General features: G+C 41.4%; 2 protein-coding genes across 2 annotated transcripts; one reads left to right on the top strand and one right to left on the bottom strand.

Annotated features, from left to right (window-relative positions):
- Positions 1 to 1147: 1147 nt before the first annotated feature.
- Positions 1148 to 50560, bottom strand: LOC121286024 (cell cycle checkpoint control protein RAD9B-like). The gene is given in 11 exon segments (XM_041203045.1): positions 1148 to 1276; positions 6978 to 7224; positions 19352 to 19528; positions 21929 to 21993; positions 35304 to 35410; positions 35586 to 35692; positions 36176 to 36275; positions 36931 to 37045; positions 41954 to 42106; positions 43126 to 43196; positions 50521 to 50560. Coding segments are annotated over 11 exon segments (1305 nt in total). The 5' UTR covers positions 50555 to 50560.
- Positions 50561 to 54706: 4146 nt separating this feature from the next.
- Positions 54707 to 69995, top strand: vps29 (VPS29 retromer complex component). The gene is made up of 4 exons (XM_041203473.1): positions 54707 to 54848; positions 64828 to 65019; positions 67714 to 67949; positions 69248 to 69995. The coding sequence occupies exons 1-4, from the start codon at positions 54846 to 54848 to the stop codon at positions 69363 to 69365; spliced, it is 549 nt and encodes a 182-aa protein (XP_041059407.1). The 5' UTR covers positions 54707 to 54845; the 3' UTR covers positions 69366 to 69995.
- Positions 69996 to 72089: the final 2094 nt, after the last annotated feature.

Genomic DNA, 72089 nt, shown 5'->3' on the forward strand with positions numbered 1-72089 from the left:
TACCTGAATTTTTTTCTCCAAGTAATTGCATTTGTTATAACGCCACATTGTAAACGTTGCGAACTGATTTGTGAAACAAACTTTGAAGTGCTTTCAATCATGTAAACTCCAGATTCTGGACTTTGCATTTCTCTCGGCTTCAAGTATACCTACACATTTAAGAGCCGGACCAGTTGAAAGCTGGTGCAGTTTACATTTTCTGTATTTGATCCATTGTATCTGCTTCTTAGTGCTTGTATAATCCTTTCCTTCATGCAAAGATTTACAGCAAAAGATTGGGATTGTTTCACTAACTTTTGTATGCCAATCATTGGGACATAGATCTTGAGTTATTTTAAGGTAGTGTAAACACTGGTTGCTACTGATATCTTGAATAGGAGCTAATATGTTTTTAATATTAGTTTGATAAATGCACAGTCTTGGAGCAAAGAAAACCACTGTTCCCTTGTAACTTTTATTTATATATTTAATGGAGTAATATTCCATGGTGCTTAAGACTCATGAATTGTGAAAACCAGAAGTGGAAAAAGTAACAGTTGTCACAAAGCTCTAACCCATTTATTCCTTTTCTTCTCTTCGTCCAACACAAAAAACCGCAGTTTACGGATATCACATCTATCTTCCAAAAGGGAAAGTTTGAGGCATGTAAAAATTTGTGAAAGCAATTGCCTGGAATTGATTCATTTGTGTGATAGATTTAATTTTAGTTTAAATTTGCATCATGAGTTCTAATCTGTAAATGAGCATTCAGATTTTCAGTGATGATTCAGATTTCAAAGCTTTAAAAGAAAATCAAACCAAGCAACAGTGATATCTAAAATCATCATGTGTGAAGAGATGAAGATCTGGACCCTTGTGTGGGTAGCTCACATGCTGTATTTCTTCTTTAAAGCTTTAATGTCATTCCATATGAATCCATAAGGTCAATAATAAATGGTTGTGATGTTTTAGCAATAGCAATTTAGTAGATCCAGTCTTTGTGATGTGCCTTTTTGTACCTCACTGAAAGTGTACTAGTCTAATAAAGCTCTTACTGAATTCTCGGTTGTGGGGTGGAGGGTGGATTTTTCCCCGTGTAAACTTCTTTAATTTTCCAGATCCTGAAGCTTCTTAGCAAGGACACTCCAGGACTTGCACTCCTGAATTCTTAGAAATTCTGCACAAATTTGTCTTCATTTATATCCTCCTCTTCACTGCAAGCAGCTAGGCTCATTAATGTTTGATAACCGTTTTTGTGATGTTCGGATAACACAGCACTGAAGAAGAGTGAGCACAACTGCAGATTTTTGAGAACACAAATACGGTTAATATCAAAAATATCATCTGAACCTGTAAATTTATTTACTTTCAACGGCTTGCATTTATATGACATCAACTGCTTTATTCAACATATTTAAATGTTTTGAACATGATCAATGGCACAATATCAACATATGTAGATGATGGAAATAGTCCTGTTCAGAGTTACCCAGACTAAGTAACTAGACTAAAAAAATAAAGGTCACAAATAAAGTGCAAGATAATGCATTTTGGAAGAAAATTACCAAATAAACTACATAGTAAAACGTTGGATCAGATACACATTAGGAAGGCAAGTTGATGGAAAATAATAAATATAATGTGATCTTATGTTTTAGAAGTAGGGACATTGACTACAAAAGCAAAGTGGTGCTGTTAAACCTATACAAGTCAAGTTAGACTGCAGTTAGAGTATTGAGCCCAGCTTCAACGGAATACTTCAAAGTCAAGGTAGGTACATAAGATATTTAGAAGTAAAATACCAAGAATGAGGGGCTTTAATTATGAAGAGACTAGAAATCAAGTTCTAATCATTGGAATGGAGAAGATTAAAAGGGTGGGGGGAATGGGAATCTTTTAGATACTCAAAGCCCCTCGATTTCAATAAGATTAATAGGATAAATGGCACAAAAACAAGCCATTTGGCCCAACCTGTCTATTTGTGTTTATGCTCCATTTGAGCTTTCTACCATTTTTTAATCTAAATCTACCAATATAATCTTAATCCTTCTCCCTCGAATGCTTATCTAACTGCTCATTCAATGCATCTATATTTCCTTCAACCATTCCCTGTGTTAATGAGTTCCACATTCTTACCACTCTTTGGATATATTGACAGCCTCTCGTTATGCTCTTCCCCACAAGATTTGTATCTACTATAAAAACATCCATACTTTTAAAGACTGCCATTTGGTCACCTGTCGGTGCTTTTTTCCACCCCAAGGGAAAAGAAACCCAGCCTGTCAACCCTTACTTGATATGTTTATCCAAGTATTTCTGGTGGTTTGCATGTAAATCTTCACTGCACCCTTTCCATTGTTTCTATTTCATTTTTATAATATGGTGACCGGAACTGCATGCAGTATACTTAAGTGTGGTCGAACCAATGTTCGATACGGGTTTAGCACAACTTTTGTAGCTAGAAATAAAGTGCTTGGTTTTCTTTTTTATGGCCTTGCTAACCTAACTTTTAGTATTGATGTCTTTGTACTCCAAGATCCCTTTGTTCCTCTACCGGTCTAGACTTGGACCTTCCAAGTAATAAATAACCTTCTTATACTTCCTACCAAAGTGTACTACCTCATTTGTGTCAAACGTCAGTTGCCAATTATTTGCCCATTTATTGAAGACATTTATAGAGACCATAAAATGTCAGAGCAGAAGTAGGCCATTTGGCCCATTGCATCTGCTCTGCCATTCAATGAGATCATGGCTGACCTGATAATCCTCAACTCCACTTTCCAGCCTTTTCCCCATAACCCCTGATTCCCTTACAGATTAAAAATCTGTCTATCTTAGCCTTGAATATACTTAACCCAGCCTCTACAGCCCTCTGCAGTAAAGAATTTCACAGATTCACTACCCTCAGAAGAAATTTCTCCTCATCTCTGTCTTAAATGAGTGACTCCTTACTCTGAGATTATGCCCTCTGGTCCTAGACTCTCCCACAAGGGGAAATAACCTTTCAGGGGGCTCGATAGGGTAGATGCTAAGAGTCTTGTATGTTTCAATAAGGTGTTTCATTCTTCTAAACTCTAATGAGTACAGGCCCAACCTACTCAACCTCCTTATAAGAAAATCCCTCCATACCTGGGATCAATCTAGTGACCCTTCTCTGGATTGCTTCCAATGCCAGTATATCTTAACTTAGAGAAGGGGACCAAAACTGTTCACAGTATTCTAGGTGTAGTCTAATTGGTGCTTTGCATAGTTTTAGCAAGACTTCCCTATTTTTATACTCCATTTCCTTTGAAATAAAGGCCAACATTCCATTTGCCTTCCCTATTACCTGCTGAAATTGTATGTTAGATTTTTGGGTTTCATGCATGAGGACACCCAAATTTCTTTGATCTTATTCAATGGTAGGTCAGGCATGAAGGGCTGAATGGCCTATTTTTTTTTTGTTCTTTCTGCAGTCTTTCTCCATTTAAATAATAATCTGCTCCTCTATTCTTGCCAAAGTGCATAACCTTACATTTTCCCAAATTATATTCCAACTGCCAAGTTTTTGCCCACTCATAACCTGTCTATATCCCTCTGTAGACTTTGTGCCATCCTCACCACTTGCCTTTCTGCCTATTTTTGTGTCATCCACAAACTTGGTAATGGTACATTGACTTCCCTCATCCCCAAGTCATTAATCTATATTGTAAATAATTGTGACTCCAGCACTGATCCCTGTAGCACTCCACTAGTTACAGGTTGCCATCCTGAAAATGCCCCCCTTATCCCAACTCTCTGATTTCTATTAGTTAGCCAATCCTCTATCAATACTAATATACTACCCCCAACATCATGGGCTCATCTTATTAAGTAGCCTTATGTGCAGTACTTTATCGAATGGTTTTTGGAAATCCAAATATATTACTTCTACTGGTTCCCCTTTACCCTGCTTGTTATCACCTCAAAGAATTCTAATAAATTTGTCAGGCATGATTTCCCCTTCATGAAGCCATGCTGACTCTGCTTGATTATTTATGCATTTCTAAATGCTCTGCTATTACATCCTTTATAATGGACTCTAACATTTTCCCAATGACAGATGTTAAGCTAACTGGTCTATAGTTACTTTTTTTTGGTCTCCCTTTTTGAATAAGGGTGTTACATTGGCAGTTTTCCAATCTTCTGGGACTTCTCCAGAATCTAAGGATTCTTGGCAGATTACAACCAGTGTATCCACTATCTGTGTTAGCTATTCCTTTAATATCCTAGGACGCAACCCATCAAGCCCAAGGGACTTATTGGCCTTTAGCCCCATTAATTTCCCTAGTACTTCTTCTCTGGTGGTAGTTATTGTATTTTTGGTCATCTTTTGTTAGTTTTTAAAACTTTCCCAATCATTTGGTTTACCACTAATCTTTGTCACATTGTATGTTTTTTTTCTTTCAATTTGATACTATCCTTAACTTCCTTAGTTAACCATGGTTGGTTTATCCCCTTTCTAGAACCTCCTTCCTCACTGGGCTACAACTTTGTTCTCACTCTCAAACTGAACTGCTAAATTCAACCATGTTATGGTCACTTTCCTAGCAGATCCTGTACCCTGAGATCATTTATTGAACCTGCCTCATTACATATTACCAGATCCAAAGTAGCCTGATCCTTGGTTGGATCCACAACATATTCTAGGAAACTGTCCTGAATACACATTCTGAATTCTTGATCGTGGCTACCTCTGTCAATTTGATTTTCCCAACCTACGTAAAGATTGAAGTCACCCATAATTAATGTACTGCCGTTTTTTAAACATTATCTCCTGTTGTATTCTCTGTCCTACAGTATAGCTGTTAGGGGGCCTATAGACTATTCCTGTCAGTGTTTTCTTCTTGTTATGGATTCATCTTCCAATCCAAGTTCATTTCTTACTATTGTACTTATTCCATCTTGTACTAACAAAGCTACCCCACCACCCTTTCCTTGCTGTCCTTTCGAAAAGTCACATACCCCTGAATATTTGGTTCTCAGCTTTGATCTCCTTGTAACCATGTCTCTGTAATGGTTATAAATCATACCCATTAACCTTTATTTGTGCCATTAATTTTGCCTTTTTACCTTTCCCCCCAACCACCGACCCTACTTGCTGCTGTTTCTTTAAATTTGTACATACTGTCCCTTCCTGTCACACTCTGGGTATCATTACCTAAATAGCTGCTCTGTAATGCTGTTATATCCTTTTCATTTGTAAGTGTACATATCGCCTTTCTAGAACCCTCTTCCTCTACCACCCCCCCCCCCCCCCCCCCCCAACCTTATTTAGCTGAAAGCCCTCTTTATAGCCCTAGTTATTCGATTCAGCAGGACACTGGTCGCTGCACAGTTTGAAGTGAAGCCCGTTCCACCAGAACAGATCCCTTCTACCCCAGTACTTGTGCCAGTGCCCCATGATAAGAAACCCATTCCTCCCACACCTATCTTTGAGCCATACATTTAACTCCTCGACTTCATTTACCCTATGCCAGTCTTCCATGGCTCAAACAAACATAAAACACAAGTTTGTTTTGTTGCTCAGAATTCGCAGAGATAATCTTTCTATAATTTGTACAGTGTTTGTATCTCTAAATGCAGAGGACACACCAGTTCTGTAATATGTAGATTGTGTCTCTATATGCAGCAGGATACACCAGCTCTGTATAACATGGACAGGATGTGTCTCCACATTGTGGAACACACAGGGCTGGATTTTCATTGGTCGGCGGAGACAGGAATTGGTGTGGGCACGATATAAAAATTACAGGAGGTACAGGGAACCCACATGCCTCCAGTAGTAATTCCAAGAGTATCATCTTGGAGGTTCTGCTTTTTAATTTAGCTCCTACCTGTTCAAATTCTTTCAGCAGAACCTGCTTTCTAATCCTATCATGGTACCAACATGGATGACACTAACAACTGAAACGCTCCCTTCCCACTCCAAGTTCCTCTCTAGCCCTGGCACTGGCAGGCAATACGGCCTTCGGGACTCAAGTTCACAGCTGCAGAGAACAGTACCTATCCCCCTAATTATACTGTCCCTTACCACTACTATGTTCCTATTTCCTCCACTCAATTGAATGGCTCCCTGTACCACAGTGCCATGGTCAGTTTGCTCATCCTCCCTGCTGTACCCGTTCTCAACCCCACAGCTTGCAAGAACCCAGTAACTGTTGGACAGTTACAGGGGCCGAGGTTCCTCAAACGCTACCCCAAGTCCCCATACCTGCTTCCTCTGCAGTCACACCCTCCTGAACCTGATCACAGACCAAGTTTGAATGACCTAATCTGAGGAGTGTGACCAGCTCCTGGAGCAAAGTGTCCAGGTAACTTTCCCCCTCGATGTGGCGCAGCGTCTGCAGCTTGGACTCCAGCTCCTCAACTCTGAAACAAAGTTCCTCGAACTGCAAACATTTACGACAGATGTGTTTGCTCTGGATCACCTTGGTGTCCAGCAGGTTCCCACATGCTGCAGCAGCAACACATCACCTGTCAAGCCATTGCATTTTACTTAATTTATTAATTAACTGGTGTAAAAAAAATTACAATATCGATCCTATACTTAAGCTATATAAGACTGAAAAGACTAGAGATCTAAACACAAACTACTTTACTTTTATGTTAAAGCCTAGAAATACTCACCAATCCTATTCACAAATCAGCTGCTCTCTGTGCTCTTCCCCCCCCCCCCCCCCACCCCTGCACTTTTTAATTATCTCTTATCTCTGCACTCTTTAGTGGCCCCTCGCTTCCCCCTCTCCATGCTCTTTAGTGGCCTCTCGCCTCCCCCTCTACACGCTCTTTAGTGGCCTCCCCCTCTCTACACTCTTTAATGGCCTCAGACTTGATCAGCTGTATGAATTTAGTCCGATATACATTATATTTAAAAATCTGTGGTGCCAATATACATTTTTAAAATCTATTATATTTAGCAAAAGTTTATTTTGACATCATTACAAAAATATTGCATACACTACAAATTAGTATACTACCTTTTTATTTGGTGGAGTTCCAGGCACCATCTCATTTTCCAATCCATCCTCTAAGTCATTGTTTAACACAGAAGAAGCCTCAATATTTTTTGTCAGGTTTTCATTAAGTATGGGGGTTGTGCAGTCATCCTTTACTTCTTGAATTCTGTACTGTACATCTTTTTGTGAAGTGGTTCTTATGGCTACTACAGGTGAATTCATCTCCTCAGTAATATCATTTTCAGTTTGGTTATCCTTCAGATTTGCACTGCTGGCAAATTACTAGTTGTCATGAACTAATAGTACATATGTATGATTTCATAAAGCTTGTATAAATGTGTGAGCATTCAGCAAACTGAAGATGACTAAACTTTACCTATCTATAACTTTTTTTTTTTTACACACAATATATTCATCAGTCTTGATTGTTGAGAGTTCCTATTAGAAATACATTAGGCACCCAATTTGTTCTGAATCAATTTCATAAATTACAATTTTAATCATACAGGGATGAGAATTTCAAAATATTTGAACTGATTTCACTGATCAACATAGTGAGGAGAAACAAATACAGTAATTAATTTCAACAATGAAATTGCATCTGGTTCAAAATAACAGGAAAATCATACAAATTTTTTGCTACAGCTCTTAATGGGAAAAATATGAAGTTAACAACATCAGGTGGTGGTTTACTAGTAAATAAAGCCAAGTTGCTACTGCATCACTACATAAGGATTATACATTTTTAGCTGTTTCAAAAGTGATTAAGGATGCATGTTAGGAACCGCTGAGTTGTGAGAATCAAACTAGTAATATGTGTCAAGAGTGATCTTTTTCATAATACTGTCCAGATATAAATTTTGCTTTTTTCACAGGATTTAACGGCAGCCTTAAAAATATTATGGTATTTCATATTGCATGGAGCTGGATATAAATATCATTGAAGGTGTAAATTGTCTGGAGTTAGATCAATATAACTAGCTATTTGTAATGGGGGGGTGGATATTCAATGTTAAATAGCAGCAAGAAAGCAACATCATGAAGAATTACACTACTTGCATAATAAAGTAACAGTGAAAACAGTGTGGCTTGCACACAGTGAGCAGCTGGCAGTTTGGTGAGTGAGAGAATCTTAGGTCAATCTCCTAATTATCTAGTTTTGTTTGCATTTAGCTAAAATTACTGTTTAAATTAAGTTTAAATTTCTCCAGTCTTAAGCAGGGATAAACCAGCTCTCTACTAGAGTAGCTGTATTTAGTAGGTAGCTAGCTTAATCTGGTTTCTAGCAGAGTACACTCATCTGATTCTCAGCTAATATAAATACAGGGGTCAGTGTGGTTTGCAAACAGAATGAACAGTTTGGTGAATGAGGGAGTTCCGTGAAAAGGGGAAGGAGGTGCTTTTTCTTCTACCCTTTTCAGGTTCTTTGTTACAGAAGAAGCAGTTGATTGGTGAGTAACTGGCAAGTTATTCTACTTGTAATAAATAGTTTGTAAAGTTAAGATATGACGACAGCTCAGCTGAGTGAAATGTGCCTTCTGTGGCACATGGGAAGACATGGACGTGCTACACGCCCTAGACAAACACATCTTTAGGCAGTGTCACCGGCTGCAGAAGCTTGAGCTCTGGGTTTTGGAACTCAAGTGGCAGCTGGAGTCACTATGGTGGGTCCCCAAGGCAGAGAACTACATGGATAGTATGTTTATGGAGGTGGTCACACTGTAGCTTAGGAGCACGCAGGTAGAGAAGGAATGGGTGACCGCCAGGCAGTCTAAGAGAACCAGGCAGATAGTGCAGGAGTTCCCTGATTCAATCTCGCTAATTGGTTTTCCATTTTGGATGCTAGTGAGGGCAGTGGTTCCTCAGGAATGCAGCAAAAGCCAAGGCCGTGAAGAAGGGTCATACGGACTCAACGTCAGCTCTGTTTCTCTCTCCACAGATGCTGTCGGACCTGCTGAGTTTTTCCAGCATTTTCTGTTTTTGTTCCGTGGCAACATGGGTGGGCTCAGCTGCACGAGTGGAGAAAGAAGGTTGGAAGACCAATAGTGATATGGGATTCATTAAGGGAACAGACAGGCGTTCCTGTGACTGTAGATGTGACTCCAGGATGGTGTGTTGCCCTGCCAGTGCCAGGCTCAAGAATATCACAGGGCAACTGCAGGACTTTCTAGGGGAAATGAACAGCCTAGATTGTCGTCCACGTTGGTACCAATGACATAGGTAGGAAGAGGGATAAAGTTCTGAAAGCAGATTTTAGGGAGTGGGACATAAATTAAAAAGGAGGACCTTAAAAGCAGTAATCTCAAAATTACTCATGATGCCATGTGCTCATGAGTATCAGATTAGGAGGACTGAGCAATTGAATACATGGCTGGAGAATTAGTGTAGAACGGAGGGCATCAGATTTCTGAGGCATTTAAACCAGTTCTGGAGCATGTGGGACCTGTACAACATGGACGAATTGCAACTTAGAAGCACCAGGACTAACATCCTCACGAGATTTGCTAGTCATGTTGGGGAGGGTTTAAACTAGATTGGCAGGTTGATGGGAACCTAAGAAGGAGCTCAGATTTGAGGGAAGCAAAACTGGTATCAAGTAGTAGCAAAATAGTGAGTGAAATTAGATGGCAGAATAATGTTAAAAAGACTAAGTTAAGGGCGCACAATCTGCAGCATTTGCAACAAGGTACACGATATGACGGCACAATAGGAGGTAAATGGGTATGATTTAATTGCCATTACAGAAAAGTGGTACTCGAAAGAGTTACAGAAAAGTGGTTACAAGGTGACAGACAAGAAACTGTTCAAGGATACAGAAAAGATAGGCAAAAAAAGAAGAGGTAGGGTAGCACTTAAGGGGTGAGATCAATACATTAGTGAGAGGATTTTAAATTGAAGGATCAAGATGTAGAATCAGTTTGGGTGGAGCTAAGAAACAGCAGGGAGCAGCAAACATTGTGAGTTGTTTATAGGCCACCAAACTAGTGGGTGACAAAAACAGAAAATGCTGGAAGAACTCAGCAAGTCAAACAGCATCTGTTGAGAGAAAAACAGAGTTAAGGTTTCAATTTTGTATGACTCTTCAGAGCTGTAGTGGTAATGTTGGGCACAGTGTAAATCAGGAAATCAGAGCTGCATGTAATGTGGGTAATACAGTAATAATGGGAGATTTCAATTTGCATATACACTGGGTAAACCTCATTAGTGCTAATGCTGAGGAGGATGAATTCCTGGAGTATGTGAGATGGGCAATACATTGAAGAACCGGAGGGATTGGGCTGTTTTAGATTTAGTGTTATATAATGAGAAAGGGCCAATTAATAACACTGCTGTAAAGGAGCCTTTAGGAAATAGAGACCATAATATGATAATTTTACATTGTTTGAAAGTGATGTAGTTCATTCTGAAACTAGGGTCTTAAATCTGAACAAAGAAAACTATAAAGTTGTGAAGGGCAATTTGGTTATGGTGGATTGGAAAAATATGCTAACAAATTTGACAGATGGGCATTGGATGGTATTTAAAAAGTATTACATGGTCTACAACAAAAATAAATTCCTGTAAGAAACAACAACCCAACAGGAAAGATGAATTAACCATGGCTAACAAAAAGAAGTTAAAGATTGCATTATATCAAAGGAAGTGGTTTATAAGGTTGCTAGAAAAAATGGTAAGTCTGAGGATTGGGAGCAATTTGGAATCCAGCAAAGGAGAACCAAGAAACTAATAAAGAAAGGATAAAGAGAATATGAATGCAAGCTAGTGAGAAACGTAAAGGCAGACTGCAAAAGCTTCTCCAGGTACATGAAAAGGAAAAGATCAGCAAGGACAAATGTGAGTCAGTTACAGGCAGAGACAAGAGAATTTTACAATGGAGAGTAGGGAAATGGTGGAGAAACTGAACAATTACTTTGCCTCTGTCTTCATGGAGGAAGATGCAGAAAATCTCCCAGAAATACTAGGCAACCAGGGGGCTTGTGAAAATGAAGAACTGAAAAAAATTAGTATTACTAGAGAGATAGTACTCAAAAAATTATTTGGATTGAAGGTTGATAAATCACCTGGACCTGATGAGCTACATCCCAGTGTTGAAGGAGGTGGCTAAAGATAATAGGTGCATTGGTGATTATCTTTCAAAATTTTATAGATTCTGAAAAGGTTCCTACAGACTGTAAAGTATCAAATGTAACCCTACCATTTAAGAAGGGAAGGAGAGAGAAAACTCAACTACAGACCTGTTAGTTTGATGTCAGTAGTCGGGGAAATGTTAGGAACCTAATATTAAGGATGTGATAACTAGACACTTAGAAAATAATGATATGATTGGACACAGTCAGCATGGATTTATGAAAGGGAAATCATGTTTGCAAACCTGTTGTAGTATTTTTGTAGATGTTACTTGTAGCATAGATAGAGGGGATGTGATATATTTGGATTTTCAGAAGGCTTTTGATAACGTCCTACACTGGAGGTTAGTAAACAAAATTAGATCACAAAATTAGAGAATTGGTTAACAGAAAACATTAAGAATAAATAGGTCATTCTCAGAATAGCAAGCTGTTACTAGTGGGGTACTGCAAAGATCAGTGCCAGGGCCACAGCTATTCACAATTTATATAAATGATTTGAATGTGGGGACCACATGGAATATTTCCTGATTTTGCTGATACAAAACTCTTGTGAGGACGATGCAAAGAAGCTTCAAGGGGACTTGGACAGGCTAATTGAATGGACAAGAATATGGCAGATGGAATATAATGTGAATAAGCGTGAAGTTATCCACTTGGTAGAAAAAACAATGGCAAAGGCAGAGTATTTCTTAGAGAGAGGTTAGGAAGTGTTGATGTCCAAAGGGACATCAGTGTCCTTACAGTCATAGTCATAGAGGTCTACAGCACAGAAAAAGGCCCTTCGCTCCATCGAGTCTGCACCAGTCAAACAAGTACCTAACTATTCTAATCCCATTTTCCAGCACTAGGCCCATAGCCTTGTATGCCATGGCATTGCAAGTGCACATCCAAATACTGCTTAAATGTTGAGGGTTTCTGCCTCTACCATCCTTTCAGACAATGAGTTCCAGATTCCCACCACCCTCTGGGTGAAAAAATTCTCTCTCTCATCCCCTCTAAACCTCCTGCCCCTTACCTTAAATCTATGCCCCCTCCTTGTTCATGAGTCACTAAAAGCTTGCAGGTAGGTGCAGCAAGCAATTAGGAAGGCAAATGGTTATGTTGGCCTTCATTGCAAGGGGATTTGAGTACATGAGTAAAGGTGTTATGTTGCAATTGCATATAGTGCTGGTGAGCAAACAGTAAAAGGGCAAAGGAGTGCAGCTGAGGAAACTGGATGCAGACTTGGAGTTTAGTGAGTGGGGGAGTTCGGTGAAGGGAGGGACAGTGGTTTTTGTTTCCCTTTTCTATCTTTCTCACCCTGTAGGAATTGGTTCTTGCTCTACTACAGGGAAAGGAGTTAGCTATTTGGTGAGTATCTGGTGAGTGGCTAAGGTCTATTTTATTCCCAAGATTTAAAATAGTATACAATTTGGTGGTAAAGTTGACAAAATATATAAAAAAGCAACATAAATCAGTGAATAAAAGTAATTATTTAAAACACATTAAGGATGGCAGGACAGGTGATGTGTCAAGGCTGCAGCATATGGGAGCTCCTGGATAACATTGATCCAGGGCAAACACATCTGTAGTAAGTGTTTGCGTCTCGAGGAACTTTGGCCCAGAGTAATTGAGGTGGAGGCTGAGCTGCAGGCTCTGCAACACATCAGGGAAAAGGAAAGTTACCTGGATGATTTGTAGGGTCTTCTGATTTGGTCAGTGGCCAGGGACAGGAGGGTGACTGCGAGTGAGGCAGGTAAGGGGATCCAGAGTGAGCCTCTGCAATTGTCCAATAAGTTTGAGGTTCTCTCAGCTTGTTTGGATGAGAGCGGAGGCTGCGGGGTGACCGTGAGCAAACTGACCGTGGTACTGTGGTACAGGAAGCCTTTCAAATGGGAGGAGCAAAAAGGAGTGTAGTGGTAGTAGGGGACAGTATAATGAGGGGATTGACACTGTTCTATGCAACAAAGAGAGTGAGTCCAGACAGCTGTATTACCTATCCAGTGCCAGGGTTCAGGACATCTGCTCAGGAATGGAGGGGAACTTGCAGTGGGAGAGGGAGGATCCAGTTGTCATGATCCATGTAGGTACCAATGACAAAGGTAGAACTAGGAAAGAGGTTCTGCATAGTGAGGAGCTAGGTATTAAATTGAAAAGCAGAACCTCAAAGGTTATAATCTCTGTATTATTATCTGAGCTGCATGCAAATTGGAATAGGGTACATAAAATTGGAGAGATGAACATGTGGCTCAAAGACTGATGTGGGAGAAGTGGGTTCCAGTTTGAGAGGCATTGGCACTAGTAATTGGGAAAGTTGGGCCTGTACCATTGGGGCGATCTGCACCTGAAGCATGCTGGGACCAGTGTTCTTGCTAGTCACATAACTAGAGAAGCAGAGAGGATACTAAACTAAATAGTGGGGGCAAGGGATAGAATGTGGAAAGATGAGGTATATCAAAGAGTAGAGACACGGTAAGAGAGGAGGAGAACAGTAATCTGGAAATTGAAGGTTGGAGAATGGCTGGAAGTGACTGAGAACAAACCTAAGAATGCACCAAGAATTATGACTAGGTGTCACAAAGATAACAAAAAGACAAAACTAAAGGCTCTGCACCTGTGCATAGCATTCATAAAGTAAACAAATTGATCTCGTACATTGAAGTAAATAAATATGAACTGATAGACATTACAGAGATGTGTCTGCAGGATGACTAGGATTGGGTCCTGAATATTGATGGGTATATAACCTTCAAGAAAAATAGGAAGCTAGGTAAAGTTTGAAGGGTAGCACTGTTAATCCAGGATGGCATTTGTGCATTAGTTAGAGATGACCTTAGTTCAGGAGATCAGGATGTAGAATCGGTTTGGGTGGAGATGAGGAATAACAGGGGAAAGAAGTCACTAGTGGAAGTGGTCTACAAGCCTCCTAAAAGTAACCAAATTGTAGAGCGAAGTATACAAAAAATATCAGGTGATTGTGATAATGGGACAGCAATAATCATGGGTGACTATAATCTACATAAACTGGAAAAATCAGATTGGTAGTAGTAGCCTGGATGAGGAGTTTATAGAATGCTTTCAAGATAGTTTCTTAGAGCACCATGTTCTGGAATCAACCAGAGAGCAGGTTATTTTGGACTTGGCATTGTGTAATGTGACAGGATTAATTAATGACTTCAGGGTAAAGGCACCCCTAGGTAGCAATGACCACAATATAATTGAATTTTACATCCAGTATGAAAGGGAGAGGAGTGGGTCTAAGACTAGTATTTTAAACTTAAGTAAGGGCAATTATGTGGCATGAAAGCTGAGCTAGCTGAAGTGAACTGAGATACTAGGTTAGGGGATAGATCAATAGAGAAGCAGTGGCAGACATTTAAGGGGATATTTCAGAATACTCAGAATAAGTATATTCCTACTGTAAAGAAAATTTCTAAAAGGAGGACCCACCACCCATGGTTAACTAAAGAAGTTAGGGAAAGCATCAAACTTTAGGAAAAAGCATATGACTGTGCAAAGATGAGGCAAGTCAGATGATTGGTCAGAACATAAAGAACGACAGAGAATGACAAAAGTTAATCAGAGTATGAGAGGAAGCTAGCCAGAAATGTAAAAAATGGATAGTAAGAGTTTCCAAAGGTATTTAAACAGAAAAAGAGTAGGTAAAGTGAGTGTTGGTCCTCTAGATTGATAATGGGAGTTAATAGTAAATGAGGAAATAATGAAATTAACAAATGTTTTTCTTCTGTCTTCACTATACAGGATATTTTTAAAAATTCCAGTAATAGCTATAAATCAGGAGGTGGAGGGGAGAGAGGAACTTGGTGAAATTATAATCACTAGAGAAGCACTACTGAGCAAACTGATGGAGCTGCAAACTTACAAGTCTCTGGGTCCAGATGGAATTCATTTTAAAGAGGTGTCTAATGAGGTAGTTAGTTTTCTAAAATTCCCTAGTTTCTGGAATGGTTCCATCAGACTGGAAAGTAGCAAATATAACCCCTCTATTCAAGAAGGGAGGAAGGCAGAAAACAGGAAACTATAGGCCAGTTAGCTTGACACTTGTCGTGGGGTAAGATGTTAGAGAGTCAATCATTAAAGAAGTTATAGCTGAGCACTTAGAAAAAACACAAGACAATCGAGGAGAGTCAGCATAGTTTTGTGAAAGGGAAATTATGTTCTACCAATTTTTTAAAGTTCTTTGAAGGAGTAACTTGCTATGGATAAAGAGGTGCCTGTGGACGCACTGTACTTGGATTTCCATAAGGCATTTGATAAGGTGTCACATCAAAGGTTATTGTGGAAAATAAAAGCTCATGGTGTAGGGGGTAATGTATTAGCTTGAATAGAGGATTGGCTAGCTGGCAGAAAACAGTATGCCTAAATGGGTCTTTTTCAGATTGGCAGGGTGTGACTCATGGGGCCCTCCAGGGATCTGTCCTGGGCCCTCAATGTTTTATAATTTACATCATTAACTTAGATGAGGGGAGCGAAGGCATGGTGCTAGATTTGCAGACAACACAAAGATAGGTACAAAAATATGTTGTGAAGAAGACAAGAGTCTGTAGACTGATATTGATAAGTTGAGTGAGTGGGCAAAAATCTGGCAGATGGAGTATAATGTGGGAAAATGTGAAGTTGTTCACTTTGGCAGGAAGAAAAAAAAGCAGAGTATTACTTAAACTGAGAATGACTACAGAATTCAGAGATGCAGGGGGATCTAGGTGTTCTCGTACTTAAATCACAAAAAGTTAGTCTGCAGGTACAGCATGTAATCAAGAAGGCTAATGGAATGCTATCCTTTATTGCAAGAAGAATTGAACATAAAAGCAAAGAGGGCATTGGCGAGACCACATCTTGAATACTATGTTCAGTTTTGGTCTCCTTATTTAGGGAATGATATAAATACGTTAGAGGTAGGTCAGAGGAGGTTTATTAGATTGATACCTGGAATGAGCACGTTGTCTTGAGGATAGGTTGAACAGGCTGAGCTTGTTTCCACTGGAGTTTAGAAGAGTGAGGGGTGACTTGATTGGCATATACAAGATCTTGAATGGTCTTGACAAGTGGACATGGAAATAATGTTTCCTCTTGTGGGTGAGTCCAGAACTAGGGGGCACTGTTTTAAAATTAGGCATCTCCCTTATAGGACAGAGATGAGAAATTTTTTCTGAGGGTTGTGCAACTTTGGAACACTGCCTCAGAAAGCACTAACCCTTGTTAGTGAGCCTGGCACCAGGGGACAGTCTCAGAATAAGCGGCAGGCCATTTAAGACAGATGAGGTGGAATTTCTTCATTCACGATGAATCTTTGGAATTCTCTAGCCCAGAGGGTTGTGGAAGCTCAATCATTGAGTATGTTCAAGACAGAAATCGACAGATTTCTAGATACTTATGACATCAAGGGGTAGGGGGATAGTGGGGGAAAATGGCATTTGAGGTAGATGGTCAGCCATGATCTAATTGAATGGTGGAACAGGCTTGACAGGACGAATGGCTTACTCCTCCTATGTTCCTAAGGTAACATAAGAATAGAGGCAAATTCATGTATGAAAAATTGTAGAGGAAAAATATCAGATTGTCATCTGCCAGGTCAACAGAGGAAGGAGGTCAGAATGTGTACACACCTCTGCAATATAGGAATTTTCTCAGTTGGAAGTAATTCTCAACATCAGGACCATATATGGGTCCCAAGTGCACACAGGCAGGTAGCAGGACTGCAATCATCCTGGTGGTGGCCTCAATTAGTCATCACCAATTAGGATGGCGTGCTGGCTCTCCACATGGCCAGTACAAAGGGCCAGCAGCTCAGCTTTGGCTATGCCACCAAGAGGTGGCTATTGCTAACATTGCAAGGAGAATGAGACAGTAATTGGTGATAATGTTACTAGACTAGTAATCCAGAGGCCTGGCTCCAGAAACGTGAGTTCAAATTCCACTACAACAGCTGGGGGAATTTAATTCATTAATAAATCTGGAATAAGATGGTCTCATTAATAATGACCATGAAAAGACCAAATTGTTGTAAAAACCCATCTGGGTCACAAATGCCTTCAGGGAAGAAATCTGCCATCCTTACCCAGATTGGCTGACATGTTACCCCAGACCCAGAGCAATGTGATTCATTCTTATCTCCCCTCTGCAATGGCCTAGCAAGTCACTTAGTTGTATGAAACCGCTACAGAAAAAACACTGTGGGTGTTCCTTCACCAAATGGACTGTATTGATTCAAGAAAGCAGTTCAGCACCACCTTCTCAAGGGAAATTAGAGATGGGCAATAAATGCTGGCCTGCCCAGTTTCACTCGTACCCTAAGAACAAATAAAAGGGTTGTCTCCATTTGAGGTACCCTCGCTGGGGAGGAAAACAATTCCATTTTTCTGCTGTTTCAATGCTCGGAGGAAGAAATCCCTTCAGTGGTGACCTCAGGGCTGCAGACTTTGGCTCTGATGCGCCCAACCTCCCCGGTGGGTGTGGTGAAGCCATCTCAATACAGGTGGCAGCGTCCCAGTGCCAGGGAAGATGGCCTCAGTTGGGCCTTCGATTAGCTAAATTGGCCACCCGCTGCTACCGTTTGCACTATTGGGAAACTTCCTTGCCAGTGGGCTTGCATCAAGCAGTCAAACTGCCATAGCTCCCCAGCATTTTACCAGCCCTCCCCATCTCCCATCCCGCCACTTGGGCCGGTAAAATCTTGCCTATATTCACAGCAGTGGTCCACAAGACTTTTAGAACATTGCTGTAACTCTTTCGAGTATAAACACGTTTCCATCTGTTCCTATTCAGATGAAGTTACATTGTTTCATAGTTTGCCATTGTGAGATTTGAACTCTTGATACTCTTTTGAGTAAACCTGTTTCCATCTGTTTCAGATGAAGTTACATTGTTTCATAGTTTGCCATTGTGAGATTTGAACTCTTGATCTTGGGGTTACAAGCCCAGTACCATAACCTCTTGGCTATTTAGGCCAAGCTAGAACATTGCTGTCACTCTTTCGAGTACAAACACATTTCCATCTGTTTCAGATGAAGTTACATTGTTTCATAGTTTGTCATTGGGAGATTTGAACTCTTGATCTTACAAGCCCAGTACCATAACCACTTGGCTATTTAGGCCAAGCTTAAGATGTAACTCTTTCGAGTACAAACACGTTTCCATCTGTTTCTATTCAGATGAAGTTACATTGTTTCATAGTTTGCCATTGTGAGATTTGAACTGTTGATACTCTTTTGAGTAAACCTGTTTCCATCTGTTTCAGATGAAGTTACATTGTTTCATAGTTTGCCATTGTGAGATTTGAACTCTTGATACTCTTTTGAGTAAACCTGTTTCCATCTGTTTCAGATGAAGTTACATTGTTTCATAGTTTGCCATTGTGAGATTTGAACTCTTGATCATGGGGTTACAAACCCAGTACCATAACCACTTGGCTATTTAGGCCAAGCTAATAATCTAATTGCTTGTAACTCTTTCGAGTATAAGCCCATTTCCATCTGTTTCAGATGAAGTTACATTGTTTCATAGTTTGCCATTGTGAGAATTGAACTCTTGATACTCTTTTGAGTAAACCTGTTTCCATCTGTTTCAGATGAAGTTACATTGTTTCATAGTTTGCCATTGTGAGATTTGAACTCTTGATCTGGGGGTTACAAACCCAGTACCATAACCACTTAGCTATTTAGGCCAAGCCCCAACACATTTCCATCTATTTTTTCAGATGAAATTACATTGTTTCATGATTTTAACCATTGTGAGATTTGAACTCTTGATCTTAGGGTTACAAACCCAGTACCATAACCACTTGGCTATTTAGGCCAAGCTAGAACATTGCTGTACCTCTGCCCTGTTAATTGTATAGTAATTGTGTTTAATTGTATTCAGGTGGTGGGCATCAACTGGAGATTCACTTTTCCTCTATTAATCGGAGCAGCCTGAAAATGATGGTTGTTGGGTTAGGAGGTGCATGTTTGTAACGTACATCTCTAATAAGAGCTTATAGTGTCTAAAGATTAAGTTCCAGTTCCAGTCTTCATCACCTGGCTTTCTGGAATAAACCTACCCCAGCTATGCAGTATATGTTTAAAATGATACATGCCTATCACTGAAGAATAAATATTTAAAGTTTAAATTTCTATGTACACTGGTGGAGTTTAGTTGAACAGCTGTAATTGAAATCAGTTCAGATAATCTCCAGTTTACATTTAAGCAAGTGTGTACGTCTCCCTTAAACAGAAGTATCTTTAATTCCTATTATTTTCACAATATAAGAATTAAGAGAATATATACTTAAATAAACAGGATAAAGAAACATTCAAAAGTGTCTCTGCTATCATATACCTCTTACTGGTAAAAGTCTTTAAGTACTGAGTGTGCTGTGATGGTGAATGGCTCTCTGCATCAGCTAATGTAGCCAGTATAAAAACAGCTTCAAGCATCATATCATCAATGCTAAATGCAATTGGCCTGTAAATCACAGACAAAAATGTTTGTAATTTCATGAAAATAAGCTTTGTAATGTTTCTCACCTTTAAAAAGCTGGCTGCATTTGGGCTTTTATACAATTCTTTGAGAGAGAAAAAACAATTTACAATGTATTGCAAATTAGCAGGTAGATTGTGTCCTCATGGATGGAGAAACCATGGCTGGAATCTTTTTGTAATGTCAAGTGCCCCAAAAGCAGGATGAGAAGTGTATGGGATTTCCATATGTAGGTGGGACTGCCCTCTGTTACCCTGAACTCTCAGAATCTCACCAGTGACTCTCTCTAACTCTGGATCTCCCCATAACCATGCTTGACTTCCCATCTGTATGTATTGACCTTCTCTGTGTAGCCCAGCTTCCTCCCTCTGTCCCCCATGACCCCTCGTAAGTCCACCATGACCCACCCTCCCTTGGTCAGCCATGCCCCAATCTGCCCCCCCTTGCACTGCCACCACCAAATTTTAATGCATTGAAGCCTCCTCTCCCTCAGTGCAACAAAGCTCCCAATGGAAAAGCAGTTCCTACTCAGTTCAAATCCACCAGGAAGACTACCTCGCCTGCTGTACGTCACCTTTAATCAGTTGTGAGTCTGAAGGTACATTTTCCATTCGCTGCAGAGTTAATTGCTAAGGTACCATTTAATCTGGCAAAATGGTGTTTTAATAAGTATGCACAACATGCTAATGAATTACAAATAGGTTCCCACTGCTTGCCATCAGGATCCTCTTTCAACTAGCCACAACCTTAATCCCATCATCAGGAAGCTAACATTTCCCCTCCTCCACAATTATGTAGATCCACCCGCCTTGTTTCCCGCTGACAGTAGCAGCACAAGATTCGGGCCCATGATTGGAGCATTGAGTACTGGAAGATTAAGTGGCTTTTTCTCATCTACAACTTTTATGATCTTAATTATGAGGAAATGGACATTTTTAGCTAAATTCTATTTTTAAATTAGGTAATGTAAACATGCATTACAATTATTTCTCTGTTGTCTTAAAAGTATCTGTTTTCAGACAAACCTGCAGAACTGCTTGGAACTGGGACAGACCTATATAAACACTGAGTGACAGAGTTACCTGGAGCTGGAACTAAAACGGACTCCCATGATTTTTAACTACCAGCCAGATTCCTAAATCTCAGATTGCATTATGGCGAAACATCTCTTACTTGCCCTGATGCAAGTGTTGTTTTAAGATTTCTCTGGGACTTAATCAAGAAAGGGGGATAACAATCACTAACCCACATCAATTTTCTACAAACATGTTTCTCCACGGCCGCCTTAATCTCCCTACCGTCAACCACACCATCTTTCTCCAAGCCTTTATCTTCACTATCCAGCTCAGCAGGTCTGCTCACACTTTGTTTCTACTTTTACCTATCCAATCAATGTCTAAATCCAAAAGGTCAACAGCAATGACTTCTCTTTCTGGCCATACACTGTTTTAACCAGAGTCCCAAGAAACTCTCATCTTCCTCACTGTACTTGCTGCCCCTTGGCAACACCACCCACAAAGACATGGTCAGCTTTCATGTAGTGACAATAACTAGCTCTCTCCACCATCTCTGTTGACCGCTCAAGTTGTTAGACTGCTTGTCCAATAACCAGTCTTACATGAACTGCAATTTCCTCCAACACAATATTGTGAAGACCAAAGCCCACATCTTTGACACTATGGCAAACACTGTTCCTTTGCCATCAATTCCATCTTCCCCCCGGCAAGTTTCAAACTGCTTACTTCCACCTCCATAACATCGTACATCCCTGGCACTACTGCAGCCCATGCTGCTGAAACCCTCAACCATGTCCTGGTCAACTTCAATCTTGACTAATGAAATGCTCTTCTAACCAACTGAATCTTACTCTCTGCCCTCAGTAAACTTTAGAGCCAAACTCTGCTGCCTGGATCCCATCCCATACAAAGTCCCACAGACTCATCACCTGTCTTTATTGACAGGGTTGGCTCAGAGTCTGCCAATATCTCAAATTTTAAAATTCTCATCCTCATGTTTATATCCCTTCACACCCACTTCCACCTATTTCTGTAACTTCCTACTGCACTCTCCTGAAATCTACATTCATTCAACATTGGCATCTTGTGTAACCAACCCCACCCCCTTCACCTCTACCTTTCCTAGGAGCTCCTACCTTGGTTTCATGAGCTTTTTTTTCTGATTACACTTCTGAATTATCTTGGGGTTTTTTTTCTGGATTAAAGGTGCCAAATAAATGTAAATTGTTAAGCTCTGTGGCCATAAATACAAATGGTCTGTGCTGAAAGTGACAAGCTTATGGTTTGCTGATCACTTGCAAATAAGCACATATATTCTTAGAATTATTTTTGTTACAATAAAACAGTTGTCTGTAGAAAACAAATTTACCTTCCAGCTGTTCCAAAATGGACTGATATAGAGAGGTTCATAGACTCTGCAAATGCTAGAAGACCCTAAAATACAAAAATTGAATATATGTGCAGCAAGATGTAGTAGCCTACAAATTCTAAAAATATTGAGGTCTCCTTAGCAGCACAATGTACAGTTGTATGATTTAAAGAAACAAAAACATTTTAAACTAAAATGGACCATACTTATATCATTCACATATCTTTCAACCACAGCAGTTACATTGTTCCATCCTCCCAAGCATGGTCAGTAAGTCATTGGATGAACAAATATAAATTTTGACAAATGGAAATCCATTTCAAGATGCATCTCCTGGATTATTTACAAGATATAATGCAGTAATGGTAAATGCTCCTAGTGAAATAGACTAATCACTTATTTTTACAAGCCTTTTTCTATGGTAGGAGTGCAAATGATCAGACTGTAACAAATATAACATTTTAAAGTCACAGTATTTATGTTAACACCACCAGTAAAACATCAAAAAATGCAACAATTAACATTCTTATCAGAAGCTCTTAATGGGCCCATTTGTCTTACTTAAAAACATGGAATTTATTTCCCGCCTGTAATAATTAAGCTAGGAGACTCACAACCAACAGGTTTATGCTGATATTTACTTTTCCAGATTAATTGCCTGACCAATATTTCTAACCTTTGGTTTGAGAAAAATAGCTCAAGTTGATAGTGCTGCTCTAACACTATCTCTAAGTCACACAGACCAAAATATTCCATTTTCCATCGGTGGTCAGTGTCTAATTAACTAATTTCATTCAGGCAGTAATTGGCATGCTGCAATTGGCCTCAGTGTCATTGAGCTAATAAGAGAATTGTCAACCAGAGTTTCCATTCCTGATTGCTACCCAGCGCCTTCTGCAGGAAAGTGTATGTATGTAATCTGCAAATTATCAAAGTATTCAGCTTGCCTAAGATACTCTCCATAGTGAAATATACTACTTGATTTGAATGACAGGTGCTTGAAGATGATACTGGAAGACCGCTGGTGTGTGTGAAACCAAATTGCAGCAACAATCAGCATCAGTGGGAGACATGGGATGAATTAACAAGATAGAGTAAAAATTAAAGAATAACTTTTAATGCTACAACTTAATAAATCAAAACCAATGAAGTTGTTTTGTGTATTTAAGCATAGTGTAGTTTGCTACAAAATTCAGTAGCAAATAGTTTTAACAACTGTAAAGTTTTAAGAAATGAATACCGAAACATAGGGCTTGGTTTTTTGCCCCCCTGCAGGGATTTTCGGCAGGAGTGGTGCATATAAACTACAAAGTGAAAATCAAGCAGTTCCTTTAATAAGCAACCAATTCAAAACATCAGTTTTACACATGTGCAGCAAGATGAAAATCTGCTCCATTGTGTCCAAAGAAATTATATGGACTTCACAGAGAAACAACCCTTTCACAGCACCAAATTTACCAAGAAGGCTATGATCAAGCTAGTTAATTGCTGGAGTAGAACCTGCTGGTATCAGCAGAGCAGCCAAAATTTCAAGGATTATCATGGCCTACTGCCTTTTCCACAGCCTTGTCTTCAAAGGAGATATTCACATGACAAATTAGCGAGAACTCAAAGAAGGAAAGGATGCAACCATGGAAGTACCTTTGGCAACTACAAGAATATTCAGCAGACTTTGATAGAGATATGGGGGCTAAATTTGATGACCCCAAAAATGGGTTAAGAAGGGGACCAAAATCATGAGAGGTTCACATTTATTGTACTTAAAGCCAGCTTGCACCTCTTAAAGGGAGGTGCATTGTGGTTGCTGCAATCTACAATTGATTCTGACCTGGAAAAGATGCAAGAATGGTAGATTATAGGCAAAAGCAGGCTCCAAGAGTTTCTGCTACTGTATTGGAGGCCTTGATTGAGGAGGTGCAGAGCAGTTGATGTTGTCTACTCACAGGGGGCCAGGGGTTCCACCAGATAAACTCTCAGAAGGAACAAGACAGCCCTAGTAGTCAACACCAGGGGCAGAATTTTACACCCCACGGGAAAGCATGACATCGTCCAGGACAAAGCAGCCTGCTTGATTGGCACCACATCCATAAGCATTCACTTCCTCCACCACCAATGCACAGTAGCAGCAGTGTGTACCATCTACAAGATGCATTGCAGGAATTCATCAAGGCTCCTTCAACAGCACCTTCCAAACCCACAACCACTACCACCTAGAAGGACAAAGGCAGCAGATAGATGAGAACACCACCACCTGGAAGTTCCCCTCCAAGTCACTCACCATCCTGATTTGGAAATATTTTACTGTTCCTTCACTGTCACCGGGTCAAAATCCTGGAACTCCCTTCCTAACAGCACTGTGGGTGTACCTACAGGTACAAGAAGGCAGCTCACCACCTTCCCAAGGCAATTAGGGATGGGCAATTAATGCTGGCCCAGCCAGCGAAGCCCACAACCCATGAATGAATAAAAAAAGAGAGTCCTATGTGCTGGCACTTTTTTTTCAGCATCTCATAATCTTTATTTTTGTTTTTAAAATTCTTCAGCTCCCTGAGGCAGCTCTCTGCCTTCAGGAAGCTTTCATTGCACACTCCCCCACTGACATCAGCGCTCACCCTCTTCCCTCAGCCACCCGGCAGCACTGAGCTTTTCAGCACGCCTTTCAAGCTGGCTAGACGTTAATTGGCCAGCCAGCATGAAATCATGGTCGGGGGCCAATCACGGGCAATGGCCCGTTTCCCGGCCACTCCCAGGTTTGCCCACTGCGCCCACCCGACAGCCCAAATATCCTGCCCCGGATGTCAAACCTAGAGAACCTGGATACAAGAAGACACCGATGAAGAAGAAATACCATTATTAAGTCTCACACTTGCAGCCACCAGCTCAGGTATTGACACTGCAAGTATTCAGATGATAGCTTAGAGGCAGGATATACATTCGGTGAGACACTAGGCACAGCTGGCCTGCAGCTAGGGCAGGGGGCAAGGGTAGCACAGATGACAACTCAGAGAGGGTGAATCACATGAGTTCTGGTGAGCGCTTTGATGGGACAAGGCACAGAAGAAAGCGGATGGTGATATGTACACTGAAGTGCTTGGTTCACTGGCAACCTGCCAGAAAGCAAACAATGTCGAGGAACATGGAGAAATCCAGCACAAACTCTACATAAGATTTTGTGCAGAGCTTGGAGCCCATTATTACCAGCAGGAAATGATGGCAAACTCCATTAGTGCACTTGTGGACCCAGCCATGATGCGGTGTCTGCTGGCCAATGTCTCAGCTTCCAATGCAGCACAAGCAGGAGCCACACAATGTCTGGATGCTGCAATGAAAGCTAGGTTTTCAGATATGCAATGTCAGCCTACTGCCATGCAAGCCCACATTGCTCCTACCATTGCTGCAAATATCAAAGTTGTAAGGGGCTTGCAGTGTCTCACAGCAGTCCAGCAATGTGTACTCCAATACATTGCTAGGAATTCTGAGGCACTGTCGCTGAGGGGTGACAGTGGCCCCATGGAGCATGAACCTGTTGACCTCTCACAGAATGAAAGCATTTTTCCTTCCACCCCTGCCACTCTTCCAGTGCCCCTGATTGTTGGCTAGCAAGCACAAACTGCTGCCATCTATGCCAAGGTGGTGCAGTCTGAAGCCAGGGGTTCTACAACCAAAGCTGCTCAGAGGCATTCTCCAAGGACAGCTGCATTCTCCTTCACTTAGTTAGCAGCCTTCCATCAGCCATGCTGCAGCTACTGCATCAGAACACTGGGACGGGAAAAAGCACATAAAAGACAAGCATCAAGCAATGCAGAAGAGGAATTAGTTGTGTTTGTATGCAATATGACAGACTTTGATTTATAAATTTGGTTTTGGTTTGGAATGTTTATTTTGTATTGGTTTTTATTTTTGCATTGTGGCCAAGAGAACATTATGATGGTCAATAACAGGGAAATTAAGGTGTGGCATTGTTCAATGGGGAATTGGAACTGTGTTTACTGAAATTGCAGTCAGAAGAGTTGTTCATGGACAACCTGACCAGAAAAAGGCTGCCTTCTCCCTTCCTGTTCCTCCTCCTCCATAGCTTTTCACTGTATAGCTGGCGGAAAGGGCTGTTCCCTCATGGTGGCAAGGTTGTGCAGCATGCAACATACCAGGAAGAATCAGCCATGTGGTCAGCAAATGGCCCATGTTCCCCTATAGGTTTGACATGGTGGCTCAAATGCAGATGACATGGCAGACTGCTGCAGAACAAAGGCATCATGATTGCTGTCATGGTGCCGTGTACTGGCCTGAATGATTCACTTCATATGGTCACACATCAACTGGACGCTAAGGGAATGGAATCCCTTTCAGCTGCGGTACATCTCAAAGCTGACATACAGTGCCCAAAAAGTGACATATGTGTAATCACTTTACTGGGGCTAAAAACTGTAAGCTTCACAAAGCTCAAACTACCATCTGCTCTCTGACAAGAGAGAATGAAATGTAGTCAGCTTTCTTTGAGAACCTCAGTGAGCTCCTTTTCACAACAGTGGGTGGCAAACTAAAATGTTGAAAATATCTCCAGCTGCAGCCTGAAAGGAGCCCAATACTGAAAAGTTTGGCCACTGTCACCTTCGCAGCCATAAGCAAAGCCATTCTCAACTTACTAAAGTTATAGTTGTAGCTGCTGCAGGTGACAGCTTTCAATGGGGACGCCCTTAGTGAAACACAAATAACGCACACACAGTTCCTCGCTGAGGTTTAGGTTGCAGAATTGATCCCCATCCACCTTAGGCAGATATAGCCTCCTGCTGAAACACTTTTCCCCCTTCTCCTCTGCCTTCAAACTGCTTCCCCTGCTCTTCATGCCCCCTGCTCATTCTCTCAGTCATGCTGTATTCCATGGGGCATGCATTCTACTGCACCCCATGTCTAGGAGCAATTGCTTTGTGCAAAAGCTTTTAAGTCAGGACCAAGTCCTTCAGCACCTGCCACTCTAATCCCTGTATACTTTTGCAACCTTAAAGAACTTCAGAAAGCGCCAGACTTATACAATTGTAGCAATGCACAGTAGAAATCAATAAGCAACTAACCTGAAAAAACAGTTGATGATCCCTTTTAACGCCGCTGGTGAGAGGGGGTCCATCCTGCTGCTGAATGTGCGCTCAGCCGGGTATGATTAAAAGTGTGTTAGTTGGAGCATTAAGTTCCAAAATGTCAGCTTGGCATCAAACCAGCCTTATATGCTGATTAACACCTTAATATGCCAACTCTGCATACTTCCAGCAGTGTCTAACTATATGCACACTGATAACCTTACCAATGTGCCGTCTGGCAGAACTCACACCAGAAGTGCGCATGGTACCACTGGTGCCATTTTGGACCTCTGGCGTTACACATCCGAATTGTGCACTGACTTTCTCCTATGTATCCCACTGTAAATTTCCCATTTCAAGTCCACCTTACACCTTTCCCTTTGTCCCTGAATAAATAAAAATTCTTAGTTTTACCAATACTGCCTGTTATCCCACTCCTCTACACATCTCTCTACCACCAAAAATGAATTGTACAGGGAGGTTGTACACACAAAGCAAACATTTTTTAGTTTCTAGAACAGATTGTTAAGGATCCAGACTTAGCTGATTTCCGAGCAGAAATCAGGAACTACAAGTCCCAATGTGCATGGGTGTTTCCACATGTGCATGGATCGGGAACAGGCTAAGAATGCACAGGGACACCTGCCCAGGGCACCTGCGTGGTAGTGGTGGCATGAAAACCTGACCATGGAACCCGGTGTGGCGAGAAATGTAAGCACATACGATCAGGGAGTGTTCAAGAAGAAAAGGCTTCAGGCAAAAAAGGTGCTGCTGGTAAAGATTCCAGGTGGTTAAGGCCTAGAGAAGCCCAAAGGACTAAGGTCACTGGCTCTGTGCTTGAAAGGGTTAGGGCTCAGAAGAAGCCCTGGGAGCCATTTATAGCCTGGCATACCTGGGGAGATTGAAGCCCGATGAAGCCAGCCACCTATTAAAGAGCTGAAATTGCGCCAGTAATTAGAGGCTGGACTTGGGAATCCAGGGCAATATATTCTTAGGAGACAAGATTGAAACCCTAGGTGAGCACTTGTTGAGGGAGTCCAAGTCAGAGCAGATTTTGAGAGAATTCAGAGGCTAGGATCTTCCAAAGTGGACATTTGAACTCCCTCATGAAGGAGGCAGTTTTAATAAGATTGTGTAATTCACAGTAGACAACAACATCTGGGTGGGTTGCTGAGAAATCCACGGGATCTTTCTTGGTTGCATTTGCCATTTATTGTGGCAGTGTAGTGTGTTCCATGAAGTGTGTTCCATGTGCCTCACGTTAATTCTGAATATTAGAGTATAAGATAGATATTGTAAATTGTTTTACTTAACTGACTTTGTAAAGTTTATTTTGTTTGTTTAAAAACAGTGGAATCTTGTGGTTTTATTCTCATAGTAAATACCTTGGATCTAAAACTTTGTCTACTTTAAACTAGAAGTGACTGATCCCTAACCAGATTGTTCCAAAATTTGAGGGTCTGGTCTGGGATCATAACAGGACTCTGAATTTAATGTCATTATCTGCCAATTGTGTATGCATGATGTAAACAAACTTCTGAGCTCTTTCAAAGTAGTACAGCCATGCTGGAAGCCTGTCAAATGGCTGGCAATGAGATTGTGTCAAACTCCTGGGATCCAGATGGATCTTAACCTCCAAAAAACAGAAGGCCATGCTTCAGACTGCAGCACTTCCACCCCTTTGAGGGTAGTCTAGCCCTTCTACTTTCTGATACATTTGAGGTGAAGAACGGAATTACCTGGTCATTGTGCCAACTGGAAAGAACACCATATTGTCCACTTCAAGTCTATACTTGCTTGTAGTCTTGATGTCCTCCACAACACATTCAGGGCGTTAAGCACCCCTCTTGATCAACGCCCCACCCACCACCTTAAATATTCACTTCCTCCAGCACTAGCATACCGTGACCAACATCTACAAAATACGCTGCAGCAATTTGCCAAGGCTTCTTCAACAGCACCTCCCAAACCCTGAAGCCTACCACTTAGAAGAATTTCACCTAGAAGAACAGAAAATCAAAACTGAGGAAAGATCATTAATCTGAAACTTTTAATTCTGTTTCTCGCTCCACAGATGCTGCCAGACCCGTTGAATGGATGCAGATTCAACTTTGTGCTTCTCCACTTGAGTTTCCAATTCCTCAAGTGCCAAACCACTGTGAGAAACACCAAGTAAGTGTCATGTGCTTCCTAGCAATAAGACAGATAATGGGTGAAAATTGGTTACAGCCTGCTTCTGGGTCCACAGCCAGTAGCATGCTGACAGCTGCACCACAACAGAAGATCCAAATCAAAGACAAAACAGGTCCTTGGGTCTCATTCATGTTTTTTAAGCAAGCTGCTACTGTCCATTGCACTTCTGTATGCAGCTTGCATTTGAAGAGAATGAATGTCAGGCTCCCTAATAACCAGCAGTGCCTGAAAATTATTTAGTGTAATGGGAACTTCAAACAGCAATGAGAGAGAGGAAGACTGTGATATCAGAGGTGCACTCTTGCTCCTCTTTGGTCCTCAGAAAAACTGAAAACATTCTCAAGTTAGAACTTGCCTTTGCAACCACTGAAGAATCCTGAGCATCTGCTCCGCTCATTGGAAACAAATTTCCATAGGGGCCCTTAAACAGGCATTCTGTCCATCATACGAATATGTGAAAAAGGAGCAGGAGTAGACCATTCAGCTCCTCAAGTCAGCTCCGCTGTTTAATAAGATCATGGCTGAATGGTCTACCCCTCAAATCTGCATTCCGCCTACCCCCGATAACCTATCACCCCTTCCTTACCAAGAATCTATTTACCTCTGCCTTAAAAATATTCAAAGACTCTGCTTCCACCACCTTTTCAGGAAGCGAGTTCCAAAGACTCAGGACCCTTTGAGAGAAAAAAATTTGCCTCATCTCCGTTTTAAATGGGTGACTCCTTATTTTTCAAGAGTGACCTCTAGTTCTAGATTCTCCCACAAGAGGAAACATCCTCTCCACATTCACCCTGTCAGGGTCCCCTCAGGATCTTATATGTTTTAATCAAGTCACCTCTTACTCTACTAAACTCCAGCAGATACAAGCCTAGCTTGTCCAACTTTTCCTCATAAGACAACCTGCCCATTCCAGGTATTAATCTGGTAAGCCTTCTCTGAACTGCTTCCAACGCATTTACATCCTCCCTTAAATAATATGACCAATATTGTACACAGTACTCTAGATATGGTCACACATAACTTCCCTACTTTTCTATTCAATTCCCCTCGCAATAACTGATAACATTCTATTAGCTTTCCTAATTATTTGCTGTACCTGCATACTAGCCTTTTGCGATTCATGCACTAAGACATCAAGATTCCTCGGCATCTCAGAGCTCTGCAATCTCTTACCATTTAGATATGCCTCTTTTATTCTTCTTGCCAAAATGGACAATTTCACATTTTCCCACATTATACTCCATTTGCCAGATCTTTTCCCACTCACTTAACCTATCTATATCTTTCTATAGCTCCTAATGTCCTCCTCACAAATTACTTTCCTACCTATCTTTGTGACATCAGCAAATTTGGCAACTATCCCATCCATCCCTTTATCCAAGTCACTTATATAAATTGTAAACAGTTGAGGTCCCAGCACTGATCCCTGTTGCACACCACTCATTACATCTTGCCAACCTGAAAAAGACCCATTATGCCTACACTCTGCTTCCTGTTAGCCAGTCAAATCTTCAATCCATGCCAATATGCTACCCCTATACTGTGAGCTTTTATTTTCTGCAATAATCTTTTATGTAGCACTTTATCAAATACCTTCTGGAAATCAAAGTACAGTACATCCAGCATTCCCCTTTTTCCGTAGCACATGTTACTTCCTCAAAGAACTTCAATGGTTAAACATGATTTCCCTTTCACAAAACCATATTGACTCTGCATGATTACCTTGAGCTTATCCAAATGCCCTGCTATAACTTCTTTAATAATAGCTTCTAGACAGATGCCTCAGGGAGCTGCAACCTTCAAATAATAAAAGAAAGCGCAAAAATGCTGCAAAAAATGTCCTTGCAGTACAATCAAGCACCTAAAAGCATACCTCATAAAAAGAAACATCCGGGGACTGTCTTTTATTTTAAGTCCTAACAAAGATGGCCTCCGCATTCAAAGGATCATCCTCCGCCATTTCTGCCAACTCCAGCATGATGCCACCACCACACATCTTCCCTTCATACCCCCTATCGGCATTCCATAGGGATCGCTCCCTCCGGGACACCCTGGTCCACTCCTCCATCACCCCCTACTCCTCAACCCCCCTCCTATGGCACCACCCCATGCCCACGCAAAAGATGCAATACCTGCCCCTTCACTTCCTCTCTCCTCACCGTCCAAGGACCCAAACACTCCTTTCAAGTGAAGCAGCACTTCACTTGCATTTCCCCCAACTTAGTCTACTGCATTCGTTGCTCCCAGTGTGGTCTCCTCTACATTGGAGAGACCAAACGTAAACTGGGCGACCGCTTTGCAGAACACCTGCGGTCTGTCCGCAAGAATGACCCAAACCTCCCTGTCGCTTGCCATTTTAACACTCCACCCTGCTCTCTTGCCCACATGTCTGTCCTTGGCTTGCTGCATTGTTCCAGTGAAGCCCAACGCAAACTGGAGGAACAACACCTCATCTTCCGACTAGGCACTTTACAGCCATCCGGACTGAATATTGAATTCGACGACTTTAGGTCGTGAGCTCCCTCCCCCATCCCCACCCTCTTTCTGTTTCCCCCTTCCTTTTCTTTTTTTTCCTATAAATTATATAGATTTTCCTTTTCCCACCTATTTCCATTATAAAAAAGAGAAAAAGAAAAAAAAAAAAAAATTATTTTTTTTTACATCTTTTATGCTCTCCCCACCCCCACTAGAGCTATACCTTGAGCACCCTACCATCCATTCTTAATTAGCACATTCGTTTAGATAATATCACCAACTTTAACTTTAACACCTATGTGTTCTTTTGTACTATTGTTGTTGACATCTTTTGATGATCTGCTTCTATCACTGCTTGTTTGTCCCTACAACCACACCCCCACTCCACCTCTCTCTCTCTCTCTCTCTCTCTGCCCCCCACACACACACCTTAAACCAGCTTATATTTCAACTCTTTCTTGGGCTCGAACTCAAGTTCTGTCGAAGGGTCACGAGGACTCGAAACGTCAACTCTTTTCTTCTCCGCCGATGCTGCCAGACCTGCTGAGTTTTTCCAGGTAATTCTGTTTTTGTTTTTGTTTAAGATGTCATCCCACCTTTGGATGGGGTTTCATTAAAAATGTAAAGCCCACCTGACTGATTGGCCCGTCCGCCAACCATAAGGTTGGATGGGGCACGGAAAATCAATTCCACTGGGCCGTAATGAGCTAAATTGCCCGCTTAATTATCGGCGAGTGCTCTTCTGACTTTTGCACGTGTCCACTGAGCGAAATATCATGCAATTGTGCCATGACATTGGGACACACTAAGGAATGAAACCAGATGTATCACCCGGCATCGACCTAGGCACCAGAAACGACAGTGGCAAACTCAGCCCGATCGACCCTGCAAAGTCCTCCTTACTAACATCTGGCGTCTAGCACCAAAATTGAGAGAGCTGTCTCACAACTAGTCAAGCAACAGCCTGACATAGTCATTCTCATGGAATCATACCTTACAGATAATGTCCCAGACACCACCATTGCCATCCCTGGCTATGTCCTGTCCCACCAGCAGGACAGACCCAGCAGAGGTGGTGGCATGGTGGTATACAGTCAGGAGGGAGTTGGCATGGAAGTCCTCAACATTGACTCTGAACCCCATGAGGTCTCATGGCGTCAGGTCAAACATGGGCAACAAAACTTCCTGCTGATTACTACATAACTGCCCCCCTGAGCTGATGAATCAGTGCTCCTCCATGTTCAACATCACTTGGAGGAAGCACTGAGGGTGGCAAGGGCGCAGAATGTACTTTGGGTGGGAGACTTTACCAAAAGTGGTCGGTAGCACCACTACTGCCCGAGCTGGCCAAGTCCTAAAGGACATAGCTGCTAGACTGGGTCTGCAACAGGTGTTGAGGAAACCTACGAGAGGGAAAAACATACTTGACTTCATCCTTACCAACCTGCATGCCACAGATGCACCTGTCCATGACAGTATCGGTAGGAGTGACCACCACACAATCCTTGTCGAGACGAAGTCCCGCCTTCACATTCAGGAAACCTTCCATCATGTTGTGTGGCACTACCATCATGGGAAGGGACTGGACAAGGGGAGAGAGAATGGACTCAAGATAGCAAGAAATGAGTTCCGTAGGGCAGGAACAGGCTGACACGATCGGTCTGCCAGGACAGTCCTGTTTGTGGATTTTGGGTAGGAGGTAGAAGCGGGCCATCCGAGGTTGGGAGACTATCAGGTTGGAAGCTGTGGAAGGAAGATCTCCAGAAGAGATGAGGTTAGTAACAGTCCTGGAAACAATGGCTTGATGTTCAGTGGTGGGGTCATGGTCCAGGGGGAGGTAGGAGGAAGTGTCTGCAAGTTGATGCTCAGCCTCTGTGAGGTAGAGGTCAGTGCGCCAGACAACAACAGCACCACCCTCCACAGATTTCATGACAATGTCAGGGTTGGACCTGAGAGAACGGAGTGCAGCAAGTTCAGAGAGAGACAGGTTAGAGTGGGTGAGAGGAGCAGAGAAATTGAGACGACTAATGTCACGCCGACAGTTCTCAATGAAAAGATCAAGAGAAGGTAAGAATCCAGAGGGAGGGGTCCAGGTGGAGGGACAATATTGGAGGTGGGTAAAAGGATCTGTTGAACGGGGAGAGGACTCCTGTCCAAAGAAGTGAGCACGGAGATGAAGGCGGTGGAAGAAGAGTTCAGCATCATGCCGAGCCCGAAATTCATTGAGATGAGGGCTTAAGGGTATAAAACTAAACCCTTTGCTGAGCACTGAATGTTCGGCATCGGAGGGGGGAAGGTCAGGGGGTATGGTGAATACATGGCCGGGGCTGGGATTGGAAGACAGGATGGGGACAGAGGGACAGGCAGGGGTGGAGGGTCCTGGATGGGTGTTGGTGTCGATGAGTTGTTGGAGCTTGCGTTCCTTTGCACCTGAAAGACCCCACCACTGAACATCAAGCCATTGTTTCCAGGACTGTTACTGACCTCATCTCCTCTGAGGTCTGAAGGGTTATGGACTGGGTGCAGGTCAATGGGACTAGCGGAATAATATTTCCGCATAGACTAGAAGGGCCTAATGGCCTGTTTTTCTGTGCTGTAGTGTTCTATGGTTCTACGGACTCAAAACATTAACTTTGTTCCTCTCCGCAGATGCTGCCAGACCTGCTGAGTTTTTCCCAGGTAATTTTATTTTTATTTTGGATTTCCAGCATCCGCAGTTTTTTGCTTTTATCTTACTTTTTTCTATGTGCACTCCTAATTCATCTGTTTTGTTTCAAATGCTACGTGCATTCAGATACGGAGCCTTTAGTTTTATCCTTTTATTGTTTTCATAACCTCTAGTTTCATCTGTTGATTTACTATTAGATTTGTACTCTCTATCCCTTCCTGTCACGGTCTGTTTTTCATTTCCCGTAATAATGTCTTTCTCTTTTGCCTTGTCTCTACTCTTTGGTTTAGCACATCTTCCCAAATTTGTACCCGTCCCCACTACTTAGTTTAAAATCCTCTCTACTTCCCTAGTTTTGCAGCTCACAAGAACACCGTTCCCAGCACGATTCAGGTGTAGACCAATGGTACAAATCCCAATTTCCCCAGTATTGGTGCCAGTGCCCATGAACCGGAACCCACTTCTCCCACACCAGGCTTTGAGATAAGCATTTATCTCCTTAATTTGATTTGCATGTGGCTCAAGTAATGATCCAGAGATTATGACCTTTGAGGTTCTGCTTCTTAATTTGGTGCCAAGTTCCTTATACTGATTATGCAGAGCCTCCTTCATTAATACATGCAGATAGTTTTTAAAACCTGTTTTTGGTGGCTGCCTGGGATGCATAAAAATGGTTCCGACACTTAGTACACAACAAATACACGCAAGTAGAGCACACAGCCACCCCACAGATAAATTTATCCGTATTGCACCCGTTTTACGCCTTTCAAGCCAAAAGACAAATGGTCCAATGAAAAAGTGGGATAAAATATAAATTTCTTATATTCTTATTAAACTAAATCATTACTTCAAACATTCACAAAACTAGTCTGCATTTTGCATCAATTGGTTTGAAATGTTTTTTGTGGTTCTGTGACATTGCATATTCTGAAGCATTAATCTACCACAGTAATATAAAGTCCCGTACCCTAAGCTCCTTCAAGCAAAACGTAATTTCAGAATCAACTCCAACCTGAAGGTAATCAAACTCGTTGGGTTTTAAGCTCATTTCAGTTTGCATTACCTTTGTGAAATCTGTACAATAACAAGAAAAGTATACAGTAAATGTTTTTAAAAAAATCTAGTTTACAAATAAGGTAACATAATAAAGGATAGAATTAAAAGGCTTTCATCTCTTTTACTTGATATAAACAATTTAAACTCTTTATTCATTCTGCATAGCAGCAAAAACTAATTTAAAGTAACTTGCCTTTGCCTTCATCTACATAACTCTTGAAGAAAGCTTTCATAGGAGTCACAATCAAAGTAATCTCCTCTTGTGACATTGGAAAATGAATGGCTATATCAGCCAGAAGCCTTTAAGAAAATTAGATCACACATTTTATCATTTTGTTTCAAAAAATGCCTATTGCTTCTCAAGATATGTTCTCTCCCTTATTTTATTCTTCTTCTAGTGGTGTTTCCATACTGTGGTAGTTCACACCTATTTTTAAAGAGCATCTCATTGTCTGCCAGATCATGCATTCCCACGTTTCTTTAGTGTTTCATAACTAGTGAGTAAAGGGTGCCTCTCTTACATTTTGGTGAAAGGAGGAACTTGGCCCTAGCTCAAGATAAACAATAAAAAACTGCAAATGATGAAAATCTGAAATAAAAACAGACAATGTTGAAAACATTCAGAAGTCATTCAGTATCTGTAGAAAGAACAAGTTAAGGTTTCAGCTGTTACTCTTCAACAGAACTAGTCAGCATTGTCTGTTTATGTTTCAAGGTAAGATACAGTAATGTCATGACACACCAGTATATTCCTGCTGGATTAAATGCATGATTGCCCCCTACCTTGCCTGGGATCGGAATACATTTGGGCTCAAGTGTTTTCAAAACACAGCTTGAAGGGACTCGCACTCCTGAAACGTCAGATTATGAGCTTTAGTAATTCCTGTATGTAGTAAAATGGAAAGTGATTTGCAATAAAAATCAGAATCAAAAAATAATGCATCAATGGCACTTTTTGAAATGTTGACACATTCTAAGGGACTATGTAGCACAGTGCTGCTCTTTATATCTAGGACTGTTAAAGAAAGAACCTGCAATTGAAAATTTCTTTCATGGTCTCTGAATATCCCAAAGCACACCATAACAAATGAAGTATTTTGAATTGTAGTCAGAAGGTCATGCGTTTAGACGCCTCTCCAGAGATGCGAGTACATAATCTAGCCTAATATTTCAGTGTACTACTGAGGGACTGCAGCACTGTCCACCTTTCGGATGATATGAAAACTGAGTTATCATACTTTCCTAACTAAGCTTTATCGCTCAACCAATATAATTTTAAAAAAGATGATTTTGTCATTTAACTCATTGCTGCCTGTGGGACTTTGCTACGCACAAATTAGCTACTTCTTTCCCTATGTTTCTTAAGGAATTGGAACTGTTTCAGAACAAAAGGGAATAGCTCAAGAAAGAACGATTATATACAGAAATAACACATAATTGCTGCAAATTGTTCAATCATAAATGATGCATTCTTCCCACTAAAACCCTAGTGCTGGCTAGGAGTAAAAGCATGTGATAGAATTAAAGTATTTTCCTACCGTGCTTGCAGCAGAACTGAAAAACAACACGGCAGTTCTGTGAATTCACATAAATCTTGCATTTTTCTACATTCCTCTCTAATGTAGCTAGGCATCGAAACATAGGAAGAACATACTGAAAAAAGCCAAGAGAGCCAAGAAGTAGTAGTCTGTCAGCTAAGTGGTCCAGTAGTATAAATGGCAGATTGTTACTTCAGCAGCCAACCCAGTGACGCACGCAACCGATGTTTGTCGTTAACAAGCAGGCCACAAACTCAAGTTCCAGCGATACCATTAAGACTAACTAGATACTGGTGAGAGTAAATTAATCAAGACATTCTGAAAGCCAACCTCAGAGCTTGAAAGCTCGATCTCAATACAAGAGAAAAAACAACCTTGGACAGATCCAAATAGAGAAGTCTCTGTCATCGTGCAATTTCAACATTTGAGGAGAACCGAGTTTAGTGCTTTCAGGACAACCGAGTGTGGTGCAAAACCAATGCCTCCATCCATCCCTCCAACATTGACGTCATGTGCAGTATTTGCAATTGGTAATGCAAATTGAGACTTGGCCTAATGTCACACTAGACAACATCAATCTGGACTGTAAACCAGTCTTCTTTATTTGGCTGAACACTCATCCGTTGAAGCTACCCAAGAATTCAACAACTGTAATGGAGTATTTGCATTACATTCAGCATACGAAGGATAAGATAGCAAATTGTTAAAAGCACCATAACACGCAATAAGTATGGTTCCTACCAACCAATCAAAGACACCTTTAACACTCACTCACTGCTTTAGAAAGTTTCAAGTTACTAAATAAATTTGATGGGAACAGAATTTGTAATGACCAGTAAGGCTAGTCATTAAAAATCTTATGGCTAGAGTTTGGAGTTCAACATCCACTAAGATGTCAAATTTGAATACTCACATAAAAACAGGGGACAAAAAGATCAAAATGTTAAAAAAAAGTGCAAACGATGCAAAGCTTTTCAGGTGTTACAGGTGCCCATTGGTGTCTCAAATGGCATCTGTGGCTTGTACACACTTTAGGATGAGCGACACCAGACAGTATATTGGTGAGTGCTTTAGTGTATGTGCAGTAAATGGCCATTAGAAGTATGCAGAGCAGGCAGATCATGGTGTCAGTGGTACCACTTTGGAGCTTAATAGTCTAAATTGACCTTGCACAGAAGTAGGAAGGACTCTCTACCAACACCATTTAAAATGGATCATTAACTACTTAACAGTTAGTTGTTGTTCATTTCCGTTGGCGGTTGCTTCCATTTCACTAGCATATGATGCTTTCTGTAGTAATTCAAAGTTACCCAATTCTTCAGGGAGTATGGCAGCTGTTCATAAAGCTTCTGCTGACTTCAAAGCTTCTGCACAAACCAGTTGCTCCCAGACATGGGTGCAGTAGTAGCCATTCTCACTGGAATACAGCATGACTTGGAGAATGAGGAGATGCCATGCAGAGTAGGACAGGCTGTTGAAAAAGGGAGGAAGAGGAGCAGGAGAAGGGCTCTCAGCCGGAGACCATATCTGCCCGAGGCATTTAGGAAGCAATTCTACACAAATCTCAGCAAGTAACAATGTGTGACATCTGCACTTTAGTGAAGACTGAAATCTGCCAACTCCTGCAGCCACAACTGCAACCTCAGTGCAAGGGCCATATTGTCAAAGGCTGTGAAGGTGACCCTGGCGATGAACTTTTGTGCATCCAGCTATTTGCAGGCTGGAGTTGCAGATGTTTGCAACATCTCGCAGTCTGCTGTCCACTGTTGGATTAGGGAGGTCACTGACTCACTCTATTTGCTAGGGCTGCAGTCTTCCCCATGGTGCAGGATGCTTCTGACTGCATGTACATTGGTTTACAAGCACATCTCAGGTCTATACTAAACTGAAAGGAATTCCAACACTCAGCATTCAGCTATATAACCAAAGGCAGAGTATCATGGTCAATGCCCAGCATCCAGGCAGCAGTTATGATGTCTTCATTTTGCAGCAGTATGCTATGCAATTCAGACACCAGGGAAAGCTAAAGGGTGGCTCCTGGGCAACAAGTCCTATCTGCTGGCCCCAAGGTTAATGACTCCTGCGCACAACCTATGCACAAATGTTCAGCATACATACAATGAAAGCCATGTTGCCATGCTGATACAACACTTCTACTCCCTGGAACACTCTGGGGGAGCCCTCCAGTACTCAGCAGAGCGGGTGTCAAGGTTCCTCATGGTCTGTTGCACACTGCACAACATTGCCATCATGCAGGAACAGCCCTTGCTTTACCAGCTTTATGGTGAGAAGCTCAAGAATAGATGTCTGAGGAAGACGTGGAGGGAGAGGGGGGAAAGAGGAGGACAGCAGGCAACCTAGACAGCCCCTTTCTGGCCAGGCTGTTTGTGAAGATGTCATCCTAGTGTGATACCAGTAACCAGAACCCCAATTTCCCCTTCTCCAACAGTCCTGCACCTGTTGCTGACCATCAAAGTCTATTTGGCCATAATACAAAAATAAATATTCAAAACCAAATTTATAATACAAATTATTCCATATTCCATAAAAAGTCAACTAGTCATCCGTGTGTATTCCCTTACTGTATGGCTTACATGCTTTCTCACCTACTCTAGCGCTCCAATGCAGTGCTTCCCCAGTGACTACAGCATGGTTGGTGGAAGGCTCAGATGTGGACTGCCCCATCTTGGCATGGGAAGAAGCAGTCTGTGCTGACTGCCTGGCAGGTAGGAGCAAGGACACAGATGGAGTGGCAGGGACAGGAGGACAAATGCTCTCTTCCTAAGAAAGAACAGCAGGAATGTGTTCAATGGGGCCACTGGTACTTCCTCAGCATGGTGTTAGCAATTCCAGTAAACTGTGAAAGGACAGATTGTTGGACTGCCGTGACAGCCTGCAAGCCCCTTTCAACACTGGCATCTGCAAAGATTACAGCAAGTTGAGCTTGCATGGCAGCAGTCTGATCTTGCTTGACAGAAGTTTGAGCTTCCACATCAGCATTCAGATGGTGGGTACTGGAATGGAAACATCAAACCCAATATCATGGTTGGGTCCACAAGTGTGCTCATGAAATTGACCTCCATTTTGATGCTAGAAAGAATGGGCATTAAGCCCTGTGCAAAGATGTGTCAATTTTCTGCTGAACTTTTCAATGCTTCCTAACATTGCTTGTAGGCTTTCTGGCAGGCTTCCCAATGCACTGAGCATTTCACTGTGCATACCCATGAGTCTTCCTTCTTTAAGCTGTTTCATCAAATTGCTCTTCTGAGTTCTCTGCAGTGGATCCTCTGTACATCTTTACTCTCTGGCAAGCTGGCATCTGCACTATCCTTGTCCCCTACCCTGGCTGCAGGTCATTCATGCAGATCCCACCTCTATAATATTCTCTAAATTACAAAGTGTCATTGTTGGAGCTGGTGGTGAGTGTGCATTGTCAGGTGATGTTGCTGAGTTTTCATAATCTCTGTCTTCTTACTGTTCCTGCACAGCCTGGCCAGGTTGAGTATCAGAAAGGACAAAGACACAAGGGTAAGGTGGTGTTTCAACAAGGATTGGGAGAAAGGAAGACTTTCATGTTTAAACCATCTGCAGCTTGTATATCATGAGAGTGTGGGATGATGGGGAGGTGGGATCTGAGGAGAATTAGGTATGAGAATACTTTCGTCTTCCATGGTTTCAGCGCCTTTGCTTCCACTGATATCAGCAATGGACAGCCCAATAATGGCTTGTGCACCTCCTCCAAGGGGGTCAGATGTACAGAGATGCCTGTCACTCTCCAATTAGCTCCTGTTGTTTCTAGCAGTATGCAGTCTTGTCCTGCAAGAGAGATGGAAATGTGTCAGTGTTGTAAAATCTGTTTGGGTGATGTGGCTGTCATAGTTGAACAGCTGGCAGCAATTGCAAGCTGTGAAATCTGGGTGTAAGGCTTGTGCCAATGCTAAGTGTGTGATGGTGCGCTGCAGCATATAAGTGTCAGGAATGAGTCCTGATTGATACAGATTGTTGGTACATGAGTGATAAAGCTATGATGAATTGATCAGTGTCTGAAACTAGTGATACAATAGGTAGGATAAGGCATTCACAGATCTTAACCATCTTGAGGTCATTGAATTTCTTGTGACACTGCTTCCAGGTCTTCTGGGCTTGACTTCTGGCATAGATATTCTGAGCATGTGTTTGGAGGGCCTACTGCAGATACAGGCCATCCCTCTTTATTTCCACCTCCTTCACCAAGGTTTCCAGTACAGCATCCAAGAACCTTGAAGACTGGTCTCTCCCACGTTGCACCATTCTTCTGTCTTTCCCAGATGTTTCAGCTCTCACAATTCTGCAAACATGCGCTCCATCGACAATGCACCTCTCCTTTAAGAGGTGCAGGCTAGGTTTAACTGATGCTATCAATCCACAATATTGGACCCCCTCGTCAGGCATCCCATCAATCAACATTGTGGTTAGTGCTGGCTGGATGCAGCAATCATGTAAAACAGCAGGCTGAAAGGAGCTGGTGTGCTGCCCGCTTTGCAGTCAACAATTGCGGGTCACACACACAGCCCCCAGACCTGATTTCGGGAGGGGAAAGGGAGCTATTGAATTCAGTCCTGAAAATTTCTTTAAAGATAATTTGCTTCAGACAATACCATACCTTGTGAGCAGAGCATACAGTAATATCCTATTGTTGAACGGCACAAGACAAGCCAATGGGATCTTGACATCTTGTATAAAGTAACATTTTAAACAAATTCAGACCATGCGTTAAGTCCAACATTAAAATTTTTGACTTCCAGTAAGTAATATTTATACTGATTCTTCTCCAGTCAAAGGAGTTAGACATTTGTCAGGTTTTATTCTCTGTACAACAACTCAAGAAAATCAGGCCAGAAACAGATTTAAATTTTTACACACATGTTGTAACTACTTCAAAGTAATACAATTTATCAACTTTTAAAATTTATTTCAACAGAGATACTATCTGGTGTTGGTGTCCAATGTTTCAGTGTGTAGCTCCTGAACAATCAAACTATACCTTGATTGCCATCTTACAGTTGAGGGGTATATTTTCATTCTCATGAGTGTCTTGCTGATACCTGTTCCCCCTGCTGTATTGCAGGAAGAAGAGTGGAGAGAACAAAAAGCAAGCATATGCTGACCCAGAAGAATTAACTGATCTCAAAGCAAGCTGCAAAGAAAGGGAACCAAAAACATTATACATAGTAATATGCTGAGGTACAACTAATAAACTTAAAATTATTTTAACAAATTAAAATTGGAAAAATATTTCAGTATTTCAAACAATACAAGCTGTCTTTGGCCAATGTATTGAATTTTAAAGGAGTTCCCCATTCCACAATTTGATTATTCAAAATTGAAGGGCAGCCTTTCTTTTGGAGGGAATACCTAATTGTTCTCGTTTTTAAAAATGCCTTTCATCTCTCCTCCTCTCCTGAAAGCTCTAACTCATGGTGGAGCACTGTTGCACTTTTGGTACTTTAATGTAGGTAGCCATTCTCCAAATATAATCTTAAACAGTGAATGTTTGAATGTTGTTGTGGAGATGACATTAAAGCTGAGCCATATCCTGTCCTCATCCCAAAGTTATAAATATACACTTTGCAGCAATACCTCACTCATCAGTTTGAGGCCCAGGAAAATTTAACTCGCAGACCTCAGCAATGCAATCCCAAGCTGGTTCCCACCTGAAACCGGCCAGGGATCAACAGCCAGAAGTGGACTGTTAGCAGGAAGCCATCACCAGAGACCAAAGGGACAGTTCAGCACTCAGGTAAGTTACCAGAAGAGGATTTGGAAAGACCTCACAATCCAAGAGGGAGTGTAAGCCTTAACTTTTCTTCTCGGGCCCTGAAAGTACTTCTGCACCTCCTGGTCCCACAAGAAAAGTCAAATAAAGTTTTTTACTTGGTCTATTCTGCCTCTACCCACTAGATTGGTCTAAGGAAGCCACAATGGCTTCCCCAAGTAGATCTCTGCATAAAATAGTAGTCGGACTCCCAATGTTGTCATTGCCAGATTTAAAGAAGGGTCACATTGGTTTTTGGTTCAGTAGAGCAGGTTAAAATCAGAACCTGTGAGAAGGGAGCAGGACCTCAGCAGGTAAATCCCATGTGTGTTTTTAATTGCCCACCTGGTTTAAGTCGCCCCTTCAGTGCCACAAAGGAGTTGCTAATGTCAATAACTTACCCCTTTCTCTAAAGGGTCAAACCATAACTCATCACCAATTCGGGACAGGGCATGTATTGCCTTTCCAAATGCTGTAAGATATAAATACCATTTTTTTTACACTATGCATTACTTAAAATGGAATAAGAGTTTCAATTTCCTACGTCCTGATGGAAGGTCATCGACCTGAAATATTAACTCTGTTTCTCTCACCACAGATGCTGCCAGACCTGCTGAGCATTTCCAGCATTTTGTTTTATTTCAGATTCCTGTTTTCCAATCTCAATTATGATATTCTGGAGAGACATTGGTCTAAAACAGCAGCAGGACAAGATAACACAAGGAAAAAAAATCAACCATCACACTACCAACTGATCCTAAAGCAAATTGGCTGCTCACCTCTTGGCTAAGCATGTTATATGGGATATGGAGAAGCACAAAAATTATTGAGTCATTGAAAGTTGCTTTAGACTGGATGACAATTCTATGTCAAATATGCCAGATTTTTAAAAAATAAATGTGGAAGGGTAAGAAGAAAGAAAGAAAAATCTTAAGAAATAGTCATCAGTAATGATGAGGCTGAAAGGTGATTAAAATGGTGGAAATTCTATTTTGACAGGATATCATTTTCGTGAATCCTGAGATACATACATATGAACATATGAATTAGGAACTGGAGTTTGCCACTCAAACTCCACCATTCAATAAGATCATGGCTGATCTGATTGTAACATCAATCCCACATTCCTACCTACCCCCGATAACCTTTCACCCCTTGGATCAGTAAAGGGGTGCACAATCAGTGAGGGGAGACTTCGGCCTGATTGAAACAGAGACTGAGTGAGTATATTTGGGAATTTGTTTCAAAGTGGGAATTCAGTGCACAGGGGGAAAGAGGTGCTTTAGGAAAGGTTACTGCAAGAAGTGCGGCTTAGAATAGAGTGCTGGGAGTTGGGTAATTAAGGGAATTAGGGAAGGAAGGGAAAAAGGTACTCTTTTGCTTTCTGCTTTTTAACTTCCTCAGCCTTCAGCTAGTGGTTGTACTCTGCTACAGGAGAAGCTAATTATTTGGTGAGTATCTAGTAAAGGACTAAGGTTTATTCTATTCCTAAGGTTCAAAATAGTCTAGCAATTGGTGGTAAGGTTAATAAAATATATAAAAACAAAAGTAAAATATATAATTGAATAAACTAATTAAATAGTTAATTAGAACACATTAAGGATGTCATGATAAGTGATGTGACACAGCTGCAGCATGTGGGAGCTCCTTGATGCCAATTTGATCCAGGGTAAACACGTCTGCAGTAAGTGTTTGAAGTTTGAGCAGCTTCGGCTCAGAGTTTATCAGCTGGAGGCTGAAGTACAGACACTGCGACACATCAAGGAGGGGGAAAGTTACCTGGATTCTTTGTACCAGGAGGCAGCCACACCTCTTAGAACAGAGTCTTCTGATTTAGTCAGTGGTCAGGGACAGGAGCATGTGACTGCGAGTGAGGCAGGTAAGGAGACTCAGAGGGCAGGTGTGCCGGAGCCTCAGCCTTGCAATTGTCCAAGAGGTGTGAGGTTTTTTCAGCTTGTTTAGATGAGAGTGGGGTCTGCAAGGTGGATGAGCTAATCGGCCATGGCACCATGGTACAGGAAGCCATTCAAGTGGGGGGGAGCACAAAAGGAATGTAGTGGTAGTAGGGGATAGTATAATCAGAGGGATTGATGCCATTCTCGGCAGAAAAGAGTGAGAGTCCAGACAGCTGTGTTGTCTACCCGGTTCCAGGGTTCGCGACATCAGCACAGGGCTGGAGAAGAACTTGCAGTGGGAGGGGGAGGACCCAGTCGTCATAGTCCACGCTAGTACTAATGACATAGGCAGGACAAAGAAGGTGGTTCTGCATAATCAGTGTGAGGACCTAGGCACCAAATTAAAAAGTAGAACCTCAAAGGTCATAATCTCTGGATTATTACCTGAGCCACATGCAAATTGGCATAGGACAAATCAGATTAGGGAGTTGAAAGTGTGGCTCAAAGGCTGATGTGGGAGAAATGGGTTCAGGTTTGTGGGACACTGGGACCAGTGCTAGGCAAAGTGGGATCTGTACCGTTGGGACAGTCTATACCCGAACCGTGCTGGGCCTGTTGTTCTTGCGAGTTGCATAACTAGGGAAGTAGAGGATTTTAAACTAAATAGTGGGGGAAAATGTGGTAAATCAAAGAGCACAGACATGACAGAAGAAAAAGGTATTATTATAGGAAATGAAAAACAGACCATGACAGGAAGGGATAGAGAGTAGAAATCTAACAGTAAATCAAGAGATGAAACTAGAGATTATAAAAAGAATAAAAGGATAAAACTAAAAACGCTGTATCTGATTGCACGTAGCATTGGAAACCAAACAGGTGACCTGAGAGCACACATAGAAATAAATAAATATGATTTGATAGCCATTACAGAGACATGGCTGCAGAAGGACATGGATCGGGACATGAATATTAAAGGGTACAGGATAGTTAGGAGGCACAGGAAGTGCAGTAAAGGTGGAGGGATGGCTCTGTTTGTTAATGATGGTATTAGCACAATAGAGAGGAATGACCTAAATTCAGGAAACCAGGATGTGGAAGCAGTTTGGGTAGAGGTGAGAAATGGTAACGGAAAGAAGCCACTTGTGGAAATTGTGTACAGGCCTCCTAACAGTAATCACATGGTTAAAGGAAGAAATAATGGGAGCTTGTCAGAAAGGCATATAATAATCATTGGAGATTTTAATTTACATTTAGACTGGAAAAGTCAGGTGGGCAAAGATAGCCTGGATGAAGAGTGCATTGAATGCTTTCGGGATAGTTTCTTAGAACAAGATGATTTGGAGCCAGCCAGAGAGCAGGCTATACTAGACCTGGTATTGTGCAATGAGATGGGAGTAATTAATGATCTCATAGTGAAGGCACCCCTAGGTAGCAGCAACAACAATATGTTTGAATTTTACATTCAGTTTGAGGGAGAGAGGAGTGGGTCCGAGACTGTTTTTAAACTTAAATAAGGGCAATTACGAGGGCATGAAAGCTGAGCTGACTAAAGTGAATTGGTAAATTATATTAAGGGATAGGTCAATAGAGATGCAGTGGTTATTATTTACGGGGATATTTCAGAATGCACAGAATAGATACATTCCAACGAGTACAAAAACATCCAAGGTACAGACATACCATCGGTGGTTAACTAGAAAGGTTAAAGATAGTATCGAACTTAAAGAAAAAGCATACAACTGTGTGAAGACAGATGGCAGGTCTGAAGATTGGACAGAATATAAGGAACAGCAAAGAATAACTAAAATACTAATAAAAAGGAAAACATTAGAGTATGAGAGAAAGCTAGCCAGAAATATAAAAACAGATGCTAAGGTTTTTATAAATATTTAAAAAAGAAAAGAGTTAACAAAGAGAGCGCTCGTCCTTTAAGATCACTAAGCCTTCACTATGAGATCATTAATTACTCCCATCTCATTGCACAATACCAGGTCTAGTACAGCCTGCTCTCTGGTTGGCTCCAAATCATCCTGTTCTAAGAAACTATCCCGAAAGCATTCAATGCCCTCCTCATCTAGGCTATCTTTGCCCACCTGACTTTTCCAGTCTAAATGTAAATTAAAATCTCCCATGATTATCATATGCCTTTCTGACAAGTGAGTCTGGAGAATTAATAATGGAAAACAAGGAGATGGCAGATGAATTGAACAAGTATTTTGCATCATTTTTCACTATAGAGGATACAAGTAACATCCCAGAAGCAACTATAAATCAGGACATGGAAGTGGGAGAGGAAGTCAGGAAAAAACCCTGTGGCACACCACTCGTCACATTCTGCCAACCAGAAAAAGACCTATTTATACCTATTCTCAGTTTCCTATTAGCTAGCTAATCTTCTATCCATGCCTGTGTGTTACCCCCTACACCATGCGTTTTTACTTTTCGCAATAACCTTTGATGTGGCATGTTATTAAATGCCTTCTGGAAATCTATGTACAGTGCATCCACTGGTTCCCATTATCCACAGCACATGTGACTCCTTCAAAGAACTCCAATAAATTGGTTAAACTTGATTTCCCTTTCACAAAACCATGTTGACTTTGCCTGATTGCCTTGAATTTTTCCAAGTGCCCTGCTATAACATCTTTAATAATAGCTTCTAACGTTTTCCCTATGACAAATGTTAGGCTAACTTACCTGTAGTTTCCTGCTTTCTGTCTCCCTCTCTTTTTGAAAAAAGGAGTTACATTTGCTATTTTCCAATCTAATGGAACATTCCCTGAATCTAGGAAATTTTGGAAAATGAAAACCAATGCATCAACTATCTCACTAGCCAATTCTTTCAAGATCTTAGGGTGAAGTCCATCCCAACCTAGGGATTTGTCAGCCTGCTACCCCAACAATTTGCTCAATACCACTTCCCGGGTGATTATAGTTTTCCAGTTCCTCCCTCCCTTCCATTTCCTGATTTACAATTATTTCCGAGATGTTACTTGTGTCCACCATAGTGAAGACTGAAGCAAAATATCTGTTTAATTCATTCACCATCTCCCTACCTTCCATTATCAATTCCCCAGACGCAATTTCTAAAGACCATAAAACCATAAGACATAGGAGCAGAAAATAGGCCATTCGGCCCATCGAGTCTGCTCTGCCATTCAATCATGGCTGATAAGTTTCTCAACCCCATTTTCCCGCCTTCTCCCCGTAACCTTTGATCCCCTTACCAATCAAGAACCTATCGATCTTGGTCTTAAATACACTCAATGACCTGGCCTCCACAGCCTTCTTTGGCAATGAATTCCATAGATTCACCAATGCTCACTTTATTAATTCTTTGCTTATTTAAATATCTATAGAAACTTTTACTGTCCATCTTTATATTACTAGCTAGCTTTCTCTCATACTTTTCCCTCCTTATTAATCTTTTTGTCAGATGTCAGATCTAGAGGGCCAGACATGACATGCTTCTTGTCCAAAATACAATTAATGCAAAAGATCAGGGATTGGAAAGCAAAAATAATTTTGAAACAAAATTAAATCACTGTCAAATCCAAACTCCTGGATGGCCATAGGTGATCTGTGTAACCCTGTTCCAAAATGTATTATCCTCGATAATCACCTCAAACACAAATAAATATGTAATTATTTGCGATAATTATACTTACAATGTGAGATAAAAAGCAGCTGTAAGCCTCCAAATGTCTCAGTAGGAATCAAAGTAAAAAGAGCCTCATTTTGACTTTGTACGATGAAAATGCTTTGCCTGCTGTCTGGTTAAGTCTATGAGTTGCCTTAATGGAGATTAGTTTGGGAATTTGTTAAAAGTTATGATAGTAGTAATTTGTAGTCATGTGTATATAAATTTTAACCTGTGTAAATTAATAAAATGTTTCAATTAGTTTAATGTAAAACCTCGAGAACTGGTGGTATGATTCCTGAATTTAGAGTCGTATCTCATACATAACACTTAAAATTATAGGTTATGGCAGTTGTTTAAAGTTTCCCTCTGGGATTTTTAAATAACTCAGCTTTACCAACTGCATCAGTTATAACAATCCAGAGGACTGGGAAAGTTTTAAAAACCAACAGAAGATGACCAAAAAAATAATAAAGAGAGAGAAAATAAACTTTGAGGGTAAACTAGCAAGTAATATAAAAACGGACAGTAAGAGCTTCTTTAAATATATAAAGAGAGGCCAAAGTCAATACAGGCCCCTTAGAGAATGAGGCTGGGGAAATAATAATGGGGAACCAGGAAATGGCAGAGGAGTTGAATAAATACTTTGCATCAGTCTTCACGGTAGAAGCATACCAAAAATACTAAATAATCATGGGGCAAAAGTCGGGGAGGAAATAAATACAATAATTATCAATAGCTAAAAAGTACTAGGGAAAATAATGGGGCTAAAGGCCGATAAGTCACCTGGACCTAATGGGTTGCATCCTAGGATATTAAAGGAAATAGCTGCAGAGAGAGTGGATGCACTGGTAATAATCTTCCAAGAGTCCTTAGATTCTGGAAAAGTCCCAGAGGATTGGAAAACTGCCAATATAACACTCTTATTCAAAAAGGGAGGGAGACAATAAAACAGTTAACTATAGGCCAGTTAGCTTAACATGTCATTGGGAAAATGTTGGAGTCTATTATAAAGGATGTAATAGCAGAGCATTTAGAAATGCATAATCTAATCAAACAGAGTCAGCATGGCTTCATGAAGGGGAAATCATGCTTGACAAATTTATTAGAATTTTTTGAGGAGGTAACAAGCAGGATACATAAAGGGGAACCAGTAGATGTAATATATTTGGATTTCCAAAAGGCGTTCAATAAGATACCACACGGAAAGCTACATAATAAGATAAAAGCCCCTGGTGTTGGAGGTAGTATATTAGCATGGATAGAGGATTGGCTAACTAATAGATGACAGAGAGTAGGGATACGGGGGTCATTTTCAGGATGGCAACCTGTGGAGTGCCACAGGGATCAGTGATTTGGATGAGGGAAATTAATGTACTGTCGCCAACTTTGCGGATGACACAAAAATAGGTGGGAAGGCAAGTGGTGAGGATGGCACAAAGAGTCTACTGAGGGATATAGACAGGTTAAGTGAGTGGGCAAAAATGTGGCAAATGGAATATAATGTGGGAAAGTATGAGGTTATGCACTTTGGCAGAATAGAGGAGCTGAACATTATTTAAAAGGAGAAAGGCTGAAGAAAGCTGCAGCACAGAAGGATTTGGGGATCCTCATGCATGAATCACAAGTTCAGCAGGTAATAGGGAAGACAAATTGAATGTTGGCCTTTATTTCAAAGGGAATGGAATATAAAAATAGGGAATTCTTGCTAAAACTATACAACACTATTTAGACCACACCTAGAATACTGTGAACAGTTTTGGTCCCCTTATCTAAGGAAAGATATACTGGCATTTGAGGCAGTCCAGAGAAGGTTCACTAGGTTGCTCCCAGGGATGGAGGGATTTTCTTCTGAGAAGAGTTTGAGTCGGTTGGGCCTGTACTCATTGGAGTTTAGAAGAATGAGAGGTGACTTTATTGAAATATACAAGACTCTTAGGGGGCTTGACAGGGTAGATGTTGAGAGGTTGTTTTCCTTTGTGGGAGAGTCTAGGACCAAAGGACATAATCTCAGGGACGAGGAGGAATTTCTTCTCTCAGAGGGTAGTCAATCTGTGGAATTATTTACCGCAGAGGCTGGGTGGTTAAGTATATTCACGGCTGAGATAGATTTTTAATCTGTAAGGGAATCAAGGGTTATGGGGAAAAGGCAGGAAAGTGGAGTTGAGGATTATCAGATCAGCCATGATCTCATTGGATGGGGAGCAGACTCGACGGGCCGAATGAACTACTTCTGCTCCTACGTCTTATGGTCTTATTACCTCTCACATTGTTTCCAGGTATGATGCACTTCATGTTCAGGTGCACTTCAGGTGTTTTTCACACCAGCACAAGGTCAATCCGCCCTGTTTCACTTGCTACCAACACAACTATAAATTTAACAAGCGAGTCGATAAAATTACTTCAAAATTAAGATAAAAAAAACTGGATAAAATATGTTTTCCCCTTGTTAAATAATTGTCAGTGGAATCTGGGCTGCAGAGCTTCGTCTGCAACAGGCAGCCGCTCAAACTCCCGTTTTGGCGCCACTTTCGCCCACTCCCCCTTTTTCTCCACGCCCACTCTCCGTCCCTCGGCCGTTTGTCCCGCCCACTCTCCGTCCTTCGGCCGTTTGTCCCGCCCATTCTCCGGCCCTCGGCCGTTTGTCCCGCCCACTCTCCGTCCCTCGGCCGTTTGATTCGCCCACTCTCCGTTTCCCCCACCCCCGCCGTTGGCCCCGCCCAGGCTGCTTTCCGCGAGCGCCGGCACTTGAGGAGCCCAGGTCACCGCGAGCCCAGTTGAAATGTGGTTTAACATTCTGAACGCACCCTGAGCAGTTGCCTTGTCGCTGCAGCCAGACCATCGGCATCAGGTCACTGGCACACAGCGGCTCAGATTCCCGCTGATCACCTGGATCTCCACGGCTCTGCGAGGTCACCTTTCAATCTCCTGGCGTTCACCCGAGTGATCATAGAATACGCACATGCCATGCCCGCTGGTTCCTGGCTGGTGGGCACCGCAGCCTATCGACTGCTTTACTTTTTACATTTTAGTTTGGACAGGCTGTCTCTTTCATTACAAAAAGCGAAGTACTGAGGACGCTGGAGATCTGTAATAAAGAGAGACACTCAGCAGCTCAGGCAGCATCTGTGGAGAGAAAAACAGTTAACGTTTGAAAGGTCATCGACCTGCTGACCATTCAGTTTCCTTTCTTGACACCCATGTTAGTTAACCTTAGAAATGTTTCCCTCCCCTGAGGTACAATACCACTCCATTTCGTAGAAACATACAAAATAGGAGCAGGAGTAGGCCATTCGGCCCTTCGAGCCTGCTCTGCCATTCATTATGATCATGGCTGATCCAACTCAATGGCCTACTCCCGCTTTCTCCCCATATCCTTTGATCCCTTTCACCCCAAGAGCTATATCTAACTCCTTGAAAACATACAACGTTTTGGCCTCAACTACTTTCTGTGGTAGCGAATTCCACAGGCTCACCACCCTGTGGGTGAAGAAATTTCTCCTCATCTCAGTCCTAAATGGTCTACCCCATATCCTCAAACTGTGACCCCTGGTACTGGACTTGCCCACCATCGGGAACATCCTTCCTGCACCTACCCTGCCTAGTCCTGTTAGAATATTAAAGGTTTCCATCATAGAATTAGGCCATTCACTCAGACGTGTCTGTGCCAGCTCTCTGCTAGAGCAACTATGCTAATCCTACTTGCTGCCTTCTCGTGGTAGCCCTGCGTTATTTCTCTTAATCGCTTATCCAATTCCCTAATGAAAGCCATGATACTTTCAAGCAGTGCTTTCCGGTTCCTAACCAATTGCTGGATGAAAAAGGTTTTTCCTCATGTTGCCTCTGGTTCTGTTTGCAATTATCTTAACTCCATTTCCTCTGGTTCTCAATTCTTCTTCCTTTCTCCTTACTATCTACTCTATCCAGGTCCCTCTTATTTTGAACATCTCTGTCAAATCTCCTCCATTCCCCCCACTCGCACATCTTGTGTCCTTGCAGCTATTGCAGGATCACAATCTCCCATTCTTCTCCAAAGTCCTTTTTTTTATTCAGTCATGGGATGCAAGCTTTGCTGGCTGGGCCAGCATTTATTGCCCATCACTAGTTGTCCTTGAGAAGGTGGTGGTGAGCTGCCTTCTTTAACCGCTGCAGTCCATGTGGTGTAGGTACACCCAGTGCTGTTAGGAAGGGAGTTCCAGGATTTTGACCCAGCAACAGTGAAGGAACAGCAATATATTTCCAAATCAGGATGGTGAGTGACTTGGAGGGGAACTTCCAGGTGGTGGTGTTCCCATTTATCTGTTGCCTTTGCCTTCTAGGTGGTAGTGGTCATGGGTCTGGAAGGTGCTGTCGAAGGAGCCTTGGTGAATTCCTGCAGTGCATCTTGTGGATGGTACACACTGCTGTTACTGTGCGTCACTGGTGGACAGAGTGAATGTTTGTGGATGTGGTGCCAATCAAGCGGGCTGCTTTGTCCTGGACAATGTCCAGCTCCTTCAGTGTTGTGAAAGCATCCACTCATCCAGGCAAGTGGTGAGGATTCCATCACACTCCTAACTTGTGCCTTGTAGATGGCGGACAGGCTTTGGGGAGTCAGGAGATAAGTTACTCATCATACTATTCCTAGCATCTGACCTGTTCTTGTAGCCACAGTCATCCAGTTCAGTTTCTGGTCAATGGTAACCCCCAGGATGTTGATAGTGGGAAATTCAGTGATGGTAATGCCATTGAACATCAGGGGGCGGAGGTTGGATTCTCTGTTGTTGGAAATGATCATTGCCTGACACTTGTGTGGCACAAATGTTACTTGCCAGTTGTCAGCCTAAGTCTGGATATTGTCCAGGTCTTGCTGCATTAGGGCATGGAGTGCTTCAGTATCTGAGGAGCCGTGAATGGTGCTGAACATTGTGCAATCATCAGCGAACATCCCCACTTATGACTTGATGATGGAAGGAAGGTCACTGATGAAGCAGCTGAAGATGGTTGAACCTAGAACACTATCCTGAGGAACTCCTGGAGCTGAGATGACTGACCTTCAACAACTACAACCATCTTCCTTTGTGCTAGGTATGACTCCAACCAGTGGAGAGTTTTCCCCCTGATTCCCATTGACACCAGTTTTGCTAGGGCTCCTTGATGCCACACTCTGTCAAATATGGCCTTGATGTCAAGAGCAGTCACTCTCACCTCACCTCGGGAGTTCAGTTCTTTTGTCCATGTTTGAACCAAGGCCATAATGAGGCCAGGAGCTGAGTGGCCCTGGCAGAACCCAAACTGGGCATCAGTGAGCAAGTTGTTGCTAAGCAAGTGCCGCTTTATAGCACTGTTGATGACCCCTTCCATTACTTTACCGATGATCGAGAGTAGACTGATGGGGCAGTAATTGGGTGGGTTGGATTTGTCCTGCCTTTTGTATACAGGACATACTTGGGCAATTTTCCACATAGCTGGGGTAGATGCCAGTGTTGTAGCTGTACTGGAACAACTTGGCTAGGGGCGCGGCAAATTCTGGAGCACAGGTCTTCAATACTATTGCTGGAATATTGTCAGGGCCCATAGCCTTTGCTGTATCCAGTGCTTTCAGCTGTTTCTTGAACATGCCATCTCCCAAAACCATCCTCATCTTTAGTACAGCTCCATGTCAAATGTCTGCAATCAGATTTCCACCCCACAACAGTACCAAAATGACCCAAATATGGGTCTGAGACTATGACTGTGGTGCACTATCCCATCTCATCCTTCTGAAATTGAAAGCACAAATTGTAAACATTACAGCCTAAGAGATGGCAGAAAGTTTAGAAAAGACCATTCTAACCAGCTGGCCAATTCTCACTCATTTGAAGTAACAAAAACAAGTTGTTATTTGAGTGACAATTGCTCATTTTGGTTTCACATTACCTATTTTGACATGTTATTTTTATTAAAAAGTCCATATGTTTATATAAGTTTCCAAACGCTTTATTTTTGCCTTTTAGAAATGTGACTCTTTGCATTTGTTTATATTGGGAGCACTCTCGCCTCTTACTTACAAGGTTCTTGGTTCAAGTCCCACACCAGGGCTTGAGCACAAAAAAATCGAGGCTGACACTAGTGCAGTACTCAGGAAGCACTGCACTGTCGGAGCTGCTGTCTTTCGGCTGAGACCTTAAACCGAGGTTCCATCTGTCGAAGGGTCATGAGGACTCGAAACGTCAACTCTTTTCTTCTCCGCCGATGCTGCCAGACCTGCTGAGTTTTTCCAGGTAATTCTGTTTTTGTTCCATCTGCCGGTTCATGTGGATGTAAAGGTTCCCGTAGCACTCACTATTCAAAGAAGTGTCCTGGCCAACACCACATTCATAAATGTTGGGGAATACTGGTGTTAGTCTGTGATGCCAAAACAGGCAGAAGCAGATACTAATAGCCGACATAAACCCGGAGTATTTAAAATTCGAAACAGAAACGTATGCGATTCCCGTTGTTCTGCGATTGTCCAATTGACTGCGCCGTAGGGACCTGTTTCTAAACTGGAGAGTGATTGGCTGAGTGTTTGCTGGGTGCTGAGTCCCTTGGTTGAGGTGCAGCTTTCCGCTTCATCGATTGGAAAATGGTGAGTTATAGATTCGGGCTCCAGAGATTACGCGGCTGTTTTCCGCTTTAATCCCCGTCGCCCTGACAGAAAGGGCATGTAAATTGCAGTTGACTGCGGCTGTTGTCTTGGCGCTGGGATCGAGAGCCCGGGCCCGCGATTAGTACCTGAGGCCTGCGGTGGGATTTGGGAACTATCACATGATGTTTGTCAGCTGGCTGATCCTGAAGGCAAGCTGCAGGCAGAAGGTTTTTTTAGATCATTCGTGGACGGCCGAAAATAAGAACATTTCCACAGTGTTCCTGATGTAGCTGCCGTACACTGTGTATATTTCCAACATCAGCAATCAGTCACCAAAATGTCCCCCCCCCCCCCATTCCTGTTTAATAAAAAAGCGCTTTGGCTGCTGGAAAGATGATTGTACTGATGTGGTCTCAATCGTACTTCTTCGTAATCCAGAACTTCCCCATAAAAATTGATGCGTTTAGATTTTTTTTGCTGTAGTTTAGGTTGCCACTTAACTGAAAATATACTCTACAGTTTGCTTCTGACAGCAAGATAGAGCAGTGGCGTAAGCCACCTAGGGTAGGCCATTTTACACTGCAGGAAGTGGTGTTAAACCCCCAGTGCATGTTCCAAATTGAAGCAGAGTTTATTTAAATACTTTTGAGAAAATGAACGTGTTCCACCATACGTTTAAAATTTACTGGCGAGGATTGGAAGGTTGTACGTGCAAAAGCAGAGCTGTTTCCATGTTTAGAAAATTTAATTTGTAGGCAGGTGGGAAATGAGGTGCTGCTGGCTCTCAGTCACGAACTACAGTGGGTTGACAGTCCTGATGCAAAAAAGAATACATTTATTTCAGTTTTTGTGTTTTTTAAAATCTGGTGGGATTTAAATGTGATTTTAAATTCTTTGTTTTTTTTTGTTATTGTTTGATTGAAGCACAATGAGATTAATATCTCTGAAATGGAGGATTTTACAGTAATGCAGCTCAATTTAATAGTTTTAGCTGTGGTAGAAATTCTTTTAGAAGGAAGACCATCAATGTTGGGCACTGTCAGTTAATTGAGTATATATTATATATGCCAGCTAATAGACTTGTCGTTTAAGAAGCATATTTACAGGGTCTATTTGCATGACAACTGTTCTATTTCCTATCTACAGGCCATTCAGCTCAGCAGGTATATGCCAATATTTATAGCTCACATATTAGCCACCTCCCCCTTTAATTGTTTCTGTTCACACTGCCCTGTACCCAAAGTCTCCTCTAATTGTATTTTCTCTTGTTTGCGGGCCCTTGATTTTTGTTTGCAAGGCCCTGCACACATACTAACTGAAAGGGGCTGACTTGTACCCAGCCTGCAAGGGGAACTTCCAAGTTGCTGCAGGGCCCAGAAGGAACATTTGGCAGTGTGGTTGATAGTGAGGAAGAAGGCTATACTCTAGGAAGAGCCAAGTGGGCAGAAAAGTGGCAAATGGAATTCAGTCCAGAGAAATATGAAGTAATGCATTTGAGGAGGGCAAATAAGGCAAGGGACTACAGAATAAATGGTAGAATACTGAAGTGTACAGGAACATACAGTCTAAGGTTATGTTGACAGATTCCTGAAGATAGCAGTTAGGCGATTAAGAAGTGTTATGATCCCAGCTGAGGTTACCCCTGGACAATCCTGATCACAGTGTGGAACCCAGCTTGATAGATCCTAACATTTAATTTGTTTGTTTCAATACGTGGAGAGTGGCTACTGAACAGAGTCACTGGAGGTAGCTAATGAACTGTTAACAGAAGACTATAACATTTATTAAACAAGAAAAGATAAACAATGTTGTACAATACTCATTCATCCGCAACTATACCTTTACGGATATATACAGATTTGTGAGGATAACACAAGTTACAAATGCTATCTTATACCTTAATGTTCACAGTGAGCACACAAACTATGTACGCCTATGGTAACCTATGGTCAGACACACCACCCCCGAAACTAAGTGACAGATGTCACCTCAACCGGATGCTATGGATCTCTCCTCAATTCTCCCCAGACGTTTGTCACACCGTGAGCCAACCAGTCTCACTGCACTCTGTCTTTCACACAAGGGTTTCCAATCTTCACTCTCCAAGACCTTGTCTTGGAATCTTCTCCCAAACTGATGCTTTCTCTCAGACAATTCCGCAAAGGTTCACCTCCAAAGTTTCAAATTCTCCTTCCAATGTTCCTCATTCTGGGTCGCCACATGCATTCAAGCTGTCTTCTACGCACTCTCTCTCATCGACTCAGCCGTCAACAGTACCACTACTTCATATGCCCACAGCAAAGAGTTGCAGATCTTCAGCTGTCTCTTGGGACCTTCTTGCCTCTTGCAAGCTGTTCTCGCTTTAAATATGCATTCTGTAGGTTTTGTCCCTTTTAAATCTGATGCTTGGAGCCTTTCTCTCTGCCCCCCACTCTTTAGTTCATGGACAGGGCCTTTTCAGTGTTCCTGCCCTTTCTTTGACTAGAAGGTCTGCTTGGGACTTTCCCCTGTTTCTGTCTTACTCCTTTGGCCTCCTTTGGTTCTTTTGGGAAATCTGCAGTTCCCTCCCAGTGTCCAGTCTCTCTGGGGTCTTGGCTTCAAACTGAACTTAAAACTGCTGTTTCTTTAGTTTTTCTGTGTGCCTGTGGGAGGGATCTGCCTCCCTGGTCCCCTGATGCTAGGCAACAGCCCAATTCTTCTAAAACAAAAACAGAAAATCCTGGAAAAACTCAGGTCTAGCAGCATTTGTGGGGAAAGAAACAGAGTTAACGTTTTGAGTCCGTATGCCGCCTTAATACGGACTTGAAATGTTAACTCTGTTTCTCTCCCTAAAGATGCTACTAGATCTGCTGGGTTTTTCCTGCATTTTCTGTCTTGTTTCAGATTTCCAGTATCCACAGTATTTTGCTTTGATCTTAGCCCAATTCTTCTTCTCTTTTTTGTTTAACCTGGCTTCAGCAGTCATAAAAAACCTCATTAGAGATGCAGGCACCTTTTAAAAGTGAAATTAAAAACTCAATTGGACCTTGCTTAATGCATACATACAGAAATACAAATCAAACTTAAACTTTAAAGCTAAAACTTATTCCGAACACCTACAAATACCAATATAACTGAATTAAACTATCTCTATTTCCTAACAGAAGGCATATGGGATACTTTCTTTTATTGGCCCAGGCCTAGAGTATGAGTGGGAGGCTATGCTAGAACTCTATACACTAGTTAGGCCACAGCTAAAGTACTACATTTCTGGTTAGCACATTACAGGAAGGATTGCATCAGAGAAGGTTCAGAGAACATTTGAGGATGTTGCTAGAAAAGGAGAATTTTGACAATGAGGAAAGGTTGAATAGCCTGGGTTTGTTTTCTTGGGATTAGGAGAGGCTAAGGAGAGATTTAATTAAGGTGTATAAAATTGAGTGGCTTAGAAAGAGCAGAAAGGAAGGAGCTATTTCCCTTAGAGGCATCAATAACCAGGGAACATAGATTTAAAGTAATTGGCAGATGAATTAGAGGAGTTCTGAGTATTTTCATGGTGAGGGTGGTGGTGGTGGTGGTCTGAAACTTGCTGTCTGAAAAACAAGAGGCAGAAACCCTAACTGCATTTAACAAATACTTGGATATGCACCAGAAGTGCCATAACCTACTGGGCTAGAGGATATGAGCAGGATAGTGTGCAGAAGCTACAACTTGACTCATGTACAAGTTCAAACTCCAATAACAGGCTATCATTGGATATCATTGATCAATAAGATATAAATATACCTGTTCTTTCTAATTTTTCCATTCCACCAATCAAGAAAAATGCAACTGCATCACTTAAGATTGGTGAATAACCTTTTGGTGAAGGAACAGGTGGCCTTCAAGTTTGGTTCGTGAACACCTGAGATGTAAAAATACAAACGTGTTCAAATATAAAAGCATAGACTACAAGATGGTTTTAAAACAACTGAAGTATAAAGTACCATATTTGCAACAATTTTAGAAGTGTTTTGTGTTAAGCAATCATAAAATTGTTTTTCTTGGTGACTTGTGATATATTTTCCCTCTGACTTTTGGTTCATTTTGTTTATTTTAACTTTGACCATATCCCCAACCTCCGTTTCATGTCTACGATTGACCTTCAATTCATTAAGGCCTGTCACAGAGTAAGTTACTCTCTTGGTGATGGTGAAAATTTGTTTGTGCCAATAATTTTGGTAGTGTGCAGACTAACAGTTTCTTGCTGTATATGGTATTTAACTTGCAGGCCTAATCCAAGCAGTTTGTGGACTGATATTTCCTTTGACTTTGCAGAGGTTCCCTAACTTTTTTGCTGAGCCCGCCCTACCTTTCAGTGATTCATGTCCCATACATGGCCCCTTTTCTAAAGACAGAATTTTGTAGTCCCAAAGAAGATTGTAGAGTACAATTTGACTTAGCTTCAAAAACTAGGAAGAAAATTTGAGAGTTCAAGATGTTCACCCTGCCATCAGTCATGTATGGATTAAACCTCAAATAGTCAGCAGCTTCAAGGACCTTTACTTTCATGTCGCAATCAGGAGATTTGACAGAAATGTTATTCGTCCTGGAATGACTTGAATCCCTGCTAATATCTAGAAGTGAACACTGGACCTATAAGAGCTGCTTCTCGTGTAACAGTAATCAGTCGTTTTGCACCAGAAGCTGCTATGATAAGTTCAATATTCCTCTTGTAGAAATCAGCAGAGATTCAAACGTCCCTTGCTCTCTTGACATTGCCCCAAAATGCATATCCTGCATAGGAGGCAACATTGGCCTGCACTTTCTTCCCAGTTTGGGAACCTCTGCAGTATGATGATCAATGTTTATCAGTAATCATACAGGTTAAAACAGTTTTACCTCCATGGTCAGATTGAGAAATTTATAAGGCAATCATTGGAAGAGGAGAAATCATATGTTTTCCATCCAAAGGATATATGTTCAAAACTCCTTTACTTGCCCTCTTTCATCAATTCCCCCATCTCATCTGCAGCTACCCTCACAACAAATTTCAATATCCTCACTCAGCCAGTTGATTAAGAACTCTTGCTTCGTATTTTTATTCTGATGTAGACCTCCAGTTGGTCAATGAAAAGTTATATTAGCAGTGACAATAGAAACATCCATAGTTGAGATGGCCTTGCAAGAATAGCAGCCTAATAAATGGTTAGATTATGAGGGCGAATACCAGCTGATTCCCTGCTAAATTACATTAATGAAAATCTGTGTAATGTTACAGTGATTGTAATATCGCAGTTTTTTGGGGAACACAAACACATTTTGTAGGATTGCTTTCTGTGTCTCGGGGTGTGAAGTGGTACATTGTTCTTTGTTCTCCATTGGACTGAGCAGTTGTTTCTTTATTATTTATTCATGGGATTTGGGCTTCACTGGCTGGGCCAGCATTTATTGCCCATCTCTAGAAGCCCTTCAGAAGGTGATGGTGGACTGCAGTGGTTCAAGAAGGCAGCTCATGTGATGTAGGGTCACCCACAGTGCTGTTAGGAAGGGAGTTCCAGGATTTTGCAGCGACAGTGAAGGAACGGCAATACATTTCCAAGTCAGGATGGTGGATAACTTGGAGGGGAACTTTCAGTTGGTGGTATTCCCATCTATCTGCTGCCCTTGTCCTTCTAGTTGGTAGTGGTTGTGAGTTTGGAAGGAGCTTTGGTGAAATCTTGCAGTGCATCTTGTAGATTGGACACACTACTGCTACTGTGCATCGGTGGTGAAGGGAATGAATGTTTGTGGATGGGCGCCAATCAAGCGGGCTGCATTGTCCTGGACGGTGTCAAGCTTCTTGAGTGCTGTGGGAGCTGCACTCATCCAGGCAAGTGGGGAGTATTCCATCACACTCCTGACTTGTGCCTTGTAGATGGCGGACAGGCTTTGGGGAGTCAGGAGATGAGTTACACGTTACACTATTCCTAGCCTCTGACCTGCTCTTGTAGCTACAGTATTTATATGGCTAGTCCAGTTTTTGGTCAATGATAACCACGAGGATGTTGATAGTGGGGAATTCAGTGATGGTAATGCCATTGAACATTGATGGTTGGATTCTCTGTTGTTGGAGCTGGTAATTGCCTGACACTTGTGTGGCACAAATGTTACCTGCCACTTGTCAGCCCAAGCCTGGATATTGTCCAGGTATTGCTGCATTAGGGCATGGAGTGCTTCAGTATCTGAGGAGTCGTGAATGGTGCTGAACATTGTGCAATCATCAGTGAACAACCCCACTTCTGACCTCCAGCAACCACAGCCATCTTCCTTTGTGCTAGGTATGACTCCAACCAGCAGAAAGCTTTCCCCCTGATTCCCATTGACTTCAGTTTTGTTAGCGCTCCTTGATGTCACACTCGGTCAAATGTGGCCTTGAAGTCAAGGGCAGTCACTCTTGCCTCACCTTGGGAGCTCAACTCTTTTGTCCATGTTTGAACCAGGGCTGTAATGCGGTCAGGAGCTAAGTGGCCCTGGCGGAACCCAAACTAGGCATCGTGAGTAGGTTATTGCTAAGGAAGTGCCACTTGATAGCACTATTGATGACCCCTTCCATTACTTTACTGATGATGGAGAATAGACTGATGGGGCAGTAATCGGCCAGGTTGGATTTGTCCTGCTTTTTGTGTACAAGGACATACCTGGGCAAATTTTCACATAGCTGGGTAGATGCCAGTATTGTAGCTGTACTGGAACAGCTTGGCTAGGGGTGTGGCAAGTTCTGGAACACAAGTCTTCAGTAATATTGTCAGGGCCCATAGCGTTTGCAGTTTCCAGTGCCTTCAGCCATTTCTTAATATCATGTGGAGTGAATCGAATTGGCTGAGGACTGGCACCTGTGATGCTGGGGACCTCTGGAGGAGGCCAAGATGGATTATCCACTCGGCACTTCTGGCTGAAGATAAGCAAATGCTTCAGCCTTATCTTTTGCACTGATGTGCTGGGCTCCTCCATCATTGAGGATGGGGATATTTGTGGAGTCTCCTTCTCCAGTCAGTCGTTTAATTGTCAGAGGAGGCTCCACAAATATCCCCATCCTCAAAGATGTTAAAGATTAAGAAACTAGATAGTGGGCAATACGGTATCCTAGTAGTAAAAGCACTTGCTGCATTAAATGTCTTTGCATTCCAGGACATTTGCAATTAAAACTTCATCTTTGAGTTTAATCAACAGTTTAATTTAAGATGCCTGCCATCAGTGTCTTTTGTTTTCTTGCTTTCCCCTTTTCCCTGCCCCTAATCACTGCATAAGCTAGTTTGCTCTATTTTTGATTTTTGTTTTGACTGTTTCATGAGATCTGTTTGAATTATTGCCTGAAAGGTATTCAATGAGTAGCTAAATTTGTGGGTTGCAGTATGCCAAAATGCTATTTGGTACTTCTGTTATGTCGTGATAGGGGGTAATTTGCAATCAAATTCTCTTAGCTACCTTGCAAACATTCCATCAAACATTTTGCATGTTTTTGGTATGGTTAAACTAACAATTGTAACAAAAGTTTTGGCTTCACTTTTTCAAAATACCTTTTCCTCTCCATTGGTGGGTTCGACGCAGCCAGTTCCATGCAGTAATTTTCACATGAGCCTTGACAGCAAGTGTCATCAGGATATTTTACCATCATGACAGCCTGACCCTGCCTTTGATTGAAGTTCAGATACATCCACTTACAGCAGAAGTTTCTGGATATTGATCAGAAGTAGGAATTTTGGCCAATCTTCCCCTTCTTACAATAGGCCCTATCAGCCCTTGATTATGTTCTAACCCTCTTTTACTGGCACACAAGCCGAGAACCATCTCAGTACGAACCACCTAAAATTGTTCTTTGCCTGTAGCTTAGCTACTTATTGGTTTAACTTCCTGAGTGACCAGAAGTCAGCTTGATTTTTGTAATTGCATTTCAATATTGAAATAAGTTGTCTCCCCGTGCAGTACAGAGCTTATGATTGACTCTGCTCTGTTAGACCAAAAATTAGAAGTAGAGAGTGTGACTGGTTCATTAAGAACTCACAGCACAGTCTAAAACCATGTTCACTAAGCTTTACATGGATTGGCATTCTGCAGGCTTTACAAGAAGTCATCTCCAAACACAAAAGTGTATGTAAGTAGATTGTAGTTTCTGTTAGACTGTGTTTCTCATTGCCTCACTGTTCACAGCTGATTTATTTAGAAATCAGCTGTCTCAATGTGCCATAATTATGTCCTTGCAAATGGACCACCTACTGTATCAGGGAATGATTGCTCCCAAGTGGGAAGGCACCTAGTTCTAATGCTATCCCAGCTGACAAATACAGATCTGGTGGTGACTACTTAGTCAAACACCTCAACAAATTATTTCAATCTATGTGGCACTCAGAAAAGATCCCCAGTAGTTCAAAGATGCAATGATGGTCCATCTCTACAAGGTAAATGAAGTAGTTTTTATGTGATAATTACTGGGGGGACTCTTTACTTATCCTTGCCAGAGATCCTTAATCACTTTATTCAATACCTACCACATATATCATATCTAAGTTTGGGTGTCCAGACACATTCTCTGAAATGGTCAAACAATTTCCATGATGGCTTGATTAATGGAAGATGGGGACAATCCCTTTATTTTCCTGTTACAAATGGTGTCAAGCAAGGATTTGTCTTTATCCCAACACTGAAGATTTTGTTTGCTACAATGCTTGTGGCTTTCAGTGATCTCTTAAATAGGAGTAGGATCAGATTCCAAGCTGATGGATATCTCCTCAACCTTAGATTGTAAGCTAACATAAAGGTGCTGGAAGAGTTTCATCTTGAAATCCTATTTGCTAATGACAGTGCTGTTATGGTCCACTTCCAAGATGATATGTAAAATGTCATAAACCATCATGCCTCTGATGTAGCATGATTATAGATCTTTAAATGATAGTGGTACTCTTCCAACCCAGGCAAGGATCAAACGTCAGCAAGGATCACACACTTCAAGAGAAATCCATGTTAATACAGAAGCATCCTGCAGAATTTCCAAAGCCAGCTTAGCTTTTGGCAAACTCCATGAGCTGAGCACTTGCATAATAGAGTTTCAGCCTACAGGTCGAGCTCAAAGGATGCTCAATATATAAAAAAAGGGTGTAATTCTGATGACCCTGCTTTGCGGTTGTGAAATTTGGACAACATGTTCACACTGCATTAGGATACTGAATCACTTTCACCTAAGCTCAGATGACTAGTGATCAAAAAAGCAAGTTAAAAAATCCCTGACACCAAATTTTGTAAAACTGACGTGCTATGCATAGATACTTTGATCATAAAGACATGGATACAATGGTTAGGACATGTTCAGCAGAAATTTGCTCTACAAGTCCTGTAGATCATCTGTGCTATATTGACACTTGGGAAGTGATTTCCTGGTAGTCAGTGAAAGAAAGATATAGATAATATTTAAAAGCTACTCTGAAGCAGCACTAATTAGACATCCAGAAATGGGAACAATTTCAAGATAAGAAAACATGGTGAAAAGTCATCCATTAAAGGCACTTCCTACCATGAGGTCTGTCACTTTTGTTGATGCTAAATATAAACACCATCTGGGAAAGTCTTGCGTGAGAAATCAATTCCCAACCTGGTGTATTCAGGATCCACTGTTCAAACTACAAATATTCATTCCAAAGGGAGAAAAATAGATCTCATCAGTCACCAAAGAACTTGCTGTAGCAAAAAAAATTCTGGCTATCTATGAATTCAAGGGTTGAATGACCTGTTTGGGTTTTGAGCTTTACTGCATTGACTATCATCAGGAACATTTTATACATTAATTATAATAGGATATTACAGGCTTCTAATTCTGAATTATCTTTGAGTCAGTGTATTGTGATTTATTGATGTTTCGCTAATAAACAATACTCTAATTGAATCTTAAGCTCTACTGATATAATCATTTGATGGGTGGAAGATATTTCCCTGGGGATTTAAGTGTGCAGTAATGTTCATGTAAACTTATTTTATTCTCTTTCTAAAGTTGGTGCTGGTATTGGGAGACCTTCACATTCCCCACCGCTGTAATACATTGCCAGCCAAGTTCAAGAAGCTGTTGGTACCTGGTAAGATCCAGCACATCTTGTGTACAGGAAATCTTTGCACTAAAGAAAGTTATGATTACCTTAAAACACTGGCTGGGGATGTCCACATTGTCAGAGGAGATTTTGATGAGGTAAGTGATGCTTTTTCTAAAGAAATGTTGTACTTTTTGACTGTAGTAGAAATCAGTATTTTTGATTGAATAATGAAATGTGAAAATGGAAAAGAATTGCTGTCATGTAGGTAAAACTCCCCCCCCCCCCCCCCCCGCTGCCCTCTCCAACCTCCCATGAAGGAATTGGCTTTTTGCGCGAGTAGTGTATCACAGGAACATGTTCCCGCCAGTATCTTGTCAAATATGTATTTGTGTAAGAAGCTTGACAAGCCATTTGACCACAGAGGATTAGCATAGCAGACCCTTCACCTGACATCCTTGGGTTTTCAACAGCTATTGTGATATAACAATCAGCAGCAGGAATCCCTCCACTTTACTCTCTCCAACCAGAGATGCTGTGGTGCCCCCACTATTGCCATGGTTGAGATTAGCAAACTGAGACACTGAATTTCCTATGTTACCAATCTATATGTCTCAGCTACTCATTGGATAAATTGGTTTTGTTACCAAAGGAGCAGATGAAACCGTTCTCTAAATTTACAGAGCAGTTTCATTTATGCCAAAGTGAATGGATAAGCAGTACCATTACTAAGTGCAGTCAGTCCTACATCAGAAGCTGAAGTGGCAAGTTGACCCAGCCATGGTCTTGATGATATTTCTAACTACAGTACAGATCTAGTGAAAATCAGATACAAGGGCTAATTTTCCACCTTGGTTCTCCATCTAATATTCTTGGTCTATTTCCTCTGCTATCAAATAGAACAGATACTTCCATTACTATAACCCAATTTCCTCTGTACCAAATCCTGCTTTTCCCATTAGCAGTTCTTGCATTTCTTGAGTACCAGTCTGTGCAATGTCCGGCAGTCTTTTTTAAACACTTTTCACACTCCTGAGCTGGATAGAAGAATATGTGTAATTGGCAATTCTCAATCCAGCTATATTTCTTCCCTTTGCAACATTTATTATGTTCTTTCTCCTATGGATATTGCTACACCTCACAACATGATAGCAAACCATTGCATTAGCTTATAAGTGTTTGGTTTGCGGCTGGAAAACCCGTAGAGTCTCTGTACTCACACTCCCAACCTGTTAACAACATCGTCTAATGGAAGCAGACTGACTGATTCCACCAAGAAGAGATGAGTGTCACACTTCAGCTTAAAACCATTTTTTATGCAAAGCCAATATGTTGCTGCCCTATTTAAAGTATTTGTCACATTGTGGAAAAATGTGGCCATGCCACTGCTGATTTGTTGTAGCGTATTCTAATTATAAATGAAAGGAGAATATGGAGGGTGTTATCAGTAGCAATCAGTGCACTAAACAATTAAATTTGCCATGGACATCTTAAACCTTGCCATTGCAGAAAATCTGGACCATTATATTAATTTCCAACATGAGGCAATTTTATGGACAAATTCAAAATTCCTTACAAATTAGTTGCTTATACGTGTTATAAGTTTCCTGTCACTTGTATGTATTCAGCTATCTAAAGAAACAAGATAGCCAAAAGGAGTTTAATATTTTTTCTTTCATGGTCCTTTGTTAATTTTATTGATAGTCGTTAAATTCTTCTCGTTATACAACTTGTCCCACGGTAAGTTTGTAATTATAAGCCCAAATCTGTACATATTGTTTTGATACATTGGCCCAGATCTTCCAGTCAGTGATGGAACGGAAATACCTGTTGCTGACTATGATTATAAATTGCTTACCTGCTTTTTCATGCTGGTGTGTTAGGACTTTCCGGTCCCAGCAACAAGCAGGGTCAGGAAATCTAAAGGCAAAGCATGACTACAGTGAAACCGGACCCCCTTTTTCATCATGAACTGAAGACCCTTAAGGACTGTCTTCAGTTCATTGACTTGCAGAGTTTTTTAAATGGTCCTGTCACCTCTCTCACTGTTCAGCCTCTCTCCCTGACCAATGCTTAGCTCCCAACGCTAACCGTCCCTGCAGCACTCCCAACAATGCTAATTTTCCCCTCGCCTCACACTCCTGACAATGCTGACTCTTCTGACATCAGCCGGTCAGGAGTCAGAAATTCCAGAAGCGGGGGTGATGAGCATTGTGGGGATGGGGGTGGGGTGGGGGGATGCGGTGCTGATGAGCTGTATCAGGGTTAACTGTGAAATGCTTTGAGACTCCAGCTGATTTACTTCAAGCTACATTCCTGAGCAGACTTTACACCTGCTAGGAAAAGCTGTCAAGTAAATTTTTTTTTAAAAAACATGTTAAGTGTAGGGCAAACAGCCCAAGTCTGCCTGGTTATGGCATCTCATCCCACCGTTGTAGGGAATGGTGCAGCGGTCCAGCCAGGGTAAAACCAGCAATCAGAAGTTTAAGTTTCCCACATTAGTACCACGTATGTGCTCTGTCGGGACTCCCTCAGGGCCCTGAGGTGCTTCAGCGTCTTGCGTCTTACCAAAGTAGAGTCATTCACCGCTTCTGGTATTGGGAGGTTCAGGCCAATATGTTGTTAAGCCAACTCTCCATCACCAAACTAATTAGATTTTATTGTTTGCCTCTTTCAATTTCCCTGCCCAGTAATGGGAAGCTTCATACCCTGTTGTCTGTGCAGCAGGATTGAGATGAGAATCATAGTTGGTGATAATTAGAAATGTATGCATTCATCTTTTCACGTTTTATTAAAGTTGGTTGACAAATTCAGTTCCTTGAATATATAACCAGTCTTATCATTTTTTTCAGAACCTGAATTACCCAGAGCAGAAAGTGGTAACAGTGGGGCAATTCAAAATTGGTTTGATTCATGGTCACCAGGTAATTCCCTGGGGTGATATGGCTAGCTTGGCTCTGCTGCAACGACAACTGGATGTAGACATCCTAATTTCTGGTCACACACACAAGTTTGAAGCCTTTGAGCAGGAGAGCAAGTTCTATATCAATCCAGGCTCTGCCACAGGCGCGTGCAATGCACTGGAAGGGTAAGTACTCTGGAATATCTATTTAAGTTCTTGGCACCTTGGTGACCATTTAGGATTTCTTACCACTCATAACATTAACAGCTTGAATGATTTGGGAAAGTGCATCTCATTTATTCACACCTACAATCTTTTCTGTTCACTGCAATGTGAAAGTGTATGGCATAGGCTAGGGAATGAGCTGCTCCAGGCAGGAGTCTGAAAACTTGTTGATTGCGTTTGGAGAAAAATCATGATTCTACCTTTCCACTCAACTCCACCCCAACCATTGCCTGAATTTGATCATTAATCCTAATGAACCTATTGAATATAGTGTTGGATACCAGTTAACTAAATGTTAATACCATTCATCCAAATGTATTTTTTTTTTGGTCAATTAACTTTCTGACGTCCAGGTTACTAAATCACAGTTGATTGAGAATATTTTGCAAACAACTCAAAAGATGTGACACTTTAGAATTAGTTGGTAACACTCTTGCTTTCTGAGTAAGAGAGTTGTGAATTTGCATCCAAACTAAGTTTGAGGCCCTGTCTGTTTGTTCTGTATTTCAAGTGGGCATTAAAGATTCCACGACACCTTTTTTTTGAGGAGTAAAGAGTATGCCTGCTGTCCCAGTCCACATTCTTTCCTCAATGAATGCCAGCAAAACAAAATTAATTGGTTGTTCATCTCAATGTTTGTGCAACATTGTTAAAATGATTACCATATTTGACTACCTTTGACTGCACTTCAAAGCATTTCAGTGTATGTGAAGAGCTTTGGAATGTCCTAAGATATAATAAGGCACAGTATCAGCACAACCTCCTTGTTTTGATCAGGGGAAGTAAATATATTTAAACAACAAAAATATTATCATTTACTTATTTGCCTGTAACAAAAGCCAACAATGAAATCTTGAAAAATTCCCCTCGTACTACTTTCTACTCCTAAAACATGTAGATGGAATAACGCGTTCATTCAAATGACAGAAGTTGCTGCTGATTGGAAATGCCAGCAAATGTAGTCATGAAAAAACATTGTCTATTTAAATCCTAACCTAAAAACTGCACTTAAATTACTGAAAATCATGAATTAACTTCATTATACTAACTTAGGGTGAACATTCAGCAGATATTTATGTTCAGCATATCAAACTTTTAAGTTTGTAGTGAGATTTAATTTAATTGGTCACAGACCCTACTATGGTACTAAAAATTTGTAAAACAAATATTTTTCTTGTATAGTGATCACGGTTTAAAGAAACTGATGCTATAACTCCTGTATGTAGAAAGTAACCAGTTTTGTGTTCTCTCCTTTCCAGTAATATCATCCCTTCATTCGTATTGATGGACATTCAAGCATCCACAGTAGTCACTTACGTTTATCAACTGATTTCTGATGATGTAAAAGTAGAACGAATTGAATACAAAAAATCCTAAATTTGTCTTGACTGCTTTTTTTTACAGTTTCATTCCTTGTTCCTTTTGAGTCATTTTTTTCCTTAACAAGTCTTTAAATGTATTATATTGTGAATTGTAAGTTTTAGTTCCTCTAGTACCAGTTCTTAACTATTCCAGCGATATGAAAGGAACCTTATTGCACACAAGTGATGTAAGGTTAGTTTAGATCCTTGCTGAAAAGGGTGCTATATTCTTGAATTACTGAGTTTTCAGTCCTGTAAATATTTCCTTTCAATGCTTACAATAATGGAATTAGTGTATCATGTAATAAGCATGAAATTCTTTGCCAAAGGTTTTTGTTTCTGCCTTTGTTTGAAGCTCCACTGTTCCATGTAAAATGTTTATCATCCTTCCCATAAACTCTAATAAATGTGATTTCAAATGCTAACATTATTTTGCTGAAGAAAATTAATTATATAGGAAACAATGAATTGAAATGTAATTGTGTGCATTTCACAATCTTTTTGTGACAGACTTCATAAATTGCTTTATACTTTCCTATTAACACTTGGCTAATCCATGTCTGTGTAATTAGAATCGAAATACGGTTTCAGTTATAGCCCTGTGTAATTAACTAAATCTGTTCATTAAAACTAAATCGTTGATGGATGTTGAAAGTTTAAAAATTACTTTTAGGGTTTCAAATGCTGGAACTTTTATAATGTAGTGGTTTCTGTAACAATTTGTTGATTGAGGATGAAGAATTTGAGGTGCAGGTTTTCACTTTTCTATTTTCTTGACACTGTCATTAAAGATGTTGACTCTGCTGGATGTGGTACCATGACCACTATTGACCCTCTGTGCCTTGCTGAAGTAGCCTCATGTCAGCATCCTTGACGCAGGAGCAGCACAGATGAGCACGCCTATCCTTGTATTGCTGTAAATGGAGGAACGGTCATAGCTAACCTTTTCAGTCCCTCCTCACCTCAAGAGACCAGGACACACCCACAACCTTGCCAGCACAGCTACTGGCTAGTTAAAATCTCAAATCACAGCCAATGGGGAAGATGTACCTTCATTCACTTCTAGCTTTTAAAAACAATTTTACACTTGAAGTATATTTTATTGTTATTCTAGCAATCTTAATCTGTGGAACAATATTGATATTGAAATTTAATGTTTTCATCAATTTAGAGAGGTCTGAATATTGGACAGCTAATATGGGGCTGTGAAAGAAATTTGGTTGGTGAGCATGGTGTGAATGGGGTCAAGGAAACATGAGCTGGATCTTGCAGATGCAATGAGTTTGAAGACTGCATGAGATGAAGCTAGAGAGAGAACTAGGGGCAGGGGAGGGTTTCATTGGAAAGTAAATTTAAAATTGAAGATACCATGTAATAGATTAATGAATAAGGTCAGAGCATGGGACTCAGGATAAATAGCAACATGGATAGCTAGCTGGCTTCAAGATGGAGAAAGCAGAGAGCAGTGGTAAATGGTGGCTACTCAGTGGTAGAAGTAGCAAGAGGGGTCCCACAAGGCTCAGTGCTAGGACCACTGTTTGCCATCTGCAAATTGTTCTTAACTGCAGCAATTAGATGGGCTAGTCAAATAGTGAGAAGGATGGCAACAAATTATATTACCCCATTTAGATTATTTTTCTATTAATGGCAAAGGAACAAGGGAATTTCTGAATTACAAATAACACTACAAAGTGGTGATGCAGATTAATGAGACCATTTTTAGATAAAAATACAAGATCTTGGATTCTACCCCTCTAGAAATAAATCCAAGTAGTTATTCTAAACTTATATTGAACCTTGGTTAGTCTTGTATACCTGTGAGGAAAGGATGAAAAGGCTGGATCCCTCTTTCAAAAGAGAAGGGTGAAGGTAACCTAATAGAGATCTTTATTAAAATTTCATAATTTTTAAAGTAAACCTAGAACGCTTCCACTTTTTTTTCATTCACAGGGTGTGGGCTTGGGCCAGCATTTATTGCCCATCCCTAGTTGCCCTTGAGGTGGTGCTGGTGAGCTGCCTTCTTAAACTGCTGTAGGTACACTCACAGTGCTGTTAGGAAGGGAGTTACAGGATTTTGACAGCAACAGCGAAGGAACGGCGATATATTTCCAAGTCAGGATGGTGAGTGACTTGGAGGGGAACTTGCAGGTGATGGCATTCCCATCTATCTGCTGCCCTTGTCCTTCTAGATGGTAATGGGTTTGGAAGGTGCTGTCCAGGGAGCCATGGTGAATTCCTGCAGTGCATCTTGTAGATGGTACACACTGCTGCTAGTTTGCATCAGTGGTAGAGGGAGTAAATATTTGTGGATGTGGTGCCAATCAAGCAGGCTGCTTTGTCCTTTACAGTGTCAAGCTTCTTGTGTTGTGGGAGCTGCACTCATCCAGGCAAGTAGGGAATATTCCATCACACTCCTGACTTGTGCCTTATAGATGATGGACAGATTTTGGGGAGTCAGGAGGTGAGTTACTCATTGCACAATTCCTAGCCTCTCACCTGTCCTTGTAGCTACAGTATTTATATGGCTAGTTCAGTTTCTGGTCAATGGTAACCCCCAGGATGTCGATAGTGGGGGATTCAGTGATGATAATGCCATTGAACATTAAGGGGTGATGGTTAGATTCTCTCTTGTTGGAGATGGTCACTATAGCAAATACTTCGACCTTATCTTTTGCAGTGGGCTCCTCCAACATTGAGGACGGTGATATTTGTGGAGCCTCCTCCACTAAATTATTTAATT

This window comes from Carcharodon carcharias, chromosome 13, assembly GCF_017639515.1.
Source record: "Carcharodon carcharias isolate sCarCar2 chromosome 13, sCarCar2.pri, whole genome shotgun sequence".
Taxonomy (NCBI): domain Eukaryota; kingdom Metazoa; phylum Chordata; class Chondrichthyes; order Lamniformes; family Lamnidae; genus Carcharodon; species Carcharodon carcharias.

Bases quoted from the DNA above. Each gene is read 5' to 3' on its own strand.
- vps29 (XM_041203473.1), top strand. The intron at 65,020-67,713 runs GTAAGTGATGCT...CATTTTTTTCAG, and splicing joins TCAGAGGAGATTTTGATGAG to AACCTGAATTACCCAGAGCA. The intron at 67,950-69,247 runs GTAAGTACTCTG...TCTCCTTTCCAG, and splicing joins GCGTGCAATGCACTGGAAGG to TAATATCATCCCTTCATTCG.